General features: G+C 35.6%; 5 protein-coding genes across 6 annotated transcripts; 4 read left to right on the forward strand and 1 right to left on the reverse strand.

The window, feature by feature from the left end:
* Positions 1-345: 345 nt before the first annotated feature.
* On the reverse strand, positions 346-8,743 carry LOC107808864 (uncharacterized). The gene is made up of 5 exons (XM_016633427.2): positions 8,657-8,743; positions 6,885-7,141; positions 3,990-4,201; positions 1,996-2,263; positions 346-953 (listed from the first exon to the last, which is right to left on the reverse strand). Coding segments are annotated over exons 1-5 (1,029 nt in total). The 5' UTR covers positions 8,658-8,743; the 3' UTR covers positions 346-662.
* Positions 8,744-11,129: 2,386 nt separating this feature from the next.
* LOC107808873 (uncharacterized) lies at positions 11,130-14,023 on the forward strand. Its single transcript, XM_016633434.2, has 4 exons — positions 11,130-11,439; positions 12,186-12,397; positions 13,222-13,483; positions 13,563-14,023. The coding sequence occupies exons 1-4, from the start codon at positions 11,272-11,274 to the stop codon at positions 13,887-13,889; spliced, it is 969 nt and encodes a 322-aa protein (XP_016488920.1). The 5' UTR covers positions 11,130-11,271; the 3' UTR covers positions 13,890-14,023.
* A 27,701-nt stretch (positions 14,024-41,724) lies between these two features.
* LOC107808865 (protein ADP-ribosyltransferase PARP3-like) lies at positions 41,725-48,834 on the forward strand. 2 transcript variants are annotated; one of them, XR_001653280.2, is made up of 19 exons: positions 41,725-41,889; positions 43,094-43,377; positions 44,070-44,265; positions 44,351-44,467; positions 44,545-44,602; positions 44,683-44,761; positions 45,295-45,469; positions 45,544-45,677; positions 45,761-45,998; positions 46,106-46,233; positions 46,323-46,399; positions 46,474-46,634; positions 46,724-46,933; positions 47,021-47,123; positions 47,221-47,303; positions 47,388-47,531; positions 47,618-47,800; positions 48,328-48,522; positions 48,681-48,834. XR_001653280.2 is itself a non-coding variant. In XM_016633429.2 (18 exons), the coding sequence occupies exons 1-18, from the start codon at positions 41,884-41,886 to the stop codon at positions 48,397-48,399; spliced, it is 2,448 nt and encodes an 815-aa protein (XP_016488915.1). In that variant the 5' UTR covers positions 41,725-41,883; the 3' UTR covers positions 48,400-48,834. The 2 variants fall into 2 exon arrangements, 1 of the variants encoding a protein (XP_016488915.1); XM_016633429.2 differs by having other exon boundaries at positions 48,328-48,834.
* Positions 48,835-51,695: 2,861 nt separating this feature from the next.
* Positions 51,696-54,236, forward strand: LOC107808872 (large ribosomal subunit protein P2w-like). The gene is made up of 4 exons (XM_016633433.2): positions 51,696-51,809; positions 51,886-51,998; positions 53,672-53,892; positions 54,005-54,236. The coding sequence occupies exons 2-4, from the start codon at positions 51,911-51,913 to the stop codon at positions 54,029-54,031; spliced, it is 336 nt and encodes a 111-aa protein (XP_016488919.2). The 5' UTR covers positions 51,696-51,809; positions 51,886-51,910; the 3' UTR covers positions 54,032-54,236.
* Positions 54,237-60,386: 6,150 nt separating this feature from the next.
* Positions 60,387-69,814, forward strand: LOC107808870 (mitochondrial inner membrane protease ATP23). The gene is made up of 6 exons (XM_016633432.2): positions 60,387-60,597; positions 61,633-61,798; positions 62,133-62,254; positions 62,943-63,080; positions 63,175-63,258; positions 69,336-69,814. The coding sequence occupies exons 2-6, from the start codon at positions 61,723-61,725 to the stop codon at positions 69,468-69,470; spliced, it is 555 nt and encodes a 184-aa protein (XP_016488918.1). The 5' UTR covers positions 60,387-60,597; positions 61,633-61,722; the 3' UTR covers positions 69,471-69,814.
* The last annotated feature ends 2,275 nt before the right edge of the window (positions 69,815-72,089 follow it).

A 72,089-nucleotide genomic window follows, 5' to 3' on the forward strand; every position in this document is an offset into this window, starting at 1 on the left:
TGTGTTACTAAAAAAATTCTCCCATTAGAATATTTTAATAGATCATATGTTTGTCAATTTTTTCCATATTTACTAAACATATATTCACTTATCAAAGCTTTATCTATAATATTAACAAAGTAAGATTGAAATAATATTCATGTAACAAAAAAACCCGAAAACCCGAAAAACTCGACAAAACCGAACCAATCCAAACCGATATAGTTGATTTGGTTTGGTTTTACTAAAAACCGAACCAATCCGGTCTATGTACACCCCTACTCTCTACCATGACTTTGTTAATTTCTAGATGTGATAATTCTAATGCATTTATGTGGAAATTAAAGGAAACATGAACGAAATCAGTTGAATAGGAAAATGTCACAGCTTTTTATTTTTTACTTGGAATTATCACAAAAGCTAATGAATATTACACTTATTTTTAAAGTTGTTCATCTCAACTTGCTTGTAGACAATAATCTACCTATACAAAAATAAGCTGCCAAATTTAGTAGGGGCAGATCCAAAGCATGCTTATACCTTATATATATATATTAAAAAATTCATTAAATATCTATACACATTAGACAGTAAACACAATTATTATTGTATATTAATTTGAGATTACTGTAAGAACTCATAAACTATAAATCTTGGATCCGCCTCTTCATATTATTCCCTCTTCATCCATTCACAAGTTTCCTCAGGATGGTTTCACATATAGTGGCATTGTAAATTAAGAAATGTCCAGCATTAGGAACCTCATGATATTGAATCCAATGAAGCTTTTCTGCTAAATATTGATTGAGTTTTCTTGGAATAATTCTGTCATCATAGCCTTGCCATATATGGACTTTACCCTCATTTTCTTGAAATGGATTAGAAATTTCTGTTGGATCAAATTCCCATTTTCCATAACCTACTATTAGGTCTCGATACAACGATTCAAACTCGCCCTGTTGTCGTACCTTTTCCTGAATGAAAAAACAAAAGAATCAAGTTCACACGTAAAAGAGCGTGTCGAGACTTATCGCCTAACAGGCTCAAGTTTAAACGCGTCGCACCCTGACTAGTTTATTGACTTCACCTAACGAAACTTATAGCCTGTTTGGCCAAGCTTTTCCAAAGCTAAAAATAGTTTTTTTCAAAAAAAAAAAAACTTTTTTTTCAAAGTTTGAGTGTGTGGCCAAGAATCTCCAAAGCTAAAAGCACTTTTTATTTATTTATCAAAGTTAGAATATTTGGCCAAGCTTTTAGGGGAAAAAAAGGTGTTTTGAGGGGAAGCAGAAAAAAAATTTGGAAATCGCTTTTGAGAAAAATACACTTAGAAACAATTTTTTAAAAGCTTGGTCAAACACTAATTGTTGCTCAAAAGTACTTTTCAAATTAATTTGTCAAACACAACTGCTTCTCACCAAGAGCACTTTTATAAAAAGCGTTTGAGAAAAAATACTTCTCAAAATAAGCTGATTTTTGAAGCTTGGCCAAACAGACTATTATTGTCTAACTGGCTCAAGTTTAAACGCATCGCACCATGACTAGTTTATTGACTTCAGCTAACGACTGAACTCAAAATAAACTATCAAATTATTTGGTCAAAATAAGTCTTACTATAGTGACACATTTTTAAAATCGTGCGGGCCTAGGTCCAAGGCGGGCAATATTACTAATGGACTGGACTGTTATATACAGATGTATCAAAAGGAACTTGACCTCAAGTTCAAAGAGCAAACTATATATTTTGCCGTGAGAATCGTCTTGAATTCCTACTTTATGACCTTAAAACGCCAAACAAAAAAAGAATGGTCATAGCAAAACGATGATTAATTCATTAGGTCGTTTTTATGGGCCCGCAAAATTATAGGAAATTCGGGACAAATCGCCCGAATTCATGCTGATAGCATGGACTATAGCACACGAAAATCTGAAAATCCTCTTGAATTCCTGTTTTATGAACCCTAAAACGCCAAAAAATGAGGCATGAATTAACCGGGTAAAAATGAGAAAATAATTTACCTGACTAGGATTCGGGGCTTCTTTTAACTGTTTCACGATTTCCAAATCTGCATTGCAGAAAATCGACATATTTCCTTCCATATAACTTAAAGTATGGAACCATTTTTGATTAATCCACCAATTAATTAGCCATGGGACATAATGTGCAATTTGAAATGTCCTCTTGTCTTGTGGAATTATCATTTTCAAAGCTTCTTTTGATAGTTTAGAAGGATAACAACTCCACCAATAGTTCACAGCCGGACCAACAAGAGCAACTCCAGCCAACCTACACAGATGATTGATGCATCAATCAATCACATAATAATATAGAACTTCGGGTTAATTTTACGTATGATCACTAAGCGCCTGTTTGATCATAAGAATTTTTTCACTTTTTTTTCGAAATTTTTTACTTTTTTCGGAATCGATGTTTGGGCATGAAATTTTGACCATAAGAATTTTTTTCACTTTTTTCGAAAAGATTTTACTTTTTTTTCGGAATCGGTGTTTGGGCATGAAATTTTGAGCATAAGAATTTTTTCACTTTTTTCGAAAAAAATTTACTTTTTTTTCGGAATCGGTGTTTGGGCGTGAAATTTTCAAAATTCACTTGAAGTTGAATTTCGGAATTTTTCGAAAATTTTAGAAACTCTAAAAAGTTATTTTTCAAAATTTTTACTTTAAATCACTCGTAAAAATTCAAGAACAACCCAAAATTATATTCATGTCCAAACACAGCTCTAATTTTCAAATACCATTTTCACAGAAAAAAAAATTCACTTTTTTTTGGAATTTTACAATTCTTATGCCCAAACGCCCACTAAGCGCCTGTTTGACCATAAGAATTTTTTCACATTTTTCGGAAAATTTTCACTTTTTTCGGAATCGGTGTTTGGGTATGAAGTTTTCAAATTTCACTTGAAGTTGAATTTCGGAATTTTTTGAAAATTTGAAAACTCTAAAAAGCTCTTTTTCAAAATTTTCAGTTCAAAACACTCACAAAAATTCAAAAACAACTCCAAATTATATTCACGTCCAAATACAATTCTTATTTTTAAATAAAATTTTTATTTGAAATTTTTTCACTTTTTCCCAAAATTTCAGAATTCTTATGTCCAAACCACTAAATTTTGCCTACTACAACAGGAGAAGTCATAAAATAATATTTTATCATATTAAAGTACCTAAACTATGTGTAAATTACCTAGAAAATATAAATGATCGGAAGGTCAAACATCCGACATCAGTAATGGCATGTGACTTGTCATGTCACCACTTTGTCAGCGGTGGCGTAGCCATATACACTGAAGGGTGGTCGATCGAAAATTCTTCATCAAAAAATTATATTGTGTATATAAAAATTTATATTCTGTATATAGGTCTAAAATTATTTTTAACATAAATTTTTTTAAATTTGGAACACCTTTCAGGAAAGTCCTAACTTCGCCACTATTTGCCTTTATAAATTCCACGTCAAACATTTTAAAAGAGGAAGAAGAAGAAGAAAAAGTAGTAGTAGTTCAACCATGTAAAAAATTTCACTATCCATATTTTTAACAAAAGAAAATTAAAAAATGTATTTAAATGAAATATGGGATAACTAAACAACTTTTATACTATAAAATGCATTAGAAATTCACTTGTATCTAGTCATAGTTAGCTTAATAACATCAATAAATGCTAAAAAACTCACATTCAATGCTTAATTATAATTAGACCTGGTCGGTTATTTGTATTTTTTAAACTATTCAAACATAATAATTTTGTGATTTTACTATTATATAAGAAAAGGAGCCTTTACGTATCTGGTAAAGTTGTTCATGCGACCAGGCGGTCACGGATTCGAGCCCTGAAAACAGACTCTTACAAAAATACAGGGCAAGGCTGCGTACAATATACCCTTGTGATCCGGCCGTTTTCTGGAACCCTCACATAGCGAGAGTTTAGTGCATCTATACACGATAAAATTCAGTTATCATACATCAAATTAGACAATGATTTTCAAGGTATACCTGTGTGGAATGTAATTTAGGCAACCCCAAACAGCGTAGGCTCCCATTGACAAACTAACCACATAGAACTTTGGTCCTAATTGTAACTTATTGGCTAGCTCCTCAATATCCAATGCTTCACTCCTCACTGAACGTTTTGAATGTGGAACACTCTCTCCATAACCAGCACGATCATATGACACAAGATATATTTGGAGCTCCTCAATCAGGTCCTGCAGCGACAGATCCAGGATTTAAAATTTATGGTTTTTTGTAACGATCTCAATTTAATATATAGTAATAATCGGATCAACGGACTTGGTTCCGAGATAAATATTATTATATATTTAGTAAATTTTTAACACAAATATAGAATCAACACAAAAGTTACTGAGTTCACGTGAACCCCTGAGTTCCTGAGAACTTAAAATCAGAACCAGTAGATTTATATAACTTTGGGTTGGAGTTATAGGTTCAGGCACGGGGTTTAATTGAATCCTCTTAATTAGAAAATTATATATAGTATAAATACGGCAAAAATAAGGTTTTTTAGTTATATAAATTATAAACAACCAAGAGTCACTTTGTTAAATCGTAGCCTGATTGTACAGATAGTACATATAATATATTCTCACCGAAAAGGATAGTTACAATTCAGAGGCGGATCAACAATTTCCGAAAGATTGGTTCACTATTACCTTTTTTTTAAAAAAAAATTAACCCAAGAGGTTGGTAGGGGACCAGAACTAATGCACCACTTAGTCTTATTGACCTTGGGTTTCATCAAGTATATATATCTATTTTTTTCAAATTATGTACATCATATTTATACTTTAACCCAAGGATCACGGGTTCACGTAAACCATGTTTTACATGGTAGATCCGCCCCAGGTTATATAGTTAGTTTTTCAAGAACTTTGATGCAGTTGTCCTATGTAAATATGATAGACGTGCAGCTGTTATAATCCAAAATTTAAGAGTACAACAATAGCCGCTTATTCAACTGCAACTAAAAATTACTGGTTAATTGATAATATACGTATAATTAATATATAATATGAAAAAATCATGTGACCTATGTATACTAGTGAGAAGATGTAAATAGTGAATTATATCTGCTATTTGTATATAGGGGCGGCTCAACGGATTTATGGCCTAAAGTCAAACTTAAATGAGGGGCCCTAAAATTTTTGTTGTAGAAGAAAACTCATAATTTTATTTGAAATTTATTTTTCTAGCTTTTTGAGATGGGAAATTTCTAGCTTTTTGAGGCAACTGTTACTGGAATTGTTAACATTATTCTATAAGCAATATAAGCATTTGGAAAAGAATCAAGTCTTTTTATATGATTAAGTATGTCGATTAGAGTATCATATTCTACATGAATTATTTCCCTTAAAAACTTTTAATTCAAAAAATAAATCTAAACCATCAATATCAGAATGACATTTATGTTTCAAAGAACATTCAAGATTAAGACAATTTTTCTTCAAGTTCTCATCATCTAGAGATCTCAATTTTTTGCCACTAAATAGGAAACCAAAAATACTTTCATACGCTTCAAATTGTTCAAATCTAGTTTGAAGTGAAAAATAGCTTGGTCTACTATGTATAAGAAGTAATCAACTCTAAAAGATTTTTCAAGAGACTTTGTAATTTCATTATCAACATTCTCATCAAATTGTTTCTTTCTATATATTACACGTTTATTACGAAATTCAGGTTCTATATTCAACTCATATGCAATTTCCTTAGCAGAAATCATCGCAGTTTCAAATCCTTCTTCTCTATATTTTTTGAAAAACGAAATTAAACCCCTAATTTGATCTATGGCAACATCAATATGCATATCTTTTGATTGTAAATGTTTGCTAACTGAATTGACTGCAAATAGTATATCATACCAAATAGTCATACCCAGTAAAAACTCAAAATGTTCAAGCTCATAAGTTGCTAAACAACTAGTTTCACTTTTAGTTTTTGGATCCTCACTAACTTCTACTGTATAATAGTCCATTGACTAGGATCATATATGTTTCTAGGAGTATAATTATCCAACTTATTTCGAACTTCTTGTTTTTCTTGAGGATATATGTTAGGTTTCTCGTCAACTTCTCCTCCTTCCTCTTCTTCTTGAATTTTATTATTGTCTATCTCAATTGTATTAGTGATTTGTTCATCTATCATAAAATCTTCCGCATTTTCTGATTTAGAATTTTTACTATTCGCTACAAATTTATCAAGTGCTCCTTTTGGGGATCCTATAAGAGTTTCAATCCTTTTCCTTTTTTGACGTTTTGAATACCTGGATTCATATTTTCTAGTTGACATATTAAAACTCTAATTCAAAATTCTTGATGAAACGCCAAAATGATTGAGAACTAAAAAAAACATATGGTACTTGTAAGTTATAACTTGTGTTCTGCTCTTTTTATTTGTGATAATGACTCAATGAGATTGGAATGTAATGCAAAAATAATTTTTCTAGAGTTCCTACCATCTCATTTCATGTGATGGTCTTTGACTGTACACGAAATTTTTACAAAAAAGATATATTTTTGGAACTTGTGTACTCAAATATGTTATGACATTTACGTAGCTATAAAATTGTGTCACTAAGTAAATGAAATAAAAGGCAATCCGGTGCACGAAGCATCCTCTACATTTACACAAGGTCCAGGGAAGGGCTGCATCCCTAGGGGGTATGATATAGACAGCCTACCCCAATGTAAGCGTTAGTGGCGACTTTCACTGTTCGAACACGTGACTTATAGGTTACACGGAGACAACTTTGTCGTTGCTCCATAGTTCCCCTTCATTGAGTATTAAATAAGCAGTTTAGAGTTATATTTACTTTTAAATATATAAATGTGACATTCTTTTTGGAGCTGATTAAAAGGGAAAGTGTTTACATACTTGGGAGATAGGTAAGTTCTCATCTTTGGAGCTATCAAAGCCATGAACAATAATGATTTTGTACTTAGCATTCTCTTTGGCAATACCTCTCTCTTTGTAGGCCAAATATCTCCCATCTCTTAGTTGAATCCTTGGTGAAGTCACAGGAGGACCATTTAATGAGCCACAAATTTTTGGAGGGGGAGGTTTAATTAATGCCAAATATGCCCATCCAAGAATTACAACTAATGTTGCTACTGCTATTTGTAAAATTAACACTGAAAAAAAGGAAAAAAAAAATAATAAGAACAATATTGGTAATGGGAATAGGAAGAAATTAAACTAAGGTAAAGAAGAGTAATGGAACACAATGCTACGCAGTCCCTCTATTTCGCTTTATTTATCTTAGTTTGACTTGACATAAAGTTTAATGAAAAAAGAAAACTGAATCTTATCTGTCGGTATTTTTGAAGGATCCTAGCAACATGGGAAGAAAGACCACTAAAATCAATGACACTAAAACAAGAGCTCAATTTAAACTAATCAATTGACAATTACACCTAAATTTCATATTAGCAGCTAGTCGATATAAATCCTCTGTATCCATTTTGCTCTCTGCAAGTTAAATATTCAACATATTTATTTGAAGTTATACTATTTCTGTTGAAGGGAAGCCTTTGAGCAAATATTAAAATTATTTCCGTGTGACCTATATGTTACGGGTTTGAGTCGTGGAAGCAGTCACTAATACTTGTGTAAGATTAGGTTGTCGACATCACAATGCAATCCTTCCTTGTATCCTGCATAAACACGGAATTCTTTGTGCACCGGGCTGCCCTTAGACTATTTCCAAGTTAACCGTCAACCCTCCCCCCCCCCCCCCCCGCCTCCCCAATTCGCAACCTCTTTTTGGATCAGTTGTACTTTAAGTAAGCATTTGGACAAAAAAATTACTCTACGATTTTTGGAAAAAAAAAAGTAGTATTTGGATTTAAACTGAAAAATAGTATTTAAAATTATATTTGGGCATTCATTTCACTTAAAAAAATATTGCAGCTTTGCGAGTGGGGAAAAAAAATTTTGCCGTAAAACTTGAAATTTTGATTTTTGAAAAACTCATTTTCAAAAAATCTCCAAATACTTACAAATTTTCATAGAAATACATGTTTCTGAAAAAGATTTCCGCAAAAAAAGAAAAAAAAATCTATAGACAAACAAGTCCTAAAATTAACTATCAATTATATTTAGGTAGTGAAGATAAGCATTAGAAACTGAAAAAAGAAACAAGACAAACAAAAATAAACAACAATAACAACAATAGCTATCCAGTAAAATCCCACAAAGTGAGGTCTGGGGAGGGTAATGTGTACGCAGACCTTACCCCTACCCTGATAGGGCAGAAAGGTTGTTTCCCATAGACCCTCGACTCAGAAAAAAAAAAAGAGAAGGAGACAATTCATTAGTAACTCCAGTAGAAATCATAATAGTAACAGAAGCATAACAACCAAAAGATAAATGACATGCAATAACAGTAACCAGTAACTAAGGCCCGGGGCTAGGATAAACAGCAAGGATAGTGTGGATTCAACATAAACTGCAAGCTATCTAAGATCAACCCTAATCCAACCCCGCCTCACCTCCAGTATGAAATACGCAAAGCTCTACTATCCTCTAACCTACAACTCTAATGCTTGACCTCCAAACCTTCCTATCAAGGGGCATGTCCTCCAAAATAAACTGCAAGCTATCTAAGACAAACAAAAATAAAGTGCAAAACAAATGGTATAACTTACTTGGATTTCCTGGTATGAGTTCTAATTGATGCTACTCTTATTTTTAATTACTAATGGATATCTTTGGTAGAAAAAATGTATATTGACGTGTAGTGATCAGTGTCACACTACTGCTATATATGCTGGTCACATATAGCAATTAAGCACGTTTAAATTGCTATGGCGCAATCTTTGGGCCGCCTAATCTATAAGTAAGCCGTTTGCTATTGATGTAAGGGTTACTCGCCTTTATATGATTTGACTTCTTTGTTGCGACAAAATAGCACGGTATAATTAATTTTTGGACTGGTCATTCAAAAATAGTCAACGTTTACGAAGTCAATGAAAAATAGCCACTATTTTGCTGTAATAGAGATCGGTTCAGCATAATATACTGGAGTTCGGTGCACCTGTGTATGAACTTCAGCATATTATGTTGTACCGGTATACTTTGCTGACTCCAATATAATATACTGGAGACTGGAGCACCGGTGCTCCAAACTCCAGTATATTATATTGGACAATTATACTTGCTGGAACTCCAGTATAATTGTTTTGTTTTCCTCTGTTTCCTAATTCCCTTGTTTTTGCTTTCCTCTTTATTACTCCTATTATTTATCGTTTTTATTTTGTAAATACTTACTCACACCAAATCAAAGTAATTTAACTTTTATAGTTAATAATTAGTGTAAGAATGCATATCATTTCACTATAATTAAGTGATAAATATAAATATAAAGATACATATCTTGTACTTATTGATTTGATATAAATACCGAATGCAAGTAAATTTTTACCTAAGATAGGCAGAGCATAGGAGTTAAAGTAGGAAAAATAACATTGTATATCCTCTCCCAAAATAAAAGCCGAAAATATATATTTATATATATACACATTTTTGTATGGTAATATACAAAATATATATATATTTTTCGGTCAGTGTTGTGTTCATGCTACTCTTCCGTTTTCATAATGTCGGTGCTTATTTACTGGTTATTAATTTTTTCCATCTATTCACTGGTTCTTATGATGTTGTTATTATTTCTATGGTTTTTTGTTGATGGTACTGATATATTGTCTCTTTTCGTCTTCTTGAGCCGAGGGTTTATCAAAAATAGTCTCTCTACCCCTCAGGGTAGAGGTAAAGTTTGCGTACACACTACCCTCCTTGACCCCACTTGTGAAATTTTACTGGATCGTCGTCATTATTGTTGTTTTATATACTTTTCGGCTATCATATATAAATAATTCGGTCGCGGGCTAAAAGTGATCTTTGTCCGGTAAAAGTAGGCTCTGAAAAGTCAACTTAACATCTTCCTTGAAGATTGAGACTTAAGTATGTATACTAACTAATATCTTATTAATCGAATAATTAACTTTGATGTTTGGAAAAAACAGAAAAGAAGAATCAGAGCATGTGTTTTTATTCATTGACCAATAAAATAAATTAATGTGCACAATCAATTGGAACGATGGTAAGCAACCTTCACTGAGTTCGAGTCACTCCAAGAGCAAGGTCAGGAGTTTTTGGAGAAAAGGATGTCGAGGGTCTATTTGGAAACAGTCTCTCTACTTCAGGGTAGGGGTAAGGTCTACGTACACACTACCCTCCCCAGACCCTATTAGTAGAATTATACCGAGTTATTGTTGTTGTTACTGTAATCAATTGGAGCTGGAGAGTAATGAAAGCAGATTGCTCTTGAACGTGGCCATAAAATATTTCATAATTACAACCATAAAAGTTTTTTTAATTACTTAGGTTTCCGTTATAATACTTCACTGTCACAACAAAAAAGATAGAAAATAAAGGAGAGAAAGAATTTTACCTTACACTCCTGATGTAATAATTTTAAAGAAATTAAGAGAAAGCATTTTACATGATACTTCTTTTTCTTTTTTAATTTTAAAAAAAGAAACAGTTTTTAAAAAGACATAGAATTTTGGGCAAAGATTACTTTTAGCCAACGGTCGAAACTATTTACATCAAGTAGTCGCAAATAGTGGCGAAGCTAGGAATTTTTTCAATACTATTCAAATTTAAAAGCGGTGAAAAATTTCCCGATTAAGGGTGTTCCGTATGTATACAGTGCATACGGTGCAATTTTACCTATGTACACAATGCAATAATTTACCTATGTATACAGTGCAATTTTTCGACGAAGGTTATGACTATGTGGCCGCAAAAGAATATAAAATTTATATATTTTGTATATAACATACAGAAATGTTTATATATACAAACAATATTAAAAAAATATTTTTCGATTATTATTTCGAAAAAAAACATCTTTCCACAAAACTAAAGGCCCACAAAATCCTTTTACCTTGCTTTAGTCCCAAAAAAAAAAAAAAAACTTCTTTTCAACGAATCCACCCTCACCTCTCCACCACAAAATAATATTTTTAGAAAAAAGACAACTAGAAAAACATTTCCAGCAGATTTTAATGCCGGCCAAAGAAAAACTTTATCTTTTTAAATTTTCACAAAACTACAAAAGGGTGATGACTTTTCTTGTTCTAGGCAAATGGTTGACCAAAAATGAGATCTTTTCTTGTATAAAATGTGATCAGATCTCAAGAAAAACAAATCTCACAAATATTTTTATTTTTTATCTTCATAAAAAATTCATTTCAGAATGGTTTCATCAGAAACTAATCCTAATAGTTCAGCAAAAATCAAATTAATTGATGGAAGAAACTTGGCTTATAAAGAAAGAGGTGTTCCTAAACACAAATCAAATTACAGAATTATTATGGTTCATGGCTTTGACAGCTCCAAAGAAAGAGATTTTCTTGCACCTAAGGTAACTATCTACCCTTGAATCATTTCCCCTTTGATATGTTATGAGCAGTGGTGGTAAACGGGCGGGTCGGGTCGGGTATGTGCTAGTCGAAAATGGGTAATGTAAAAACGGATAAATTATCCGATCCGACCCATATTTAATACGGATAAAAATCGGATTAACCAGCGGATAATATGAATATTCATATCCATATTATCCATGGATTCTTGAATATGATCACATTTGGGAGAATTCTTAGTCTCCCAAACTTGAGAAACCCCTAATTTGAGGCTTTACAAATGTAAAAGTTAAACTCGTTGGTTATCCATTTTCTAAGTGTAAAATATGGTTCTTATTCATATTTGACCCGTTTTCAAAAAGTTCATTAGATATGGGTGGATAGCTGTTTGCTTTTAACTATTTTGCCACCACTAATTATGAGCAAAGGTGGTAAAAAGGCTGGTTGGATCAAATTTAGGCAGGTCATAAAGGGTACGACCCAACCTGCTAAAAGTTTGTTTGGATCAAGATGTGTCAAATAGCGGGTTATAACTCAACCCCACATGACCTAACCCTCATTTTGCTTTTTGGATGGGTCATTTCGGGTTCAACCCATTGGCCGAGTCAACGAACGGGTCATAACCGAATCTGTTAAAACTTGGACGGGTTGGACGGATTATGAAAAAAATGAGTTAATTTTGCCACTATATGTTCTTAAAAGAGCAGTTAGATATATAGCTTGTTAAGTTTTTGAGATTTTGTTACAGGAACTTATGAACAAAATGGGAATATATATAGTTCAATTTGATAGAGCTGGATATGGAGAAAGTGATCCAAATCCTAAAAGATCACTAAGGAGTGAAGCATCTGATATTGAGGAATTAGCTGATCATTTGGAATTAGGATCCAAATTCTACATTATTGGTTTCTCAATGGGTTCTTACCCAACCTGGAGTTGCATCAAACACATCTCTCATAGGTAAAAATCAAATTTCTTGCTTTTATTTCGTCGTACCGCCTTTTTTTCCGATCAATATCAGCAAAGGGCAGCCCGGTGCAGTAAGTTCTCGCTATCGCGGGGTTCGGGGAAAAGGAGGACCACATGAATTTATTGTATGCAGTCTTGCCCTGTATTTCTACAGGAAGTTGTTTCCATGACTCGAACAATAAACTTAATCTAAATTATAGAGCTAAGAGATACAATGAAACGGGAACAAACAAAATGTCAAATTGAATTGTGTTAGTCTTTATTCTAATCAATATCAGCAATGTTGTTCAATCAACGATAAACTTAATATAAATTATATAGTTATGAGATACAAAGAAACCCGAATGAACAAACTTGTCAAAGTGAGTTGTACATGTCTCTATTGTGGTCAATATGTGTATCCACAGTGTACTTCACGTTTCTCTTTTTCGTATATCCTTTCTTCAAATTGGTAGAAGGGGAGTCATAATGTAATTGGTAAAGTTGCTGCCATGTGATCAGGAGGTCACGGGTTCAAGCTGTGAAAATAGTCTCTTACAAAAATACAAGATAAGGCTACGTACAACCCTTGTGGCCCTTCCCGAACCCTGCATATAGCGGGAACTTAGTGCACCGAGCTGCCCTTTCTTCACCTTGGTAGATAGCAGAGTGTGGCATTTGTTCTTCCTATTATATAGCTATGAAATACCATGAAACCCGAATGAACAAAATGTCAAATTGAATAGACCAACTCTCTGTTGTGGTCAATATTTATAGCCAGAATGTGTATTCAGGTCTTCTATTTTGTTTTCCTATCATTTTCTTGAACTTGGTAGGTTAGGAGGGGTGGCATTTGTGGTTCCCATTGTGAATTACCAATGGCCATCTCTCCCGGAATGTCTAACAAAGGACGATGAACGGAAGAGGTGGTACAAAAGGATGACGTTGGTTGCAAGATTTGCTCCTCGATTATTGCATTGGTGGTTGATTCGAAAATCATCGCTCTCATCCTCAGCTGATAATTCAAAACCTACATACTTCACTGCCAAGGACTTAGAGCTATTAAAGAACGCACCTGGATTTCAATTTCTTACCTCGGTAAGGTCAATTCGACTTCACCATTCCAACATTCTCTTTTTCCATGCTAACAAGCTGCTACATCATATTATTTTGACAGGAAAAGCTAAAGAGCAGAAGTGTTTTCAACAACCTTTGTAGCGACTTCCTCGTGGCATTTAGTAAATGGGATTTTGATCCTTTGACGCTTAGCAATCCTTTTCCTGAAAATGATCAAAATTTTGTTCATATATGGCATGGCTGTGAAGACAAATTTATTAATTTGAAACTACAGAGACATGTCTCGGAAAGGTTACCTTGGATTCAATATCATGAAGTTCCTGATGGCGGACATTTGTTGATTTATGATACTATAGTCTGTGAAGCTATCTTAAAGTCTCTTCTGCTTCGAGAGGACACACCACTCTATACACCTAATTTTTCTTAGCGAGCGTCACTCCCCTTTTTCACCAAGCTGTTCTGATTTCTGGTCTTTGAAAAATGAGAAACGGAAAGAGCTTCGCGATAAATGTTAGATGCAAATTCATTGTGTAAAAAAAAAACTTACTGTTTTCCATTTTTCAGAGTCTCAAAGACGTTTGGTGAAAAAGAGGTGTGACACTGAGACATTAAGTTCTAGTTCTAAATGACTTTCTGTTGTGTCAAGTTCTTCTCACCCGAAAAATCTTTCATCCCCTCAGCCATAAGACGTCGCAGCTGGAAATTTTCTCTAGAATTTGCAGCTGTAATACATAACTTTCTATATATAGCCTTGTGGCTAGCAATTCATTTGTGTGATCTGTAGAAAATCTGCAGACACCATTCATGTCAAAATACTGAGCTGCCATCAAAAGAAAACCAAGTTTTATATGAACTTATGTTGTTTATTGTTTACCTGTAACTGCAACTATAAGTAGCAGACCTGCAGTTTGTATGTGGTCTGAGCACGTTTGATATAGTGCGTAAAGTGGAAGAAAAATATGCCAGGTACAATATCGCTTTTTTAGATTGGTTAAGCCATAATACATAAGTGGGGCTGTTGGTGAGTGAGTCGATTATTCTGCATTCTGTATAGAAAGTCGCGGGATCCAGGAAGGGCCACAAGGGTCTATTATACGCAGGCCGCAGCCTTACCTTATATTTCTGCAAGAGGATGTTTCCACGGTTAGAACCCGTGGCTTTCTGGTCACATAGCAGCAACTTTACCAGTTACGCCAAGCCATATTGAGAACAAGATGCGGGAAGCGCGGCTTAGGTGTTTTGGTCATGTGAGGAGGAGGAGCACAGACGCCCTGGTGAAGAGATGTGAGAGGTTGACATTGGAGGGCCTACCGAGAAGTAGAGGTAGGCCAAAGAAAAGGTGGGGAGAGGTGATTAGGCAAGACATGGCGCAGCTTCAGCTGACCGAGGACATGACCTTTGATAGGAAGGTATGGAGGTCGAGGATTACGATAGTAGAGTAGGTAGTCTAGAGTGTTCATAACAGTAGTATTGGCACACGGTCTCGCTTTCTGTGGGCAGTAGGTCTTTATGACTAACCGTTGTTTTCTTTCATCGTGGATAACCTTATTACCTTATTGTTTTTATTCTACTTTTATATGGCTTTTTGGTACTGTCCCTTGTATATATTTTCATTAATGTGGTACTTATGCTTTCCTGAGCCGACGGTTTATTGGAAACAACCTCTCTATCCTCACAAGGTAGGGATAAGGTCTGCGTACACACAACCCTCCCCGGACCCCACGACGTGGGATAAGACTGGGTATGTTGTTATTGTTGTCGTCCCCTTCGTATTATGTATAAACCGGCACTCAAATATAATGCCCACCAAACAGTTATTGATTATTGCATATTAATCATTCCGATTATAATCTTGATCTATAGACTATAACTATTACTAGTTGTCATATGTTGCATAAAAACTCACCATGTTCTAACTTCTACAATTTCACAACATAAAGAAACACAATTTTCTCAAAGATAGCATATTCAACTATAGGAATGAAAAGGAAATATAAAATTTAAAAAAAAAAGACCGGCGTACGAAGCATCCCACTTTCACGCAGGCTTCGGGAAGGGCCACATCATAAGGGGGTGTGATGTAGGCAGCCTATTCTAATGCAAACATCAGTGGCTGATTCCACGGCTCGAACCCGTGATCTATAGGTCATACGAAGACAACTTTACCGTGGCTTCGAGACTCTCCTTCAATGAAAAGGAAATATAATTTAAGGATATGGGAGCATACATAAATGTTCAGATGTATAAAAGATTGTTACTTTTGATTTTGATTTTTTAAATTAAATATAGGAGGTGTTATCAACAGCCTACTCAATTCATTAGCTTATTAAAGCTATAGAAAAGTACATCTGCAAATTAATTGCAAAAGAAGCATATCATAAAACAAATTAAAAGGTGAAAGATTATTAGAATAGAGTAAATTCCACAATACTTGTGGACCAAAACTTAATCACAAGTCAAGAATTTAGTGCCAAAAAGTAGGCATTTAATTGTTAGTCTAAAATGGCCATAAAGGTTGGCCACCTAACGTAGAATATTCAGCCAATTAAATGCAACTACTCACACAATAGGGGTTGTTCTGATGGTAAGCAACCTCCACTTTCAACCAAGAGGTTGTGAGTTTGAGTCTACCCAAGAGTAAGGTGGGAAGTTCTTGGAGGGAAGGATATCGAGGGTCTATTTGGAAACAGCCTCTCTACCCCAGGGTAGGGGTAAGGTCTGCGTACACACTACCCTCCTCAAACCCCACTAAGTAGGATTATACTGGGTTGTTGTTGTTGTTGTAAATGCAACTACTCTATTTCCCTAACTTTAAGGTTAAGACTAGATCAGAAAAATTTGGCACCAGCAATGAAAAAATACTTGGTCTTAAAGTTTCACAACCATTAATTAGGGACGGTAATTTGAGCTCAAATTCATTCAATTCGAACAACCCGCTCAGAGATTAATTAGTTGGGCTACAAATATTTTAGCTCATGGATTTATTTGGGCTGAGCCCAAGTTAACCCATTATTTTTTATAGTTCATTCTGACTCATTAATCAGCTCAAATACAACCCATGAAACTCACACAAAACAAAGGGATCTCAACCCAACTTATCTAGAAAATTACTTAGCTGCCCCGATTTTACTTTTTTTTTTTTTTTTGTATTTTTAATTTTCTGTTTTTTATTTTTCTGCACCACCCACACACCCCTACCCCTACCACCCCTGCGCTAACCCACTCAAAAAAAATTTACCTTTTTTTTGTATTTTCAATTTTTTGTTGTTTTTGTTTTTCTACACCACCCACCCATCTACAACCCCTAGATTTGAGTAAATATGAAGTTTACCGTTTCTGGTGTTTACCGTTAATTGCCAATTTTTTTTTTTCCATTTTTCCAGTAAGAAATTAGAAGAAAATGGAGTGAAAGAGTATACAATGAAAACTAATATTTCTCATTTCCCAATCCCATAAAAAAGGACTTTTTACCACAAATATTATAGCTTGCTTGGCCAAACTTTTTTTTCGGGCCAAAAGCGTTTTTTTTTTGTTAAAAGTGATTTTAGCCAAAAATTGAGGTGTTTGGTCAAACTTTTAGATGAAAAATTACTTTTGAGGAGAAACACAAACAGTTTTTGAGAAGCACAAAAAAGTAGCTTCTCTTCAAAAATACTTTTTTAAGAAAAATACAGTTAGAATTAGTTTTCTAAAGTTTGGCCAAACACTAATTACTCAAATTAATTAGGCAAATACAAACTGCTTCTAACCAAAATTACTTTTTTGAAAAGTACTTATGAGAAAAATATTTTTCAAAATAAGCTTATTTTAAAAGCTTAGCCAAACAGGCTGCCAAAAATTGTTTATTTTGAAAAGTACTTTTTTTCAGAAGTGTTTTTTCCAAAAGTATTTTTGAAAAAAGATAGTTTATGTTTGGCCAGTTCATTTAAGAAGTACTTTTTGCAACATTTGGTAAAGAAATTGTGTTTGGCCAATTTTTCTAAAAAGTGCTTTTGAGCGTCAAATTGCCAAAAAAGGATAGTACCAATGTCTTATAATTATTTTAAAGAGAAAAGTGAACTTAAATATTTATCGTAAGAGGCTTTTATATTATTTTTTATTTTATTTAATTAAAGTATAAAACATAAAATAAACATACATATTAAAGATTTAAATCAATATAACATATATATTTATACCAAAGCATATAATATTATCTAGTATAATTATTTATCATCATTATTCAATATGAATTAGAAGTATATTCCATAAATTACTATATATTGATAATCCACCATAAAATAATAAGCAAAGTCACTCATACATGATAATATTTCTCAATAATTTCATCTCTATTTTTATCACACAATGCCTTCATATTAGTTGAAGACTTGTCTTGCATTTCTAAAGGAATACTAGAAGGCCCATCTCCTTCCTCAATTTCTGCAGTAATGTCTTCGTTAGCATAATAGTTGAATTCCTTATCAGTAGAAGAATATAGTCGGATGAAATTATGTGTAGTCATGGTAGTTATAACAAGATGATTCTGAGTGCCAAACTTGAGCGATCGCATTGAGCATAAAATAAAAATAATTTTAAATATATAAAAAATTATTGTTTTTGTAAAAAAAAATAGTTAAGTATGTTTAAATTCAAATACAAAGTCAAAAAGAGTAACTAATTATTAATAATACGTAATGCATAATTTATTTATTTTAAATTTAAATTAAAAAAATTAATTATTACCTAACCTAACTAACTTTATCCTAAATTGCCAAGTGACCTATTGTGCGACTGTCACTTGGCTTAATGTGGATGCTTTTCTTCTTCTTATAATAACATATAGAATATGCGATGTAATTGTAAATTTATTACCTATTTGTAGGTAGTTTTCGCAAATTAGATTTGGTAAATATTTTAAAGATTCGGGAATTAATAGCTTATAACAGAAGAAATTATAAATAATTTTTATAGGAAGAAAATTGATAATCCAAAGAAGGACGTATATAATTTATTTTAGTGTGAAAAAAAGAAGAATATAATTTGGAAAGTTACAAGACATTAGGCAAAGAACAAATCAAAAATCGGAAAAATCAAACAAGAATTTGGAAAGTTATAATATATCCATATATATGATATCTCTAATTTTAAAGGAATGGTAGAAACTAGAACATAAAAGAAAAGAGAAAGCTTAAATTAGTAAGGGATAATTTGGAAAATATAAATTTATAGTGAGGATAGTTATGTCTTGAATAGATCAATTTTCTGCTTCTGCTTCTTGGAAGAAGCTAGAATTTTTTGTTTCTTCCCAAAAGCAGAAAAACTGCTTCTGCTGCTGGGCAAAAGTACTTCTCCGTGTTGGCCAAACAACTTAATTTTTTTAAAAAAATACTTTTTTGGAGAAAAAAAGTACTTTTGACTATCACACGCTTGGCCAAATAAGCTCTTATTCTCTCTATTTTATTTTATTTATCCTAATTTGACTCAAAGGAAATCTAAGAAAAAAATTATTAAAAAAATTAATACTTGTGGACTTAAGCCCGCCACAATATATGTGTGATTGTAATTTTCTTTTAAAATATGATCTTAAACATTTCATAGTACTAGTTTTAGAATACGTACGTGCGCGTTTACTTCATACTATTAATTAAAAAATTATACAAAAAATTTAAACTATAAAATTGAGTTAAAAAAAAAATACAAACTCTCGAAATAACGAATAGCCAACTTAACTAAGGAAAAACTTATGTCGCATAAAAGTATTCTAATGCATTATAAATATTGCGATATATGCTTTGGATATTTGCTTTAGTAGCTCCAACAGAGTAGAATGCTTATACTGAAATAACATTAATAATATTATATTGTTTATAACCTTAAAATATTTCTATTTGCTTAGGTACCTAATATGGATTTCATCTTGTGCCTACTAAAACTCCATATATGATCAAAATCGGGCTTGCCCTTTTCGTATGATTAATCGAGACCGGGGGCGTGACAGGCCAAGGTTCAACCCCATGTCGTACCGAACTGTGGCATGAAGTTAAATTGCCAAGCTCGTGACTCAGGGACCGATCGAGATCAGCCAAGACCGAGACCGAGCAGGATAGGGTTCGAGTAAGATCAAGGGAAGCATGCCGAGCCAAATAATGGGAAGCCAAAATATCCGCAATCAGGCGAGGATTACGGCGGAAATCTCGGCACGTATCAAGAAGAGGCCGATTAATTAGCTAATCATGGGATTTCTTACTGTATGTAGAATTGTATCAGAGGTAAGACTCCCCTACTATATAAAAGGGGTCTAATCACTTGTAAAAAACATCATATTCACGTTATACAAAGCAATATACACTACTGAAAAATGGCAAAATTTCGACCGTCAAAACGGTCGGAAGTCGGTCAGAAATCACGAATTTTCGACTACTTTCCGACCGAAATTGGTCGGTCGAAAAATAGTTGGTCGGTGATTTCCGACCAAAGTTGTCGGAACGTTCAAAAGGCCAGACGACCAAATATTCTCAAATTTTCGACCAAAGTGGTCGGAATTTACCGACCGAATCAGTCGTAATAATATAGATAACAATAATTATTTATTTAAAATTAAATAATAAAAATATAATTTTCGATCGATTCGAATCGGTCGGAAATTAATAATTAAAAAATAAATTTTATTTAATTTCCAACGGAATCCGTCGAAAACGGTTAAATATTAATTATTTTAAAAAAAAAAATGGGCAACTGTCTGATTGTTTCCATCGGAAATCAATCGAAATTTTCTGTAAAACTAGGCAGAATTCTGCCCAATTTTGAACTACACCACCTGTCAAACTATTACAATACAATAACACCAACAATACCAACCATTAACACATTCTAAACCAATAATACCAACCATTAACACAATCTAAACCAATAATATCAATCATTAACACAATTTAAACCAACAATACCAACTATTAAACCTAACTATTTTGGGCATAAAAACATCCAAATAGTAGCCCACATTTAATTTTAAAAACAAAACATAAAGTTGTATGTCACAATAAAGTTTATCAATCAACCAAAACATCACACCTAAATTACTACACATTAGATTCAGTTTATTCATCATCATCATCAGATTGATCATGCCCATGTTTTCTCATGAATTTTGCATCTTAACAAATGTTCCATATTGGTTGAGTTGAAGGAGGCTGAGTTTGTCGTCATCCGTCCACCCTTTTATGATAATCTTCCTGAAATGAAAAAATAATTATTATGTAAATAAACTAATATTAATAAATCATAAATAATTATAAAGTTAGTATTTTACATATGTGTCTGACGCACGCGTTTCCACCCAGTGTTCTCTTGTACCATCCTTCTTCTTTTTCTTATGTGTCTCCTCGAAGACCTTAGCGTGACTCATATCTCACTCTCTTTCCTTTTCCTTCATAACAAAAAGTATGAGTTACACATTACAAACATAAAATTCTATATGTAAAACCAAGAAAATTTTTATAAGTAATTACCAATCTTAGTTTATGGGCCGCAAAACTAATCGAACCTCGAAAATACTATTTATTTCATTTTGATGTTGAGGATGCCATGTACACTTTGTCTGCAATATAAAAAAGTAACATTAGATGAAAACGACAATTATTTAAATAAATGTAATCAATTTTTATCCTAAATTGATTCCACATTTGGTCTCTGATATTGTATGTTATCTGTCCCCAAGAATTCCACGGTTCATGATAAAATAGCTTCATAGAATCCACGACCAAATGTGTAGACTGAAATGATGACAAAAACCTGCATTAAAATTAACATATATATAATTAATAAACATCAAATAAATTCAAATATTTGGGATCTACAATAACAATTATGCAAAAACAAAAATCGATTAATCTACAACAACAATTTAATAATTTAATGGATGAAACTGATAATAGATTTCAATTAAGCTTAATTCCATGAAAGTCAAAAGATATTAAAAAAGTTAGGAGTAAGACCTATTGTCAAAAGTAGTCAACTAGCACTAAGAGTTTTAAAGCATTCTTCATACTTTCTCCTCTTAAAATTAGTACCTTCCCTAATATAATAAAATGCGATGAATTGCTATATATGTAACAACTTTACAAATTAGTTAGCAAAATTATTTAGTAAAATTATCCCCAACTTTGTAATGTTATCCCCAAGTTAGTATGTAATTTACCAACATATAAATTTAATTTAGCAAAATATGACTCTAAATTACCAACATATAACTTTAACATATAAGTTTAACATATAACCCTAAATTACCAACATATAAATTTAACATATAACTCTAAATTACCAACATATAACTTTAATTTAACTACTAACAATAGTCATAGATTTACTTTAGCTAACACCAATCAATTTTTACAAACCAAACTAGGAGCAATTAAACAAAAATAGTGTATTTTTTTTAAAAAAAAATAACAAAGGAGGGTAGGGGAAACTTACCTGGCAGTGGAGGGTCGTCGACGGACCTACAGCTGGGCGGCGGCGGCAACTCCTACTAGTTGATGGCTGCGGCAGATTTGGGTGGAGGGAAGTTTGAGTGAGAGAGAGAAGAGAGAAGGAATAAAAGAGGGGAAGGAAAAGAATGGGGTCGCTGGAGGGTTTTTTAAAAAAAAACTTTCTAACCGATTCGGTCGGAAATTTGGTCAAAATAGTCAACCCTCGTTTTATTAAAAATTTCCGACCGAATCAGTCGCTACTTATTATTATTTTTTTATTTTTTTTAATTGTTTCCGATCGAATTGGTCGCTAACAGTGACACGGAATTTTCCGTCAAAATTTACGATGGATATAGACGGGATATTAGTCGTAACTATTATTAAAAATTAAAAAATATATTTTTATGCATTTTTCGATCGATTCCGTCGGAAATTTCCGACTACTTTTTTCCGTCGGAATATTTCGGTCGGAAATGGGCCATTTTTTAGTAGTGATACTACCTTTCTCTTAAGATTTCAATACTCTATTGCTATGTTCATACTTTACAACATTCGTTTGGTTCGAGAGTGACCTAGCTTGAGGGCCAAAGCTACACATTTATTTCGGTTTGCTTTTACTCCTATTTGCAGTCAATTTCAATATCAATTTACATATTTTCTCAGTTTGTGCCAAGTAAAATCACGTGTCCTTAAAACTACGTATAAATTCAATTGCTATCCATTTTTAGGGTAAACAATTTGGCGCCCACCGTGGGACTAAGGATAATCGTGATTTTCTTGTACTAACTTTCGTAACACACACTATTTTGTACTTGTTCTTGTGAGTATCTTTGATTCCAGGATCAGCATGTCAAACTCTCAAGCAGCACCCATACACACAGACAATGGCCTTGATCTCCATGGCGAGAACGACAGCATTGCCGCCCCAGGGAATGGACTACCTCTAGCTGACCTCGATGGAGTCCCGGTCGTAGACCCAATCGATGCCAGTTCCTATGTTGCTATTAATGGGAATTTGGTCATCGATCCTGAAAGTAGCGTCCGCAGAGACGTTTGACTAGCCGATCAGAAAGCATAGGGCGATGAAGAAGGCGGGATCAACTTTCGAATGATATTCAAAATGTTACAGACTCAACAAGCTGCAATAGCACAACTCCAAAACCAGAACCATGCACCAAGCAGGATCGAGCCCGAGCCTTCACAGGAGGTTGTTCGTAGGGTCGAATCGGTGCAAAATAGATCAAATGGAGGTGAATCAGGGACCAATCCCGCAATCATGAAGATCTTCAAGGAACTAACAAAGCGAGTTGAATCGGGGGAAAAGAAAATTGAAGCAAATGACAAAAAGGTGAAAACCTATAATTCCAGGGTTGATCAAATTCCGGGGGCACCACCGACTTTGAAGGGTTTGGATTCGAAGAAGTTCGTGCAAAAACTTTTCCCCCTGAGCGCGACCCCTAAACCAATTCCCAAATATAATGGAACAACTGACCCCAACGAGCATGTCACTTTTTACACATGCACGATTAAAGGGAATGATTTGGAGGACGACGAGATCGAGTTTCTATTATTGAAGAAGTTCGGGGAGACCCTGTAGAAGGGAGCGATGATATGGTACCATAACTTGCTACCCAACTCTATTTTAATTTTTTTATGCTTGCAGACTCCTTCGTTAAAGCACACGCGGGGTTATAAAGGTCGAGACTAGGAAATCGGACCTCTTCAAGGTAAGGTAGAAAGACAACGAGATGCTCAGAAAGTTTGTGTCTCGGTTCCAAACGGAACATATGGATCTACCATCGGTCGCTGATGATTGGGTCGTCCACGCCTTCACCCAAGGACTAAACGTACAAAGCTCGGTGGCTTTAAAGCAGCTAAAGCAGAACTTGATCAGATACCCAGCTATTACCCGGGCCGATGTGCATAATCGATACCAGTCAAAAATTAGGGTCGATAACGATCAGCTGGGGACCCTTTCAGGTCCGTTTATCCTATCAGGTCCGTGGACAGAATCAAAAGGGAAATCGACCGAGAACTACGCTCGATTAGGGATCGCTACCAGTCATACAATGGAGATCGGAGAAGCAACGGGCTTGGGCATAACCCTATTCAAGGTGAAAGAAGAAATGATCGAGGTCAGAGCTCTTTGGGGATCATGATCAAGAATGGTTTCGATAGGGACGTTGGGCCCAAAGAAGTACCGTGACTATCAGAATATAACTTCAACATTGATGCATCCATCATCGTATCAGCCATCAGGCATATCAAAGATACTAGATGGCCTTGACCTTTGCAGACTGATCCAACCAAGAGAAATCTCAATCAGATGTACAAGTATCATGGCACCCATGGCCATAGAACGGAAGATTGCAGGCAGCTAAGGGAGGAAGTAGCCCAGTTGCTCAACGAAGGGCACCTTCGAGAGTTCTTAAGCGATCGGGCCAAGAATCACTTCAAAAACACGGATTCAAACAGACAGAACGATCAAGAAGAGCCACTTCACGTGATTCACATGATTGTTAGAGGGGTTGATATTCCCCAAGGACTAGTATTAAAATGCACCGAAGTGTCGATCTCAAGGGAGAAGCGAACTCGAGATTACGTACCAGAAGTAACCTTGTCTTTCAATGACGAGGATGCAAAAGGGATCGTGCAACCCCATAACGACGCACTGGTAATATCTATACTTATGAATAAGACTCAAGTTAAACGTGTTTTAATTGATATAGGTAGCTCGGCCAACATTATTCAATCAAGAGTGTAGAATAGCTCGGCTGCAGGATCAGGTTGTGCCCGCAGCCCAAGTGCTAAATGGCTTCAACATGGCGTGTGAAACCACCAAAGGTGAAATAACTTTGCCGATGAACGTGGCTGGGACTATCCAAGAGACAAATTTCCATGTGATCAAGGGTGATATGAGGTACAATGCCCTATTCGGGAGGCCATAGATAAACAACATGAGAGCAGTGCCCTCAACCCTTCACCAGGTTCTAAAGTTCTCGATGACAGAGGGAGTCAAAACAGTCTACGGAGAGCAACCTGCCGCCAAGGAAATATTTTTCGTCGACGAAGTGATACCGATATCGACACTCTCATCAACGAAGGGGTCAAATTCGAAGGAAAAATAAGAAGTCTAATAGTAACCACAGATTCCGACCTCGACCTAACCAGAGAAGCAAGGGACTGATGAGGATGATGACTATGGGGTTTCTTGATCTTTCATAGTCCTCGATGATTCCGACGCCACCAAGTCTATGGTCGAAGAGCTGGAGCAAATCATACTGGTCAAACACCAGCTCGAACGAAAGTTATATCTTGGCACAGGGCTAGCCCCCGAGCTCAGGGGAAAACTTATTCAATTCCTTAAAACTAACATGGATTGCTTTGCTTGGTCCCATCCCGATATGACAGAGATCCCATAGGAAATCATCACCCATAAACTAAGCCCGGACCCAAAGTTCCATCCAGTGAAGCAAAAAAGAAGACTCCAATCCGAGGTCAAACAAGCTTTCATCAAAGACGAGGTAACCAAACGTTCTCAAAATAGGGTCCATCCGGGAAGTAAAATATCCCGATTGGTTAGCAAACATAGTAGTAGTCCCTAAGAAGGGAAACAAACTTATAATGTGTGTAGATTACAAAAACCTAAATAAAGCATGCCCCAAGGATTCTTTTCCTTTGCCTAATATCGATTGCACGATCGATGCCACAGCCGGCCACGAGATACTTAGTTTTATTGATGCCTATTCCGGGTACAACCAAATACAGATGAACCTAGAACACCAGGAAAAGACCTCGTTCATCACTAAATATGGGAGTTATTGTTATAATGTATGTCGTTCGGATTAAAAAATGTTGGTGCAACTTATCAATGCCTAGTAAACCGAATGTTTGAAGAACAAATAGGGAAATCTATGGAACTTTATATTGATGACATGTTAGTTAAGTCCCTGCGAGCAGACGACCATTTGAAGCATTTGCAAGAAACTTTCGATATACTGAAGAAATACAACATGAAGCTCAACCCAGAAAAATGCACATTCGGGGTCGGCTCTGACAAATTTCTCGGCTTCATGGTATCCAATCGATGAATCGAGATCAACCATAACAAAATCAAAGCTATCGAGGATATCAAGGTACTAGACAACGTAAAAGTAGTGCAGAGGTGAACAGGGCGTATAGCCGCTCTAGGGCGATTCATCTCGAGGTCCTCCGATAAGAGTCATCGATTCTTTTTGTTGCTGAAGAAAAAGAATAACTTAACATGGACCTCAGAATGCCAACATGCCTTGGAGGAACTTAAACAGTACTTATCGAGCCCGCCGCTGCTTCACACGCCGATGGCAGATGAATACCTTTACTTATATCTAGCAGTATCGGAGATAGCAGTAAGTGGAGTCCTGGTCTGAGAAGAATAAGGTACACAATTCCCTATCTATTATGTTAGTCGGACCTTAGGTGAGGCCAAAATTAGATATCCCCATCTAGAAAAATTAGCGCTCGCTTTGATAAGCGCCTCTAGGAAGCTAAAACCATACTTTTAGTGTCATCCCATATGCGTTGTAATGACTTATCCTCTTCGAAATATTTTGCATAAACCCGAACTTTCGGGATAATTGGCCAAATAGGCCGCAGAAATCAGTGGGTACGATATTGAGTATCAACCCTGAATAGCCATCAAGTCTTAGATCTTGGCAGACTTCGTGACTGACTTCATAGTTCATACCTGACCTAGTACCCGAGTTCGAAAGAGAACTATTAGTTAACTTGAGTACATCCTCGAGAATTTGGACCCTCTTTACGGATGGTGCTTCGAACATAAAAGGGTCTGGACTCGGCATCATTTTAAAACCACCCATAGGTAACGTGTTTAGACAATCAATTAGAACTGTAAAATTAACTAACAACGAGGCCGAACATGAGGCCATAATTGCAGGTCTCGAACTAGCCAAAGGCTTGGGAGCGGAGTTGATCGAAGTCAAATGTGACTCCCTCCTCGTTGTAAATTAGGTTAACGAAACCTTTCAAGTTCGAGAAGAACGAATGCAAAGGTACCTCGACAAGCTACAAGTAACTCTACACTGATTCAAGGAATGGACTTTGCAACATATGCCTTGGGATTAGAAACAGCAAAGTCGATGCCCTCACAAACCTAGGGTCATCAGTCGAAGACAACGAACTCAATTCTGAGGCTGTCGTGCAACTTATGAGGTCAGTGGTCGAGGGAGGCCACGCTGAGGTAAACTCCACAAGTTTGACCTGGGATTGGAGAAACAAATACATAGAGTATTTGAATAACGGAAAGCTCCCCTCAGACTCAAAAGAATCAAGAGCCATGCATACTAAGGCAGCGCGATTCACCTTGTCCGAAGATGAGACCTTGTTCAGAAGGATGTTTGATGGTCCATTAGCAATATGTTTGGGACCAGGATATATCAAATATGTTCTAAGAGAAGTTCACAAGGGCACTTGCGGAAATCACTCTAGAGCCGAATCATTAGTCCACAAAGTAATCAGAGCCGGGTACTACTGGGTCGACATGGAGAAAGATGCGAAAGAGTTTGTTCGAAAATGCGACAAGTGCCAAAGACATGCACCAATGATTCATCAACCGGGCAGCTACTCCATTCGGTCTTGTCCCCATGGCCGTTCATGAAGTGGGGAATGGATATCGTTGGCCCTCTTCCATGAGCCCCAGGTAAAGCTCGATTTATTTTATTTATGATTGATTATTTCTCTAAGTGGGTTGAAGCACATGCTTTCGAGAAAGTTAGGGAGAAGGAAGTCATCGACTTCATTTGGGATCACATTATATGTCGATTTGGAATGCCTTCCAAAATTTGATGCGATAATGGAAAGCAATTCATCGGCAGCAAGTGACTAAATTTCTCGAGGATCACAAGATCAAAAGAATCCTATCAACACCTTATCATCCTAGCAGAAACGGACATGCCGAATCAACCAACAAAACCATCATCCAGAACCTTAAGAAGAGGCTAACCAACGCAAAAGGAAAGTGGAAGGAAATCCTGCCCGAGGTTTTGGGCATATCATACAACATCGAAGTCAAGTACCGGGGCTACCCTATTCTCATTAGTTTATGACGCCGAAGCTCTAACACCAGTCGAGGTCGGAGAACCAAGCATTAGGTTCCGATATGCGATAGAAGAGTCAAATAACAAGGCTATGAATACAAGCCTAGAATTATTAGATATAATACATGAATCCGCCCTCATCCAATTGGCCGCCCAAAAACAATGGATTGAGAGATATTGCAATCGAAGAACCAATCTTCGATATTTTAGCGTCAGGGACTTGGTACTAAGGAAAGTCACCCTCAACACCCAAAATCTGAACTAAGGGAAATTGGGCCCAAACTGGGAAGGACCATACCAAATTCTCGAAGTCACCGGAAAAGGGTCCTACAAGCTCCGAACGATGAATGGGGAACAACTACCAAGTAATTGGAACATATCTCACCAAAAACGATATTACCGCTAAGGTATGACCCTTTTCTATTTCCTTTTGTTTTAAACTAACACTTGCAGGTGGTCAACAAGAGACATCGATGGATTTATTGGCATGAAGTCTTTAGGTCTGAAAGCACGCGTTGCACTCTTTTTCCTTAGACCAATTTTGTCCCAAATAGGTTTTTCGGCAAGGTTTTTAATGAGGTAACAATGAATCGTGCTAACTTAGAATCAATGGTCAATTACGAATCGGTATCAAAAACTATGTTTGCAGTATCCGAGATTTCTCTACAATCAACCTCGAATACTGGGGGGATTATCCTCGGGTGTCAAAGTTTTCTAGTAAGGAAATTATTTCGAAATGGAAGGGTCTCGATAGGTAGAGCTTACTATAAGGGCCAAACGGTCAAAACGAACCGTGCCCACATAGATTGCTCGAGCTCTGACATAAAATGTGTACGTATGTATGACTATTTTTTACAAGAATAAAGAGAAGTACTTTCCTTGCAACTATCTTATGTCTTGAAAAAAATCCACTTTACTTTCAATATTTCAAGAAAATGGGATCAAGGTCCGATTATAATCAAAGTTCAGAGGATCACTCCCTCACTCGGGGACTGTTGTTCGAAAACCAAGTTCGAAATAGATAAAGCGATCAAAATATCAGGGATGTAAGTCCTATCAGGCAACCCCCGAATTTTAAAGGTCACGACCATACCCACTCGGGGACTGCTATGTTAAGCAAGCTTACTGGGCTACCCCCAAACTAAAAGGCTATGAACAATTTAACGCAGTTCGGAGACATCCGAAATCCATAACAAAAATAAGCATTTGAAAAAAAAATTCTTTCACAACCGGTTCTAAAGGCTACCCTCGGCAGAATCGTAAACTTAAGATATTTCAGGAGAAAACTTCGGTAACTTTGAACTCCGATAAAGCCTTAACCCTGAAAGGCGATAAAGGTAGGGTTTTTGTTCGAACCCTCAAACACAACCTTATCATTTCATGCTATGGCATTCAAACCTTTGTAAATATGAATGATAAAGCAAAGAAAAAAAATTGAGAGCCGAAAAGAGTAGAAAGCCTTATATATATATATATATATATATATATATATATATATATATATATATATATATATATACATACATACATACATACATACATACATACATACATACATACATACATACATACATACATACATACATACATATGCCTAAAGGCTACTTATACTTCGAGCTCGAGAGATCATTCTCACTCGACTAGAAAATCCTAAGGGCTACCATATTTCGAGTTCGAGCAAGTCCTCACTCAATCATAAAGCCTAAGTGCTACTTTAAATCCAGTTCGAGCAAATCCTCACTCGAGGACTATCTATCAAGCCCGAGCAAATCGATTCAAGATCGAATTACTACCCCGAATCCAAGATTACGTGTTAAGCCTAAAGGCTACCTTAATTCGAGTTCAAACATCCGCTCAGGGATTACCTATCGAAAATGGTCAATTTCAGTACTTACTATCGGTCCTTACAATCTGAACCTTTGACCCTCGAATACAACATCTTAATTTTATGCTAAAGCATTCTGACCTTTGTATAAATCAACGAAAAGACAACAGAATCATAAGACAATGAAGGGAAAAGGTTTTATATATTCATCAAAAGCTTTTTACAAGGGCAACACGGCCCGATGGAAATTCTTTACAAAGGTTAAAGTGGCCTCAACAGAAACATAAAAACTATTTAAAAGCCTAGGTAGCATAATCTTCGTCGGAGGCATCATCTCCATTCTCGAGGTCTTCCCCATCTTCGGATCCGTTTAGGCTCTCGGAGTCTTCCTCGGGAAAGGACAACTTCCAGGCTCTGGTCTTTTCTGCTTTGGCAGTATCGAGTTCGGCCCCAATATCGAAACCATGAGCCTGAACTTCCTTGAGGGCTTCCCTTCGAGCTTTCTACTTCGCATGATCCACCATACTCCTGGCCTTCGTCTGAATGGCCTCGACGTCGACCTTAAATTGGGCCACCTTAGCATCAACTTTAGTATTGGCCTTTTCCACCTCAGATTTGGCCCTCTCAAGTTTGTTGGCCAAATTCTCCTTATCGAAGATGGACAAATCCAATCGGGATTGTATCTCCTCGATTTTCTTGACCTGCACCAAGGTTTTCTCCCTTGCAGCCCGAAGCTGAGACTCGACCGACTCCAGCTCTGCTTAGACGGCCTCCTTTTGTGAAGCTAAGATGTCCATATACCCTTTGAACCTCTTAGCTTCGACTCCTATTGCATTTATTTGTCTCTGAAGGTCCTTGTTCTGTTTGAGCCTTTGTCGGACCTGCAAAATCAGATCATTAGTTGTTATCTACAACTCATCTTCACTATCGCGAAGCACTCGGAATACCTGCTCGGCCATCTCAGCATGCTTATCTCAAGCCGTCAGCAAATCTGCCTGAAGCTTCTCATTGAGAAGATTGTAGGTATCTCTTTTCTTAGTGAGGTCTCGAACCTCAGCCTTGTGCTCCTCGCTAATTCGAAGGAAGGCCTCGTGATGCAACACTAAAGCCTACGAATAAAAAAGAAAATGTTAGATTTATCCACAAATTAAAGTTTAAAGAAAAATATGATGGAATGGCTCTCGAATTTACCCAATTCAGAGCATGATGAACCTCGTTGAATAGGCAGGCGGCTCCCACCGCGTCTATCGCGGCTTGGTCCTCTTCGATCACCAAGCATCTCAAGTAGTTAGCTATCCTCACAGGGGGGAAAAGACCCGGGAATCCTTCGGGACAGGAAAACTATCAACCGCCTGCGGTCAGGGTTAACACTTAGGGCCGGGAACCGATCCACCAGCTTCGGGCTCGATGAAGACCCACTGACACCCGATGATGGACATTTTCTTTGGCACCAATAAGTCACCAAGCCCGGTGATATCTTCCAAAGCTTCGAATTCCACCCCATCCAAGGTAGTTGTGGATGTCAACTACCGCCTGAGGACCCTCGCTATAGCGACCTACGAAGTTAGCAGCCTCGCGGATTGTGGCATTTGAAAATTTAGGGGACTCGGGGATATCAATCACCCTGAGGTCGTCCCTTGGGACATCGTCAGCTATTTGAGAAATTGTGCCTCCGGTTCCTCCCTCGATATCCTCAGTCTGAAATGGCGCGACCTCGACTTTTTCTGGCTCTAGAACTATGGCCGAAGGTCCCTCATCGGCTTTCTCCAGTTTGGAGAGCTTCTATGCTGAAGCACCAGCCCGAGCACGGGCTACCAGCTGGGAATCATCTTCTTCCTCCTCTTCTTCGGGCTCATCCCTTAATCGGCGGATTGAGTCCAAAGGCATAGTGACAGCAGCCTTCCGGACCTGCGAGACCTCCTCGCCGGTCTTTTCTTCTCCGAGCCTGGGGAACTCGGAGCATCTTTCCTCTTCTTCTCCTGGGACTACTTTGGAGCAGGTGGTTGGGGAAGCACTTCTTCACACCAGATAGCGGCCTCATTGTAATGTCCTTCCCGAGACATATAAAAGAAAAAGGATGAGTAAATTTCAAAGATGAGCGTAGGAAATATTCGTTCCAGGGAAGAAACTTACCATGATTACGAGCCTCCCAATAGCCCTTCGACAACTCCATCCAGGCACGTTCAGAGTAGGGTCTCTGTGTCACTAGGCTCTCGACCCATTGCTTAAGTTCCGGAATTAGTTCTGGCATTTGGGCCACAGCTGCAATACCAGAATATGGATGAGCAAAGGAAGAAAGAAGTAAAACAACATATTAAATGAATATGGATGAGCAAAGGAAGAAAGAAGTAAAACAACAGATTAAATATTCAAGGTAAAGTGTGCTTACATTTCATGTTCCACTTCTCAGGGAACAACATATCTTCGGCAGGGTTCAGGTCCGAAGTCTATATTCGGACAAATCGACCATCCAGATTTGATCTCGAGATTCATCTATATTGGAGGACAGGGTCTCTATTGGCCTACTGGACAAGCTTAAATAGTCCCCCTCGATAGAGCCGGGGACTGTAGAGGTACATGAGGTGATCGAGGGTGATTGGACATCCCTCGATTTTGCTTGTGAAAAAGTGGAGAAGAATGACTATCCTCCTAAATGAAGGATGGATTTGGCCAAGGGTGACATTGTACCTCTTGCAAAAGGTGGCGATGATGGGGTCTAAGGGACCTATCATGAAGGGATAAGTGTAAACACTTAGATACCCTTCCTTGTGAGTGGTGATTGATTCCTCGAGGGTAGGAACTACTACGTCCTTGTCCACCCAGTTACACTCCTCTTTCACCTTTTTGAGGATATCTTAAGTGATGGTGCATATATATCTCGGGACCGGTTCATATCGGCCAGGTACCGTGGGAGTCTTTTCGAGCTTGAAGTCAGCATTGGTTGGGCACCCTAGCGGAATGAATTCCTCAGGGTGGAGTTCCGCCGGAGCCTCACTGCCGGCGGGTCGTGACGAAGAAGCGGTTTCCTTTTGCGGAACGATTTTGGAGGTTTTAGCCATTGATAAACAAGAGAAGAAAGAATTGAGTGTGATGCGTTGTTCGATTAGGGTTCGAAGAATTTGGGTGTGAAGATTGTGTAGCAGAGAGATTTGTTGAAGGAAAGCAAATATAAACGAGACTTTGAGTGTAAAAGTTTGTATGAGGAAAGGCTAGGGTTTCTATAGTAAGATGGTGACGGTTCAGAATCGGTAGTGGCGGACAACAACTAAAAGACATTTAATGCCTCGGTATTCGAACCGACAAGATGTTTTGGTTACTTCTGTTGCTTACGTCATGATGTAACGAGGTGAAGATCGAGAGCTCAAATCGTTTCTTGTCATTACTTTCCAAAAAATGAGGGGACTATCTATATACGGTCAAAATCGGGCTTGCCCGTTTCGTATGATTAATCAAGACTGGGGGCGTGGCAGGCCAAGTTTCAACCCCATGTCATACCGGACTGTGGCACGAAGTTAAATTGCCAAGGTCGTGACACAGGGACCGATCGGGATCAAGATCAGCCAAGATCGCGACTGAGCGGGATAGGGTTCGAGTAACATCGAGGGAAGCCTGCCGAGCCAAATAACGGAAAGCCAAAATATCCGCAATCGGGCGAGGATTACAGCAGAAATCTCGGCACGTATCAAGAAGAGGCCGATTAATTAGCTAATCATGAGATTTCTTACTGTATTTAGAATTGTATCAGAGATGGGACTCTCCTACTATATAAAGGGGGTCTGATCACTTGTAAAAGACATCATATTCATGTTATATAAAGCAATATACTACCTTTCTCTTAAGCTTTCAATACTGTGTGCTTTGTTCATACTTTACAATATTCGGTTGGTTCGAGGGTGACCTAGCTCGAGGGCCAAAGCTACATGTTTATTTCGGTTTGCTTTTACTTTTATTTGCAGTCAATTTCAATATCAATTTACATATTTTCTCAGTTTGTGTCAAATAAAATCACGTGTCTTTAAAACCACGTATAAATTCAATTGTTATCCATTTTTAGGATAAACAAACTCAAATAGAAAAGTACGAAAAAATAAAAATAGACTCCATATTATAATTAGATTTAGTCATCATGCAAAGATTTAATTGGATGGGTAGTATTTAAAGTCAACTAAATATATTTTTAGAGATAAGTAAAATGATTGTCATAAAGACTATGGTAGAAAATTAATGCTTATTGTTATTTTCTCTAACACTAAGTGTATTTTAGTGTAATATGATTCTCAAAAAGTATAAAACTCTAAAACAATGATTAATGTTGACGTAATATTTTACGATTGATAACTTAATATATAAAAACACGAAATTGTCATTTGTGGGCCATACAGGCTAGTTTTCTCTTTGCTCTCCAAGTAATCTTGTCATTAAGGTAGTTCATTTGGATCGAATATCCGAAAATTCGAATCACTCTATTCGGAATTTTGGATTTCAGATTTAAGATTTTGGATTGAATATGGATTAGGGCTTTTAAAAGTTTGGATATTCGGATCAGATTCGGATTGGTATATCTTATTGATCCAATCCGACCCAAAATTCGAATTATATGGACATAAATATTAGACGTGCATTTTAGGTTAAGTCTTCTCATTTCATGCGCCTCTTTTTAGACTTATTTTTTCTTAGTTTATGTCGAAGTTTCTCTCTAGCTCTCTTCAGTTTGCCTTTGTTCGCTTTTCTTAAGTCTTATCATTGTGTCTCTCATTCTCGGTATCTCTTTCCTATCAACGGACAACGATGCATCTCCCTTATTAGCCATTTGTTTGAAATTTCAGTTTATTTTATTTTGCTATGAAACTTTGTTTTGTCTATTTCTATGAAAGATAATTGTTGCCCTTCAATTTAATAGAATGGTGAATAGCAGTATCCTTAAAAAGTGTAGTGGCCGATTAGATTGTTAGTAGCCTTAATAAAGCATACAATCCGATTCGAAAATCCGAAATATTTATCTGATCAAAACTTTAAAATTCGATCTGATCAAATTTAATTTGGATTAGATTCGTATTATATTGCATTTTATAAAATCAAAAATCCGAATTTACAATCTAAAATGTGCTAAATCAGATCCGATCCAACCGATGCACCATCCAACTTGTCACTAGCTCAGATCCGAATTTAATATTGCATTTTGTTTTTATTTCGAGTAGTACTTCAAGAGGCAGAGTCAACTAAGAGAATCATGTACATTCTAACATATTTGAAAGATTTTAGCATTTATTTCAGTAGTTTAAGTAATTGTCTTATTTTTATCATTAGTTAAGATCGTATCAAACATTTACCATTATTTTTTGTTTGATTTGATTTCTTATCTTATTTTTTATTTTATCCTGTTCTTACTTAGAGATCATGAAGTTATTTTGTTGTAATTCCAATTTGTGCAATGTTTCCTTCTTAAGGATAGAACTTTTCCTTCGCTTTTGGGCCAAAAGCGTTTGACCATAATTTTAGAAGGAAAAAGAGAAGTATTTTGCACAAGGAGTAGTTTTGAGAAAAAGATTTTATTTAAAAGTAATTTTGAGAAAAATAGATTTAGAAACACTTTTTAAAAATTTGGTCAAACATTACTTAATGTGTATTAAAAGTGCTTTTTAAATTAATTAATCAAAAACAAATAAATTGTTACTAAAAATACTATTTTTTTGAAATGTATTTTTAATAACTATATACTTTTCAAAATAAGTTGATTTTAGAAGCACGATCAAACATGATATTAATGTTGTAGCGAAAAGATAAAAGTAACTAAAATAAGATACTCCATTCGTCTCATATTATGTGTCGTGTTTCTCTTTTACACGTCCCTTAAGAAATATTAATTAGAAAATGAATTAGACTATTATACCCTTATTTATGTCTTAAGATATAATCTCTCTTCATTGAATATTTATTCTATTTATGTGGTATCTCTATCTTCAAGAATAATTATTACTAAGGGTAAAAAGGGGGAAAAACAATCAATTTTGTTTTAAACTTCTAAAATGATACCTCCCCCCCTTCCCGTTCACTTTTACTTGGCACGTTTTGACTTTTTACGCTACTTACGAAATAATAAATGAAATGCATAATTTACTATGATACACATATTAATTTATGAATATTTTGTTGAATTTGAGAAAATGATTTGAAATGAGTAATAAATATTGTGGATATAATAAGAAAAAAAATTTGTCTTTCTCTTGATATGTATAAGCGTAAAGTGATAAATAAAAATAAAAATTTATTTTTAGTATATATGTTAAGTAAAAGTAAACGGAGTGAATAAATAATTTGAGATAATTATTTTTAATAACGATAACTATTAATATGAGATGGAGGGAGCGAAGCCTTGTATGCTAAGACGTGCCAAATGCGTAATTCGAGATTGTCCTATGGGAAATATGCAAACCAACAATTGATTGATATCTTGGAAACAGAAACAATAGATACTTCGTCCGGTTCAAAATAAGATTTATTAGCTGTTTTTATACAGATTAAGAAATTTATTTTTTAATATTAATTAGTAATAAGATTAATTATATTAATATTTACTATCTTTTCACATAAATACTCCTAATATATACTGCAACACTATATACTCCAAGGACAATATAAAAAAAATAATTAATTCATTCTTAAAATTTGAAAAAATTATTTATTTTGTCATTATCAAGACTTTGGTAATAACAAAAAAATAATTAGTACATCTCTTTTGAAACTTCCAAAGCATCGAGTATTGCATAACACGTAAACAAATGTCATTATGTTGTAGCAGTAAGTGTGTGAATGTGAACAATATATAATTCTTGGAAAGTATGCTGAAACTCTTCTTGGATTGGGCATCTAGTCAATTTTGAACATTCCAGATTTTAAGTGGCCTAATTTTAAAATTCTAAAAAAAAGTAAAAAAAAATAATAAAAAAAATTAGAGTTACGTTTGGACATAAATATAATTTTGAGTTATTTTTGAAGTTTTGCGAGTGATTTGAGTGAAAATTTTGGAAAACAGCAAATTGAAAAATTCCAAAATGCATCTTCAAGGTGAAAATTGAAAATCATATGAACAAACGCAGATTTTCAATAAAAAATCATCTTTTTTGGAAAGAAGGAAAATTCTATGTCCAAACGGGCTCTAAGTCGCCAAATTTGAACGGCATTGTTTCGATTAAAATAACAATATTTTAGAATTATAATTTAAAATTATAAGTTTGGTTTTACAAATCAGAATTGTAATTCGGATAAATAATGTCACTTTTTATTTGAGATAAATTATATCTAAGATTTTTAGGATAAAAATAATATTTTAATTTTAGCCAACCAACTGCGAGATATATTAATTCCAAAATTTATACCGGGATAATTCACCTAACTCCTTGAATGAGTTATTCTGATATAAAATTCAGAATTAATAAGTTTATTCTATGTTTGATTGAGGGCTTTATCTAAATGGGTTATAAATAATCTTGATTATAATCAGAATTATAATACTGATTATTATTCCAGAATTATAATCCTGATTATTTCCCTAGAATAACTTGATGTTGAACCAAACTACCCCTTATTATACTCCCTTTGATCCTCATCTATACCCTATTTTATATGGCATGCTTTAATATATCTCAAAAATAATGTAATTTTTTTATATTTAGAAATATTTAAACTTGTAAAATTTTAAATTTATTCTTAGAGAAATTATTTACCCCTTGTACCAATTTGAAAATTTTATTTTGTGTCTCATATAACTGACATTAATTGTATAAGACTCATTTTTGTCTCACAATTTTGTGGACCCAAATTTTTGTGGACCCAAAAATATAAAATTGGGGTCCACAAATTTGTGAGACAAAAATGAGCCTCATACAATTAGTGTCAGTTGTACGAGACACAAAATAAAACTCAACGTCCCCATGACTAGCACCGTCACGATTCAGGAGCATTATTAAGCTATAACTAGCCTTACTAGCTAGCTTGTGAAAAACTGTCAATCAACTTACTACAGACACTAGTCTATCAAGAAAATTTAACGTAAACTCAATTTTTACACCACATTATTTATCATTATTGATTATAAAATTAAAGTTAAAATATGTATCAAAAAATCAATTAAGTAGTAACAACTTGTATGAAGCACATATTACAATTTATATGTGTCACAATCCGGAATTTTCACCGTCGGGATTGTGATAGCGCCTAACATTTCACTTGCTAGGCAAGCCAACATTAGCGATTATTAAGTCAAGTTCTTAAATCTTTCAGTGATTAACAACAATTAAGCCATAACAAGTTTAAAAAAAAAATGCGAAAATCCATAACAATCTTAATGTTTATACACAACTACCTAGAATCTGGAGTCACAATCCACGAACTTCTAAGATTTAACTACAAGTAATTTGTGTGAAGGAAATATAACTGTTTTTGATAAAAATGAAATAGTAAAGAGAATGTATAGAAGGGGACGCCACAGGACTACCTTGGGCCTCCTATAAGATGAAGCCAACAGCTAAACTCAGGATCAACTCAGTCTAGCACCAAAATCTGCACAGAAAGTGCAGAGTGCAGAGTGCAATATCAGTAGAACCGATCCCATGTACTGGTAAGTGTCGAGTCTAACCTCGGCAAAGTAGTGACGAGGCTAGGACAAGACACCACAAAATAAACATGTGCAATATAACAATATATACACCAATAACAACAATAGCATAAACGAGACAAGTAATATTGGGAGGGGAGACATGCCGAGGGGATCACAAGATAAAGAATCAAAGCAGTGATGGACTTGATCAACCAATATGCCTTGAATAGATAGAAACAAGTAAACACGTAAAGGAAACTGCATAGCATCAGCTTTTGTGCTTTTACTCTCAATCTCATCATATGAAACAATAGAAACGACACGACATCACCCTTCGTGCATTAACTCTCTAATAACATGGCACGACATCACCCTTCGTGCATCAACACTTACAATTTGACACAGCATCACCCTTCGTCCATTATCACTCACAAAACATGGCACGACATCACCATTCGTGTATTAACACTCTCCCTCACCAAAACAATGAACAGTAATAACAGGGAGATAGAAATGACAATAGCAAGTCTTACTTCAACATTTGATTCCATAATACCACCTCAATTTTGAGTCAATACTCAATCAATATACCAAGGTCCGTAAACATGATAAAAATGCTCAACATAATGAGTAGCTAGTCTAAACATGGATAATATGATCAAGAAAAGCAATAATTACAAGAATAACACTCACTCGCATGCTATAACTTGGCAGCATCGCATATGTACTCGTCACCTCACCTATACGTTGTATCTAACATTCAAAAACATAGCAAATAAGCAAATAATACTTAATCCCTCAAGCAAAGGTTAACCACGACACTTACTTCGCTCCAACAGCCAAACTCAAAGCTCAACCGCAAATTTTCCCTTCAAACAAGCCTCCTGACCAATAAAATCTAGCAAATTACCAACCAAACGATTCAATTTAAGCATAAGGAACTACATACGATTGCAAAAGATTCAATTTATGCCTTTTTGAAAAATTCAACACCCGTGCCCGTTTGGTCCAAACTCGAAATTCAGACCAAAACCAATTAACCATTTACCCTCGAGCCCAGATATATAATTGATTTTGAATTCCGACCTCAATTTTGTTTAAATCCCCAAATTTTGAAATCCCTAGTTTCTACCCAAAATCCCCAATTCCACTATGAAAACCTTAGGTTTTAGGTTGAAATCTTGTAAAATGAAGTGAAAGATTGAAAAAAATTAGTTTAAAATCGCTCACCAAGGTTTTGGGGAAGAAATGGTCTTCGAAAAACCGCCTCTTGTGTTTTAGGTTTTAAAAATTTGAGGAACGGGAGAAAAATCCCGTCTAAGTCACTTTTGCACAAATGCAAATGTCGCATTTGCGATATGGGCTTCACAAATTCGAAGCCCACAAATGCGAAGTGCCATCGCAAATGCGAAGCCCTTCATACTTCTGTTGCCTTCGCAAATGCGAAGGTTTGTTCGCAAATGCGAACATCCCACTTCATAATTGCGACAGAAATGATCGCATTTGCGATCATGCCCTCCCTTGACTCACTTCGCAAATGCGAAGTTTTTCTCACAATTGCGAGGACTGCCTGGCCCAGCTACTCTTCGCATTTGCGATGAGTAGCTCGCAAATGCGAACTCCGATCTCGCAAATGCGAGATCATAGCCCAACACCAGAACTGGAACACCAGCAACATCTCTAAGTCCAAATTTCACTCCGTAGTCTATCCAAGACTCACCTAAGCCCTCGGGGCTCCAAACCAAACATGCACACGAGTCTTAAAACATCATACGAACTTGCTCGCGCGATCAAATCGCCAAAATAACACCTAGAGCTATAAATTTAGTACCAAATCAAATGAAATTCTCAAGAAGACTTTAAATTTTTTATTTTCTCAACCGGACGTCCGAATCACGTCAAACCAACTCATTTACTCACCAAATTTCACAGACAAGTCACAAATAGGGTATTGGAGCGATACCGAATTCCGAAACTAAAATACGGACCCGATATATAAAAAATCAAACCTTGGTCAAACATCTCTATTTCATTAAGTCTTTAACTTTCAAATTTCGACAAAGTCCGATATCTCATGTTAGAGACTTCCGATTTTGATTCCGGGCATACGCCCAAGTCTCAAATTATGATATGGACCCATTAGAATCGTCAAAAAAGAATTCGGGTTCGTTTACCAAAAATATTGCCCGAAGTCAACTCAAAGGAAGTTTTTAGGCAAAATTTCTTATTTTTATCAACTTTTAACATAAAAGCTTTTCGGAAACACGCCAGGACTGTACACGTAAATCGAGGAGGATAAAAATGAGATTTTTAAATCTTAAAAGCATAGAGTTGAGTTCTTAAACATAAGATGACCTTTCGGGTCAAGAAAATTAAAGTTAAAATATGTATCATTTTTACATATCAAGAAACTTTAACGTAAACTCAATTTTTACACCACATTATTTATCATTATTGGTTATAAAATTAAAGTTAAAATATGTATCAAAAAATTAATTCAGTAGTAACAACTTGTATGAAGCACATATTACAATTTATATGTTTATTAATAAGTTGGTGTAAATATATCAGTAAGTTTTCCCCCTAACTCATTTGGTACTCCACTACTCCTAATAACTTACTCTCTCCGCCCCCCATAAATGAAAATCACAACAATAAACAGTACACTCAGGACATGGCGCGACTTAGGATTACTGAGGACATGGTCCTTGACAGGAAATTATGGAGGTCGAGCATTAAAGTTGTAGGTTAGGGAAAAGTTATGAATATTTTTACAGCACAATAGAGTGAGACTAGCCAGTTAGGAGTTAGACTAAGAATGTCATTGGTCGTCTATTGATGCAGGACTTTACCTGCTAGTTTTTACTATACCAACCATCTATTTCGTATTTCGTATTTTGTATTTCATATCTCTTATATTGCTGTTATTTTATTATGCATTTTTATGATACTAATATATCGACTCCTGTTGTTTTTTGAGCCGAAGGTCTCCTGAAAACAGTCTCTCTACCCTTCGGGATAGGAGTAAGATCTGCGTACATATTACCCTCTCCAAACCCCACCTGTGAGATTATACTGAGTGGTCGTTTTTTTTTGTTGTAACCAGTACACTCGTGCAATGGTGACAAAAATTATACAATAAGTATTTTCTTGCATGAAACAGTTAAACATATGGTGCAAAAACTCATTTACTCGAGTCGTGTCATGCAGTGACTATTTTCTAGTACACGTGTCACCTTCTAATCACTACACACAAAACCACGACCCAAAATCCAACACTAGCACCTCTGTCTCTCACTCTCTTCATTACCCTTTTGTTGGTAATTGTACAAAGAAGAATTTCAAGAGATCTTGTTCAACTTTGGTTCTGATAAGTCTCTGTAATATATATTTCTCTGCCCAATTTAGAGGCTAAGTATTTTTGTTGTTTTGACAACAAAAAAAAAAACACTAAAATGAAGGTTTGTTCTACTACTTATATTGCTTTTTCGAAGTATTTTCTTGGAGATATACATTATGGTCACTGTATTTTTTAGCTCAATCTTGAAAATGGAAGTTTGTTCTACCTTTGGTTTTAATTAGTTACCAAGTTAATATTTCGTTGGATTTTACAAATTCTAATTAATAGTACAACTAAGAAGAATTCTTGAAATAAAAATAATATGTTTGCACCAAGAACTGTTCTTGAAATTCCTAGTTCTTTTCTTAAATCTTGATAAGTATTTAAAGGGTCCTTGGTTTTCGCTAAATATTGAGGATTCTTAAAATTGTGGAAGCAAAATGTCATGCATGTGTTTAATTTAGTAAGTTTGTAGATGTAGTAATCATGATAATTAGTGGACTTTTAGTGGATAGTAATGTAGTTAAATTTTTGGTTAAAGTAAATTTTGATGCTCATAAATCATGCTAGTGTTGGTGTTGTGTGTTGAGTTAGTTAATTTTGAAGCTTCTAAATATATGAACATTTTGTAGTATTTGGTTAATGTGTGAAAAAATTGAAACAAATGTGTTTTTTTTTTAATTTTCTCTATTGGTATATATAAATTTGTATAAGAACTATGCAACATTATCTTGAAGTCTTAACTCATACCCTATGTAAAAAGTTGTTACTCTAGCCATGTAGTTTAACCTGTTACAGTAGATTGTTATTGGGGAAAATGATATTGTATAGTCTAATTTAACCTGTTACGGTAGATTGTTATTGGGGAAAATGATATTGTATAGTCGCTCTCAAAAATAATAGCCGAAAAATTTATATTTCTTTTTTGTCTATGTATACATTTCTATATGTAATATACAAATTTTATACACTTATGCGGCGTCCGGGTGGACTTTTACTGCGTCCGGGTGGACGTAGTAGATTGTTATTGGGGAAAATGACATTGTACCACTAGCAAAATAATAGCCGAAAAATGTATATTTTTTTGTATATATATACACACACATTTCTTTATGTTTCTATACAAAAAATATACCAAGTTTTATACATTTTTGCGGCCGCGGGCTAAAAGTGATCTTTGCCTTTTGTTATTGTAGATTGTAGTTAGTAATTCCACTTATAATGGCTAGGTACAAGTAGGTATTCATTTACACAGTCAGTGTATAGAAGTTGAACTTGAAAATGTGTTAACAAAAGTAGTACTATTGTATGTTATGCATGTGAAGGTTCATGAGACTCGATCTCAAGCGCACGCAGCGGGTGACGAGAGGAAGATGACAAGGAAGCAGAAGGCGGAAACTAAGAGCCAAGATTCTGCCTCACCAAAGAAGGCAAAAACAGAGGAAGATAATGGCCAAGAAGGAGAAGAATCGATGGTCGATATCAGAGCTGAGTTTGAGAAGTTTTGTAAGGCTCTATCTGAGCATCTTTCCATCAAGCAAATGCGCGAAATTCTCGAAGCGAATGGCCAATATTATTCGGGGGATGATGATGCTGTTGTTCCTAGATGGTAAGTAAATCCAGTTTGTATCATAATGACAGCATAGGTTACACCAGTTTAGTTGGAAGCTGACTAATTTTTAGCATGTTAGTACATTCACTTTAGGTCTAGTATGTTAGGCTTATTATAAATTTATATATATTAGAAAATGTTACTGCTTTTTTGACTTTTTCACTATTGCGTTTCTTTACCTTTTCTGTTGTGCTTGGTTATGCATGCTTGGTTTGACCAACTCCGAGCAATCTTAGTATTGGTGGGGGTTCGACCGAGTGTCTATGGGAAACAATCTCTCTACCTCCCAAGGTAGTGAGGGGTAAGGGTGCGTACACACTACCCTCTCAGGCCCTACTTGTGGGATTATACTGGGTATGTTGTTGTTGTTGTTCTAGAAAATCTTGAGAACTTAGAGTGCTAGAGAAACTAATTTCATATGATATTGGACGAAAATGGGCTTAAATGGAACAATGTCACTAGTGAAGAGTCATATAGCCGGCCCCGACTTGCTTGGATTAAGGTGTAGTGGTAGTAGTAGTAGTAGCTGTTGTTGTATCTAATTATAGTATAAGTGAAGGAAGATTCTGTACTAAAAGCAGACTGATGGATGTAATTTCCATTATATACTGAAATTTTTCTTTAGTAGATGAATGTGTGGTTTATTGTGATACTTGTATATGCTCATCCCCTCCCCTTCTCTTGGACAGTCAAGACATAATGTTCTACGGGCCACTAGACAACTGTCCGATTTGTGGTGGCATGTTGGAATGCTCCGGCGACCGTTATCACTGCGTTGGAGATTACAGCGAGTGGTCGAGTTGTATTTACAGCACGAGCGAACCACCTCGAAGAGAAGACACTCTTAGATTCCCTAAATCTGTTGAAAGTACTCCAGTCTCTGATGTAATGTGCTAAACTTATCTTTTCTTTTCTTGATGTAAGACTGGAAAATCGGGCAAAAAATTGACCATCTCTTATATTGTAATAGCTGATCAAGAAACGTGGAGACCCGAAGAAGAACCGCCCACCAAGGAAATATTCTGCCCCGAAAAAACCATTTGATGGAATGATGATATCTCTAGCTGGTCGTCTTACTCGAACCCATGTATGTACTTCTGTTCTAATGATTTTGGCCTCATATTGTGTGGTTCTTGTGTTGCTAAGAGTTTGTATTCTGCACAGCAATACTGGAAATCAATAATCGAGAAACATGGGGGAAAAGTGAACAACTCTGTCATTGGTAATTCTCCAGTGTAATTAATTTTGTTATGAAATTTACTTATGTGGTTGCTTTCAAACTAAAATTGTTCCTTCTGACAGGGGTCGCAAGAGTGACTTGCTTGGTAGTTTCTCCAGCTGAGCGGGATCGCGGGGGCTCATCTAAAGTAGCTGAAGCTGTGTATGTATATTGAACTGACTCTGCATGAATTAGTCTTGGACTAATTATAGTGCCTTTCTATTTCGTAATGTTAGGCAGATGTGGATCCAGGATTTTAAACTTAAACATAGTGGCTTCACCGTGGAATCCATCACATTATTGCAATTATAGGTTCAAAACTATATAATCTTTTCGTTTCGAGAAGAATGAACCTATTTCCTTTCTCATTTTTTTTTTGAAAAGAATGACCCTTGTCTAAATTTGTAAATAATGTAATTTCAAGCTTCACATTTTACCCTTAATGTAGTCACACAAATATATGTGGATTGTTTTAGACCACAAGTTTCAAAAGTATTTCATTGTTTCTTAAAACCCCGTGCCCAATCAAATAGGCGGTTCGTTCTTTCTGAAATTGAGGGAGTAGTACTTATTTGTTAAGTTTTCAGTGTTTACATATAGTTATCTATGCTATGTGTAAAACATTATTGGGTTCGGTTGAGCTCGTCGAGTTTATGTTGCATCCGCCTCTGATCTGAGGTATTATTGTCCCTCAGGGAGAGGAGTATACCAGTAGTGAGGGAGGCTTGGTTGAGTGATAGTATTGAAAAGGAACAAGCTCAGCCTTTAGCTGCATACGACATCGCCAGTGACATTGCTGTAGAAGGTAGAGGTATTCCACTTGATAAGATGGATCCAAGTGCGGAGGCGCTTGAGACTATAACAGCTGATGTATGCTTCCTCCTTTTCACATTTGCTACTTACAGTTGAGCTTTGTTTCAACTATTGTCTTCTGTTTATTGTAGCTAAAAGTTTTTGGAAAGAGAGGGGTGCACAAAGACACTAAAATGCAGGATGAAGGCGCGAGAATATTGGAGAAAGATGGATTATTGTATAATTGCGCACTGTCTGTTTGCAACCAAAAGAACCGAATCAACGAGTAATGCTCAAAAGTTCTCCTTTTTTTAAGTCCCTAATAGATGCCGCAGCTACTGATGAAGTGATTCTTTTAAATTGATGCAGTTTCTGTATTATGCAACTTATCATGTCGCCGGAGAATCGTTTGCACATGTACTGTAAAAAGGGCAGAATTGGTGATAGCATAAGAGCAGACAACAAGTTAGAGGAATGGGAAAATGTCGACGATGCGATTAAGGAGTTTGCTAGGCTCTTCGAAGAGCTAACTGGAAATGAGTTCGAATCATGGGAAAGGGAAAAAAAGATTCAGAAGAAACATCACAAGTTTTTCCCTATCGATGTCGTACGTCACTCTTCAAAATTCTTTGTTCGTCAGGAAACAGTAACATTGTGTTTGCCAAACATTAAGGCGTATATATGGTTAATAACTGCCGCTTTGGAATTCTATAGGATGACGGAGTAGAGGTTAGGCATGGAGCGCTCGGGCTAAGGCAACTCGGTTCTGCTGCTGCACATAGTAAGCTTGATCCGATGGTAGCAAATTTCATGAAAGTCCTTTGCAGTCAGGAGATCTACAGGTATTACGCTGTTCAAACTGGTGACGATTTCTCTCTTTTCCTTGAGCATCTGAAACAAACCTTAAGTGTTGTATATATGCCGGATGAAGGTATGCTTTAATGGAGCTGGGACATGATTCACCCGAAGTTCCCATCGGAATGCTTACTGATCTTCATTTGAAAAGATGTAAGTCTTTCTACGCATAGTGCATTGTTTACAGGTAACAAATGTATCGAGGTTTATTTACTTTTGCGCTACAGGTGAAGAAACTCTATTGTATTTTGTGGAGAAAGTAAAATCGATGAAGGAAACAGGACAGGCAGCAGAGGGTGTTTGGTATGAGTTCAGCCAAAGATGGTTCACTCTCATGCCATCTATTAGGCCTTTTACTTTCAGGGACTACACCGATCTCGCCGAGCATGTAAAAATCATCTCTCTGTTTTTTTTTTCCCTTCAAATCTTTAGCTTTATACATTAAGGTGTTTATCTTACTCTTTGCAAAATTTCAAGGCTGCATCTGCCTATGAAACTATTCGGGACGTCAATTTTGCATCACGCATTATTGAAGACATGTCTGGATCTACACTTGATGATCCTCTCTTCGAGCGTTACAAGAAACTCGGCTGCTTTGTTTCTCCTTTAGAGAAAGACTCAGATGACTACAAAATGATAGTGAACTACCTAGAGAAAACTTACGAACCGATCAGAGTCGGAGATATGGTAAGATTTATTCTCCCTCCAATCATCTCTTTCAAAGTTTGAATGTCCACTATGATCTGAACTGAAAAGAATTGCGCGTTTCACCAGAGCTATGGGGTCTCAGTTGAGAATATATTTTCTGTTGAAGTTGGTGCTTGCCCTTCTCTTGATGACATCAAGAAATTACCAAACAAAGTTCTTCTTTGGTGTGGTAAGTAATTTCTAACAGTTCAAAAGCTTATAGTTCTCTGCCATATAATTCTCGGTTGATGGTTGTGTTCACGACGACGAATGTTATTGTCGATCAGGTACAAGGAGTTCAAATCTTTTGAGGCACTTGCACAAAGGTTTCTTACCTTCAGTTTGTTCACTTCCCGTATCAGGATATATGGTAAGTACATACATTTCATAGAAGAATATGGTTTTTTGAACTATTTCTAGTTCACGTTTGCACTCACCGCTTGTATGTGTGCAGTTTGGAAGGGCTGTCGTTTGTTCGGATGCTGCAGCAGAAGCGGCACGATATGGTTTCACAGCTATAGACAGGCCAGAAGGTTTCTTGGTATTAGCTATTGCTTCATTAGGAGAAGAAATTAAGGAGTTCTCTAGTCCTCCTGAGGTATTAAAAGGATGCTATTGAAGACAAAGACTCTGAAAAGGTTTATTTTGTATTTGATCTGATTGTGTGATTTGTATTGTAAGCAGGATACTAAAGCATTGGAAGAGAAGAAAATTGGAGTAAAAGGACTTGGAAGGAAGAAAACTGATGAGAAAGAGCATTTTATTTGGAAGGATGATATTACAGTACCTTGTGGTAGGCTGATTCCATCAGAACACAAGGATAGTGTCCTCGAGTACAACGAATACGCCGTCTATGATCCACAACAGGTACTTTATATACATTTTTGGGAGTTCAACTTCTATACACAATCGGGGTACAATTTTGTTTTACACTAACTATCTACCTACACGATCTAAAGATGTCCGTAATAAGGGGTGTAGTAGCTTGAGTACTGTGGCATGTTATCTACTACAATAGGTTTAATATGTGGGGGCGGAAGGGGATCACCGAACACAGAGGTGGACCTATGTTATCAAGTGAGGGGTCACCGGCACCCAAAAAGTTCGATTTTCCTGAATACATATATATGTTTCTAGGAAATACTGATATATTAGTAGTGACACCCTGTATACAAACTAGATTTTGGTCGAAAGCAAAGATGCACTCCCGACCTTCAAATCTTGGGTCCGCCTCTAACCAAACATGTGTCAGAATTTTTGTTGTGTAAATAAAGTCAAATTTTGGTTTGTTATATATTATCTTAGATGTTGAATACACTTCCTGGCATGCAGACTTTTTTCATTTTTCGAATCCCCGTGTGATATTTGACATGTTGCATCGTTCCTCTGTCTAGGTGAGCATAAGGTACTTGGTGGCGGTGAAATTCGACGAGCAAGGTGTAGTATATGATACAGCTGAAGCATAGCAATGAAGGAAAATGGAGCGGAGAATTGTTGTACATCCACATTTTGCCTATTCTCCTGTATTCGCTTCAGACTTCGGGAGTCGTTTGTTTGCTGTAGTTAAGAAGGCAATCACTGTATTTTGTGTATGTTGTTCATACTTTGCTTTTGTGGTAGATTTTGATCTTCTGTTCCTTTTTGTTACTTCAACCAAGTATGATCTTTGTAGTAATGTACCAAGTTTGATCAACATTTTTCTTCTCTTTCTCTGAAGTTCTGTTTATGTTTTTCGTGTCGCGGCTAGGTGTTATAATCTTGGCTGCTGCTATGTGGATATGGCTATTTCTCGGTTTAGCTTCTGCATATTTACAATGAAGATTCTTTTGAACACAATCTATAATAATGTAAGCTTAATTTTGTAGAGGATAAGATCGTTTATATGTTAGTTTTTGTTGTTATTCTAGCTGAAGCATCTTTCTTCGGGATTTTATGTTTCTATTTTTATTATGATTTTTGTGGTGATACTAATATTTTTTCCTTCTGTCTTTTTGTTTTTTTGAGCCGAGGGTCTTTCGGAAATAGTCTTTCTATTCCTTCGGGGCAGGGGTAAGGTCTACACATATACTACCCGTTTCAGATTCTACTAATGAAATTTTACTGGGTTATTATTATTCTAGTTGAAATAAACATATACCATAGGTTTATTTTCTGTTTATTGCATGGGCCATGGAGGAGTAAATAGTCATATACCATAATTTTAAGTTGTAGGTCCAAAGTTCATCTTTTTAAACTAAAAAATAAAATGACAAACCATGCGACAAGAGATTTAGGGGTCGTTTGGTAGGGTGCACAAGAATAATGCTGAATAGAGTGTATTAGTAATGCTGATATTAGTTATGTTTGCATTAATTATGCTGGTATTAGTTTGCTGACATATTTCTTACCCATTATTTGGTTTGATGTATTAAAGCGTTGTACAATTTCTAAAAGAATTGCTTCTTTACAAAAATGCCCTCAAAACCAGTCCATCACTCTAACTTTTAAAAGAAATATATGTTGCGAAATATTTTTATGTGAAAAAGTTTTTAAAAAATTATTTGATTTGTCTACCTATATTGTAATATAGAACTAAATATTTATTTATAAAAAAGGAAATATGCTAAGTATTTATTTATTTACTAGAGATATAATTTTTATTTCTCACTATTTGGATTATTTTAAATTTTCATTAATATAATAACTAGTATATTTTAATCAAGCATAAATTTTGAAGGATAATTTTATCTTTAACTAAGCTAATGCATGTATTAAAACCCATTGCATTGCTAATACCATGGTTTTCTATGCATTAGTTATGCATAGGATAATACCAAATAGAATGTATAACTAATGCATAGGTTAAAAATATCTACCAAATAAAGTATTATTAATATATAAAGCTAATACATATATTATTTTATCCAATGCATCCTACCAAACGACCCCTTATAGTTTTTACCATCTTCTTTTCATGGGCTATACTTTTGAATTACACGATGAGAGATAGCAGAGAAAATGACAAAAAAAAAAAAAGGAAGAAGATAAAATACTCCTCAGTCCTCTCCTTTTATAAAATAAATAACTCTATTTCCTTATTAGTCAAGTCGAAATAGAATAACATATTTTTAAATTTAATTTAATTTTTTATTTTATGAGGTAAGTTTTTATAGTCACACAAGTATTTTTTTTTCCCGTAAACTAGAAAATCTGCGGCCGCTACTTTTCAAATGCGCTCTGGGTAGACCTCGCTCCCGCAAATTATACAAGAGAGGTATACCGCACGAGGGAACCTACAGCCGCTACTTTTCAAGTGCGCTCTAGGTAGATCTCGCTCCAGTATTATAACTCGCAAATTACACACAGGGGCGGCTCAATGGTAAAGTCACTCAAGCAATTGCTTGAGGCCCCACATTTAGGGGGGCTCGAAATTTTTTGATACTGTATTAAATAATTGTATTTGTAATTGATGAATTTTAAAAAAAATATTTAGTATATAAAAAAAGTATATCTTTCATAAATAAGGAAACTATGAGACCGATAGAGATAATTTGGGAATAAAAATAATAATTTACATGTGAATACATTTCTTGTCTCCTTTATATATTATCATTATTATCACAAAGCTCACATTACTTTATTACTTTCTCTTTAAACTAGTTTTTAATTAATCTTTTATATTCCTTTTAGCCTTTCCAGACATATATGTCCACTGTTTCATAAAATATTCTGTCAAATATGATAGCAGAAAGCAACTGCGAACTCTTTTTTTGTCAAGCCTTCCCTGCATTGCACCAAAAATATTGAAACAACAAAAGTAATATCAAGTTACCTATGATTATTTGTTAAACCATGTTCAATTGTTCTATACTTTTCTTATTACTCTGCATCTAAATATTATTATATTTTGTTTGAAAGTATATGTATTGTCTTTTCTAATTTATTAGGAATTCTAATATGTCAACAAGATAATATGAATTCGCATATTAAAAATGCTAAAAAAAGCGAGAAGAATTGAAACTTTAATACAATTCTCAGAAATAAGAATAATTTATGGTAAATAAATAAATTACTAATATAATTGAGCTAGAAGAGAATGGAATCCAAGAAGAAGAAGAAGTTAGCGAGAGTTTAACAAAGATATTTTAGAAAATCAGAAAATTCTAAAAAAATTGAATAATAATCCTAGAAAGTAGAAATATATATATAATCCTAGTTAAGAAATAGATTATAAATAATTTATTAAAATTTTACATCTCAAAAAGCTAAAAAAATAGACTTCAAAATAAAATTTTATTAAATGAGTTTTTAAATATGGATAAACTTAGGGCTCCTCGTTAAAGTTTGGTTTTAGGTCCTAGATACCGTTGAGCCGCCCCTGATTACACATGAGAGGTATACCATGCTAGTCAGCCCTCGTGCTACGAGATCAAGCAAGAAAGCATGCAGGAGGTTTCGAACTTGCAACCTTCCATTTGGGGATTTCTTGCTCAACCAACTATTTTGACATCTTTAAAATTATAAATTTTAAATCTTATAACTATACAAATATTTTTGGTACATTTAAGTCCACAAATATAAAAAAAAACATACATATATATATATATATATATTTAAATTCGTGCCTAGTTAAATACGCCAATATCCATTGAAACACGGGAAGTATATAAACTCCTGATTATAATTTTATAAACTTTAAATATCACACATTTACCTAGGTCAATCTAGAAAATCTGAAGAATAAGCAAGGGTATTAACGTAAACTCAACAGTACCAACGGACCTCCTAAAAAACCCTAATCATATATATATAAATGCGCATCATTTCGGCAGTATGAAACCCTAGAAGCAGTCCCTAAAACGACCACTGAAGAAGAAGGTTTTCATAGCTTTTCCAGGTAATTTCTCTCTTTCTATTTCCTTATTCTCTGTTTGAATTTTTGTATCTAAATATTTTCTGTTTGGGTTGTGTAGATTGTTTGGATACAGAGAGGAAAAAATGAAGGTAATTGCTGCTTACTTGTTGGCCGTTTTGGGTGGAAATGCATCTCCTTCAGCTAAAGACTTGAAAAGTATCCTTGGCTGTGGTAAAAATAAATTACTTTTACCCCTTTACAAATCTTTGCATTTACTCACTCTGTTTCATTTTATAGATACTGATATTATTTGGAGTGAATATTTGGAGTGAAATGTTCTTTATTCTTGAATTTAGATAGTTTAATTATGAAAATGTTTTTGTGCCGGGGTCTATTAGAAACAGTCTCTATATTTACGGTAGGGGTTAGGTCTGCGTACACATTACACTTCCCAGACCCCACTTGTGTGATTATATTGGGTTTGTTGTTGTTGTGATTATGTAAATATTGGATGCTCAGGGTTTTGGTTTAGGATAAAGGTCGTAAGACTATTGATGTGTGGTAGTTGTATTCCACGACTTCGGATCTCATCTGGTGATATGTGGGTTGGGCGAACGTCACGGATTTTAAGATAGAAGTATGGTATTTAAGTGGGGAACGGTAGAGGGGAGGCCTGTTAATCTTATCGTTGAGTGTAAGATTAACCACCAAGTGAAAGTTTAAGAAACAACTATTTTGGAAACTTGTGGTCTAAAATAAATCTTAGATATTTGTGTGGCTATAACCTGTAAATCATCTCATAAAGAGTAAAATGAAAAATATAAAGTTAAATTATCTCTAAATAAGTATGACATTCCTTTTTGGAGAGATTTTAAAGGAAAGTGTCACATAATTGGGACAAGCTAAAAAGAAAGTATACTGCATAAATTGGGATAGAGTGAGTATGGTAAATTTGGAAAAAGAAAGGATGCTTCTGATATGCGCAGAATATCATAAGGCCTGGGATAGACTTGGACTTTATGGGAAGAGTATGCCATCCATCCCCGGAAGAAAGAACGAGGGGTTTTAATAGTACGAGGATTAACTTGGACTTTATGGGAAGAGTATGCCATCCATCCCCGGAAGGAAGAACGAGGGGTTTTAATAGTACGAGGATTAACACATTTAATTTTTATTGACATTGATTTCTTGATCTTTTTGAAGTAAATTTGCCTCATTTAGAATTATGAAAAAACTAGAATGCTTCGCTATCTGGTTGGCAAAATCCATTAGTTTTTGACCGACTCGTTCCCTTGAAGCAAAAGTGAGTGTGATGCCCTTTATATCTCTCGTTCCATATACCCTTTTCTCTGTGGTTGGAGAACACTGGGGCATCTACATGTTATTGTAGTAATTACCATCTAAATAAAATTACGAAGAAACTAAAAATTAAAATATTTTTGTAGTTGAAAATATTTTAAAAAACAATTAAAATTAGTAGTAGAAAATGATTCAAAATTTGCAAATATTTTTGAAGTTGATATTTACTCCATGCTTGCCTGGCTGTTAACCATACGAGATAGACTAGGTTTATTGACTAGAAACTGTGTTGCTAGTTCCTTGTATCATTTCATAGGTTTCTCTTTTTTTTTTATTTGGTGAAAAGTGAGCATAGTGTTATTGAATGCTACTAATCTGCAATAGTGAGATTTTAGTGTTATGGTGTACCTCTCATAGGTATATGGGGTAGGAATACTGTGTAATCTTGGGTTCTTGTACAGAGGAAAGCATAATAATTGATTTACGCTGCAGACTTCTTTGAGATGTCTTAAACAGATGAACGTGTTACCTTATTATCAATAACTATTATATACATGCTTCTTGTTTTTGTTACACTCATGTTTGAGGTTCCACGTTCTCTGCAGTTGGTGCTGAGGCTGATGATGACAGAATCGAATTGCTCTTGTCTCAAGTTGAGGGAAAAGACATCACTGAGCTGATTGCTGCCGGCAGAGAAAAGTTGGCTTCAGTACCTGCTGGTGGTGGTGCTGTTGCAGTTGCTGCACCTACTGGTGGAGCTGCTGCTGCAGCCCCTGCTGAGGAGAAGAAGGAAGAAAAGAAGGAGGAGAAAGAGGAGTCCGACGATGTATGTCTCCCATTTTAGATAACACGTCCCTCTTATTGTTCATTGTGTTGGCTACATCTTCTTTAAATGTCCTTTGCGTCTGTTAACATTGTTTTCTGGTATACTTTTGCAGGACATGGGCTTCAGTCTTTTCGATTAGAAGAAAATATTGGTCTCTCTGCATAATGTATTCTCTTCACCGGTTTCCCTTGAGCTTATTTTAGGAAGTTTGTTGTCTACTTACGGATTTTGTGTTTAGCATAGTTGAAGAACCTAGATTTTGCTTTTAAAATCTTGCTTGAGGCAGACATTGGAAATTATAATGATGTTGATCTCAAAATTACAGTTTGTTGTTTGATGCATCATTTCATTGTCTTTAATAGCTACTGTTATATTCAGATGTTTTTCCCAAAAGGAGGTGTTAGTAGCATGTTTGGAGAATTTGATTGCTGAATCATGAACTAGAGTACGAGTTCGAATTCTATTGGAGTCAAATCTATCGAGTCAAGTGCACGGATAGTCATTTTGAGGGATGCTATTTAGAGATTAACTAGTACTCTTTCGGGTCCATAATAAGTGATCAATGATCATTTTATTTTTGGCACACCCATTAATGAAATACTAAATTCTAGAAAACTTCTGAGAAAAAAAGATGTAGTCACTAAATTAATTTTGATTAATTATTACTTTGATACATTGTAATACGTAAATAAGAGCAAATGGTGGGGTTTGAATTGTGAACTGCGAAAGCTAACTTTATAGACCTCAAAAACGTCTATTTGTGCATTTTAAACTTTCCGGTAGAGCATAACTTCATACTCGAACATATAAAGTTTCAGTGGGCGTTTGGACATAAGAATTGTAAAATTTCAAAAAAGGGTGAATTTTCTTTTTTTAAGTGAAAATGGTATTTGAAATTTGAATTGTATTTGGACATGAATATAATTTTGGGAGAATTTTACTTAAGAACAACTGGGTTCTCCATTTTTCAATTTTATAACCCATATTTCAATTTACAACCAACTAGCCCAAAAATAATAGGATAAGATTCAATATCCAACTCCAATAGGTTCTCAAAATTACCATTTAATTTTTAAAAAAGATTGCTCAAGCTTTTAAGTTAATTTTCGAATCAATAATTGTGACTCAAATATTAGTTCAACAAACCAAATCCATCTGGGTGGTGAAAATTAGATTTTTAACAAGTTTAAATATGTGGGTTTAAATTTTGAATTTGATTTTGTGAGAAATTTGGAGTGAGTGTTATTTAGACTTGTTAGAAATAGTATAAAGAGGTTGTATATAAAATTTGAAGTCATTTAATGGAGATTTGGACTGGTTTTGAACAAGAATTGCAACTGAAAATCGTCGAAGAAGTTTGTCTACAGATGTTTGTATAAAGGTATAAGATATGTTTATACACTCATATACACTATTATACAAGATTATACATAATTATACAAAGAACTGACTTCGTCTTCTTCCTTGCGTTTTTTCTGAAATTTAACTCAAATCTTGCTCAAATCTATTCCAAATCACTTCAAATTTAAACTTTGAACTCTTTTTGATATTTTCAATCAATTGGAATAACACCCAATCCAAACAACTAAAAATTACAAGAAAATCTATTTTCTAAAGCAAAACTTTGAATGACCTTTAATGATGGATTTCTACTCTTCAATTTTTTTTTTACATTGCAACCAGGTGATTGTCACGCTCCAAAAATTGTGGAACGCGACCGGCACTCAACCGAGTAAACCCGACTGAGCAAGCCTATTAGTTTCATTCTACCCAAACTAATTCATGAATAAATAGGAGATGGACTCCATAAATCATACTTAGTAAGTATTTCATTAACAACTTCCACTTTATCTCCATTAGAAGCTTAAAACATGATTATCAAAATATTGCAAGTTTATAAATCTTTGCCAAACGTCAATATTTCTACTTTAATTCCCAATACCAAACACCACCCACAACCTGTCTACAGAGCCTCTAAATATAACTGAAGAATGATATGGAAATGCCGGCAACAAGGCTCCGGCTATACCTCGAAATACAACATACATGATAAACGAATGACACATGACCCCGAAATGAAATGGGGCTCACCAAATCCGCTGAAAGGATGATGCGGCACTAGATGTGACCAACACTGCCTGCTATGAAAACACCTACATTCATTTAAAAAAAATGTAGCGTCCCCGGCAAAAAGGACGTTAGTGCCATCGAACAGCACTAGTATGTATAACTAAACACCATCAAGTTAGAAAGAACTTTCATACAATAATAAGAACATCACAAGTGCAATTCAGACACTTTAAATGATCACAACATTATCAAATAAAAGAATCATGCAATTTCCACAAAACAGTAAGTCAAGATCAACATTATACTAGCAACCAATTTTGAACCTGTAAATCCTTTAGTTTACGAAAAATAATATAAATACATAGTTTTTAGTTGGGGGATCATTAGCACCGATATGAGTTATACCACCGTCTTTGTTAGCACGGAGTTCGATCATGACCTGGTCGGCTAGGTCGTCCCTTTAGAGACATGTACCACAATTGCGATTCTCAGTTTTTTTTTGAATTTCCAGATTTTGATTCTCAACACAATACCACCATGTGTGCGACATGGCGTCCGATCACGGCCCGATCGACTAGGCTGCCTTCCCACTTATGTTGTGTGGGTTGGCGATACCAATTTAGAAATGTTACCGAGTTCATCCCAATTAAGGGGAACAACCATGATCCATCCCTACACCGGCACGTGTAGTTTCAGGAGTGAGCTTTATGACCCACCCTTCCTCGGTTTTTCTAATGATACTCCCCAAAAACAGTTCTAATTCAATTTATTGTTGCACACAATTATAGTATAATCTCAAGTATACGAATATAGCATGAATGCAACCATGCTTACCTCAATATCCTTCGCATTTTATAGATTCCAATTAGTGTTTCCAGTCACTGACAACAATAGTATTTTCTTGGCCCATTTGGCCATTCACAAGATTCTTTATTCCTGGCACGGTGGCCGTATTTCATATTTCACATGTTTCACGTCGATACCAATTTCATTAACAAGCCATTCGATCCAAAATGTCAAGTGCACATGAGAGAATCATGAATCATGGACATATACAATGTTTCAGAAATCATACACCTCAAGTTTATTAACAATAGAACGTTAAACACAACGGATTCTTCCAAATCAATAGAGGGGATACACCAACCCGTAATAAAACACATCAAAGGCATCACCAAGTACATTTATAATTCAAGTTCTCGCCACATTGGCCATACTCTATTTTCCAAATTCGTTTGACTTATTTCAACATCCCTATACACATAGGATTTCACATAGTTTGACATAGTATATGCAGCTCCAATTTCAATTTAAGGTTTTAGCATTTCAATGCATAATTCATATCTTTTGCCCCTTTCAAGTTATCAAGACAACACGTTAAGCATGTTGAGACACATCTTTCATGCATACGAGGTAACAACACCAATTCATGGAAAATAATAATCGACATCGATGAAGCTCGATTTCTAAAAGACGGGAATTTAGCCATACATACCTTTCTTGAGCTTTCCTTTAATTACTACGATATTCCGGAAATTCTAGCAACTTCAATCTATTTTGAGACATAACAAAATTGAACAGAAATTAGGAAGATATTCATAATACTCTTACACCCAAGAATCATACTCCTAATCACCCATCTTTACCCCAAACTCAAATTTAAAGACTAGGGTATGGAATCCTTACCCCTTAGATGAAGATCTTGTGATTGGGTTCCTTGATTCTTAAAGATTAATGCAAGACTGGATGATTGGAGTGTTAGGCCTCATCCTTCTCTCTCTAAAAGACTAGGGTATGGAATCCTTACCCCTTAGATGAAGATCTTGTGATTGAGTTCCTTAATTCTTAAAGACTAGGGTATGGAATCCTTACCCCTTAGATGAAGATCTTGTGATTGGGTTCCTTGATTCTTAAAGATTAATGCAAGATTGGATGATTGGAGTGTTAGGCCTCATCCTTCTCTCTCTAAAATGCTCTCACCTCTCTCTAGAGTGTTCAGAAAATCGCCCCCAATAAATCCCAATCGAGTTAAATGAAATGGGGTTCGGGTATTAAAAACCCATTTTTTTGTACTACCGCGCCGCGTGGGGCGCTGCGGGGCATGGGGAATCAGTGCAAAATGTGTCTGGAAATGAAATTTTGGACCACACTGGAATTTCTACTGGCGCGGCGCGCCGGGCACCGCATGGGGCGCCGCGATAGTGCAATTTTCTGCGCTGCTTTGGTAATTTGGTCATAACTTTGTGTAGGAATATCCGAATGCCGAACGGTTTGAAGCGTTGGAAACTAGACTCAAAGAACTTTCATAAAATAGGTTATTCATCACATAAAACCTTATACATATTTAGATAGGCTCGTTCAAAGTGGGGACTTGTGCGAACTTATTCGAAATCTTAGCCTATTATGAACTTTTTCAATTTTCCTTAGACTTAGGCCTTTCCTTGGACCCCAAATTACTTACCATAAGACTTGTACACATATTTACCAAATCCAATTGATGTCCACCATGTTAATAGCACATAAAATATTATAATTAGCCTACATAGCACCACGAAAGCATAGTTTACTTAGCGAAATTTTCCGGGGCCTTACAGTGATATAGGGGGAGAAGCAGTAATGGCGGACGACCCCTTGAAGCATATGTAAAAAATGTGAGAAGAAGAGAGAGTGAAAGCAATAGTTGTGAGAACACATATTTAACTCCATAACTTTTAGAAGCAATGGTTGTAAGAACATGGATTTTGAATTTGCAAGAGCTAGTATTTTCAAAATATGTACAATATGAGCTAAGTCGGGTAAAACTTAAAAACATGGGCCATTTTTTGTTATGGTGTGAAGTCATGTGTATTTTCTTGTAATTCTTTCTATAATTTTAGGTTGTTTTGAAGTTTTGTGAGTGATTTGAGTCAAAATTTTGAAAAATAAGTTTTGGGTGTTAATAAAGCTATTGAAGTCTCTTAAAAGCAGGTCAGATCCTCAAATCGAGAAATTCTACGTTTATCACACTTATTCCGAAGCGGGAAGTTAGCGATTCCTTCGATCTTTATCGGCCTCGCTATGCAATTATGTGTACAAGAAAAATGAAGAAATTCTTGCGAATAGGCTATGCAACCGAAAGTCATAAGTTTTATTGATCCAGATGACGTTCGTTAAAAGAAGAGGGATAGTTTACTTCAAAATGAATCTTCAAGTGATTGGAAATTTTTATGAACAAAAGTTGATTTCGACAAAAAGTAAAAAAAAAATTGAAAAAAAAGACTTCAAACCTTTAGGTATAAAGTTTGGCGTGGTAATTTAAAATTTCAAACCCAAAGGCCCGAAGAAAACAAGAAAATAAAAGAAGCAACCGAACATAAAATTTGTCAAAATTGACTAAACTTCAAATATTTTTTGAAATTGGACTGATCTAATTGGGCATGTGATACAAATACTGAATTACAGAGAAGAAGAAGCTAACTAGGGTTAAGCTAAAACTAAGAAGAAAAGGAACTAAGGAAAATAAAATATAAATTTTTCATTCATGCCTTCAAAATAAGCTACTACTTAGTACTAGGGGTGTATAAACTGAACTGGAAAACCGCACCAAATCGAAAAGTTAAATCAAATCGAGTAAAAAAACCCGACTTATGTGGTTTGATTTGGTTTGGTATTGAGTAAAAAACCCGAACCAAACCAACATATAAATATATAATTTTTATATATACTTTTAAGATTTTATGTAGAATTTTCATTAAAAAATGTTTAGAAATATTTGAGATTATCTTGCGGGATATAATATTTAATAGTATATGAAGTGCTCCATATTTATTAACCTTAAATAATATGTTGTATGATCACTTTCTCATCAAGTGTTACTGAAATGGGTTAATCTCTTTGTTCTTCCATATTCATACCATATGTTAAGATCTACTAAATTATTATACTTTTTTCGAATGTGAAGTGATTATTATTATTTAGGTATCATATTTTTTTTTTATGTTTAATTACTAAATTCAGTTAACCTTGAAAGTGTACATCAATGAAACATTATTGTCAGACGGCTAAAAAAATAACTATTATGTGTAACTAAGAAAATTCTCTCATAAGAATATTTTAATAGATAATATGTTTGTCAATTTTTTATATTTTTACTAAACATATATTTACTTATAAAAAATTTAACAAAGTAAGATTGAAATAATATTTAAGTAACGAAAAATCCGAAAAATCCGACAAAACCGAACCAATCCAAACAGATATAATTGGTTTGGTTTGGTTTTGATAAAAACTGAACACATCTGCTCCATGTACACCCCTACTAGTACGACAGACCAAAGGACTAGAAGGTAATAACAAAAACTTACAAGGGGTGATTAAATAATAAAGCGATCTAGTTAACTGGACTCAAATGTAAGAAACAAAACTTGTTAAACGACTCCTCACTAACTTCACAGTACAACTTTGCCAGCCCAATGTACAAGCTCCACTAGCAGCTCCAATCATTCCATTTTAAATTGTATATCAGCAATGCCCAACTTGACCCGTTCCATTTTCGTCGCCCAAATCAGCCCGTTTCCGTCGCAGAACCCATGAAATCAGACCTTCAGTCTTTGCCCGCTGAATCCTCCTAGCTTCGCGCAGTTCTACCGTCCGCAGGTGAGGTCAAATAGGTCTCTGTGTGTGTGTGTGTGTTTGTGTGTGTTCGCGTTCCTTTTCACTGTTTTGTTTAGTAAAGCTTCAAACTTGGTGGGTCTTGCAATTTATTTCGATATTTTCCTTCTCCTTGTTGATTTTTTTTTTTTTTCGATTTAGCATTCTGAAGGTTATGCTGCTAGTTTTTCTGCTAAGTTACATGGTTGTTACATATTACATATACAACAAAAACAACAACAACAACCCAGTATAATCCCACTTAGTGGGTTCTGGGAGGGTAGTGTGTACGCAAACCTTAACTAGTAGGGTAGAGAGACTGTTTCCAAATAGACCCCGGCATCCTTACCTCCAATAACTTCCCACCTTGCTCTTGGGGAGACTCGAACTCACAACCTCTCGGTTGGAAGTGGGGGTTGCTTACATATTACATAGAATCTGAAAATGTTTGACTGAAAGCTGGTGAAATCATTGTGGATTTTGGTTATTCTGTGTGTTTTGTATTGTCGTGCTGTACTGGAAGTATCTTTTGTGTGTTGTGTATTGTCGTGCTGTACTGGAAGTATCTTTTGTGTGTTGTGTATTGTCGTGCTGTACTGGAAGTATCTTTTGTGTGTTGTGTATTGTCGTGCTGTACTGGAAGTATATAAGAACACACATGGTTCTGATTAACTCTGAAAATCTTCTCCTTTTTATCTTTTTTTTGATCTTTTCAAGGGTTCTCTTTAATGGATAAAAAATGATGGGTCACTGTGAGCAGGTTGGACTATGACCATTTTTTAGCCCATCTTGACACACCCATCATAGCCCAAATAAACTTCGGTCGGGTCAATAACCTACCAATTTTTTGATGGAAAGCCTATAAAATGTATAGTTTTTTGTATATTAATGTATAATATACATATATTTTGGCTAGCGGATGTAATTATATTTTGCCGACCAGCCAAATGTGTAACTTGCCCTTTATTGATTCAACTCATTTTAATGGGTTTTTTTCCTGATAAAAAAACTCATTTTAATCCGTCCATTTGCCACCCCTAGGCCCATCTAATAGAGGTCCAAAGAAAGCACGCCCGTCAGGTGGATTACCGTCTCTTTTGCAGTGATTAGCCGGCTAAAACTACCAAACAAATGGCGGAGACATCCTCTGTCAAAGGTGGAAGTACAGTGGAGGAATGCCAAGACATGATCCGAAGAAGTCTTAGAAGTACGTTCTTCATATCTTCACATCTCTTCTTAAATTCTTAACTTTTGTAGTTACATTTATTGTACGTCGCCCTTGGGTGGTTTTGCTATTTGAGAACCTCTAGTTTTAAATTTACCTTAAACAGATAAATTGTGAGAATTGGCAGGAGGATATCAGAAAGCTGACGCGGACATCACCATTATAGACACTGCCGTAAAAAATAAATTTTTTTAGCATTGTAAGAAGTGGACTTGAATATAGCATATTTATTTAGATAATTTATACAGGTGATTCAAACTAGTTTAAGGTTGATGTGTGATTGAATAATGTTGATTGATATGCATTTTTGTTGCAGCTCCAATGGTCAAATTTTTGAAGGAGCATTTGGAGAAATCTGGTTGTCGTATTGGCGATAACTTCATAAAAGCTATCCATTGTGACAAGAAGGTCAGCGGCGGCTATGTTCGCGGACAAGGGGTATTCAACTATAATTCTTTATTGCTTGGTTCATAACCTATTAAAGTTGAGGGTGTCGATTTTTGTTTGTCTTCAATTGTAAATTTGAAGAACATTTCTTTTTGGTGTTACAAACATAGCTTTGCTAAATTTGTGTACTTGGAGTTGGCAAATTCAATTGAAACCCTGTGGGATAGTGGGAGGAACAAACCTTTTTTATTTGAAAATAGATAAAGAGTGAACGACAAATTTGGGATTTTAACTCAGTGGGTGTCGATTACCGCTGCACTATCTACTCCTTGACTATGGGTGCAAAGTTAGTGTAAGTATTTATTAAAGAAATTTTTAACTATGTATATACTTTGGTGCAATGGAAAGGATGCGCCCCCGTGAGTTACATCCATCTATGTATAGTGTGAATGTCATGAATGCCTAGTAATACGCTGCTAGAATTGATGTGCTATATTCTTAAATATTTTCATTTTCCCTATTACTGTTGATATTTGGTAATCGTCCTCCATGTCAAGTCTAATGATCGTAATATTTTTGCGCTATGGATCTTATTAATGTTATTATTAGCACTAACAATTTTTCCTCTTATTTTTATTGTCTTCCTTTATGTGCGTCTGGTTATATTTGTGTTCTTAATTGTTTTGGTTGTCTTACATCCTCGAGCATTTACTGATCTTGTTTCTTTTTGGCTATTAAGATAATTGTGTGCAGTAACTACATGAACATTCAAGATGAGGTGAATCAAGTTGTCATCCATGAGCTAATTCATGCATATGATGACTGCCGTGCTGCAAACTTGGAATGGTCTGATTGTGCTCATCATGCTTGTAGTGAAGTTTGTGCTCTAAAAACCTCTCTTTCATGCTAAATCATCTACTTTTGGGTTTGTTTTTGACTATAGACAATAATTTCTTTGTAACTGATTGCAGATTAGAGCTGGCCATCTTAGTGGTGACTGTCATTACAAACGGGAACTACTAAGAGGTTATCTTAAGATACGGGGCCATGAACAAGTGAGTTTTGTTTATTATTAATGTATGCTTTACAACTATCTGTTTAGGGTTCTATTTTGCTTCACCTTGTTATGGTGTCTTCTTTCCTGTACCTAGCGGTAATTATGTACATCACAAACAACACATTAACTCTCCAGTAGTTAAGAGAAGAAAATAACCTGAAAGACACCATTTCAGATGATCTGTATAGATGTTGGAATCGTTAAATTAGATATTTGTTGTTAAAAAAAACAAGGCGGAAGAAAATCTTAGCATGGGGGAAGAAAACATTTAGACCAGAGAGTTCGAACCCTGAGCTGCATCTGCAAGTCCACTGGAACACCCCGGTCACTGGTTGAATTGTTTGGTGTGTTGAAGCGAAGAATGTAGCAGTTTTGTACTTGTATCTTAACTTGTGGCATAAGCTTGATAAAAAAAGCAGCATCGTCTTTCTTGTTGACACATTGAGTCAAGGACTTATTAGGAATGTGTCTGACGTAAATTGTCCAAATTAAAACTCCGTGTACATGGTAGAATATTTAATTATTTAATCAGAGCTCAATGTACATGACAAGTTAGATAATTATTTAATCAGAGCTCAATCTCTTGTTTAAGACTGGTGAAATGAAGAAATCAAACGAAAAGTTGTTGCTGTGACTCAAAATGGCCTGCTTGTTGGCAGCACAAGTTCCTTCAGTTACCTTTATGTTGTGATAACATGATAAATAAATAATAAGTGGAACATTGACTCACCTAGAACCATAATTTATTTCAAGCTTTTACCGGCTACCTGGTATTTGGACCCTTTCTTTGATCAGGTAAAAAAACTACTTCCTTTAAATCAATCATCCAGTGGATTCAATTGATTACAAAAAATGTGCAAAAAATATAGCATGGCTCCTGTAGAGCAAATCATCTCCTAGTTGCTCAACGAGCAAACAAAGTTCAAAATATCTAAGGAGTTATTTACATAAAAAAAGTTACTTCAAGCAAAAAGATTAAGCAAGCATCTAGATTTTAGTGTGTATGGGAGTTGCAATTCCTTCAAAGCATCTCTAATTTCTTTCCTTCCATATGCTCCAAATAATACATTGGGGTATCATCTTCCAGATGCATCTGATGGATTTCCCAACTCTGAAGCCATTCCAAATGACAAAAACTTCCTTCAGACCCTTATCCAAAAAAAAAAAAAAAAAATTCAGACTCCTTGGCGTTGCACACACCAAAAATACAACTGAACAGATTCCATATATTCCTGGCTACTGTACAGTGTAAAATAAAATGGTCTATATTCTCACTGTCTTTTTTAGTTTTTACACATGTAGCACCTGCTGCACAAAACTATTCTTCTCTTATTTAAATCTTCTTCTGTTAAGCAGGCTCCTTAAATGGCCAGCCAGCTGAAGCATGCTACTTTGGTTGGTGATTTGGTTCTCCATATCAGCTTCCAAGGCCAATCTTCAATGATATTGCTTCGGCTAGCCGTTTCCTCATAGCACTCTTTGACTGTGAACTTACCTTGGCCTTTAACCCCCCATATCAGTCTGTCTTTTTCTTGCTGTTGCACCTGATTGTCTCGATTTTAGCCATAACCTCCAGCATCTCTTCAATTTCCCAGTCGTGGCGCTCTCTCCTGAAACTAACATTTCAGGAATTAATCTCCCTGAGTTGCTTTACTGTGGCTTTGGGATCATTAACAAAACCAAACAGAGCCTTAAATTCTTCTTTCAAAGCCCTGTTACCGTTCCATCTGTCTAGTCAAAACAAAATATTTTCTCCATCATCTACATGTATTTTCACTTTGCCACTAAACTCATTCCCTAGCTTGCTTATATGTTTCTGAGGACCCACACCATGTGGAGCTGCTGTTATTATAGTGTGCCAATAGCCCTCTGCTCCATGATTTATCTTCACTACTCTCCTCCACAAAACATCCTCCTCATTACTATATCTCCACAGCCACTTCATCAATAAACTTTTATTGTGCAATGTTAAATCCCTGATCCCCATTCCTCCCCTTTCCTTGGGCAAAATAATCAGTTCCTTTTTCACCAAAGATAAGTACTGTGATCACCGAGTTGCCAGTTTCTTCTCAAACTTCTCAACTAATCCCTGCCACACTGATGTGTTTTTGTATCTGGTTCCCAATGGCAGTCCAAGATATGTCGTAGGAAAATTACCAATGTTGCATTCCAATATTTCTGCCAGTTTCTGCACATTTTCCACTGCATTTACTGGATAAAGACTGATTGTTGAAGATTAATATGTAATCGATATTATTTCAAATATAAAGTGGATCAGCGTCAGGTATCTTTTCTGATCTTGTTCAGCACCACAGAATATCAATGTGTCACAGGGTTGTGAAAAGCGGTCAGCTTCCTCGCTTAAAGCGAGAAGCGAAACGAGGCTACCCCATTACCACTTCTGCTATATGAAGCGACTCAAGTAGACAATAGCGTGTGCTTCCCACTAAAAAGCGAGAAGCGACGAAGCGAAGCGAGCGCTTCTCTGTTTTAAACACCTGCCAACCTATTTAATTAAAAAAGAAAGGTGTTCAGTGTTCTAACACGACCAGCAGCAACAGAGATTCTAAAGAGGCGACTAGGGTTCCCTTTTCAACTTCAACATACGACCAGCAACAACAGTTATGTGATGATTTCTTCCTTCTTTTTCTTTCACTGTTTCAGCGTCCAAATAGCAGCGAAATGCTGGCTAATTTTTTTTTCCCTTCGGTTCTTCTTTCTCAGCCTTCTCTTTGTTGAAATGCTGCCCAGGTTCTTCTTTCACTGTTTTTATGCTGGCCAGTTTTTAACAGAATGGTATACGGCCCTTCCTCTTATTTTAGTTTTTTTAAAAATTCCGCTTCACTTCAAAAAAGCGAGCGCGTTGCTTCTCGATTTAAGCGAAATGGGGATTGTCTCTTTTCCTCGCTTCACGCTCTTCACAACACTAGTGTCATCAGCAAAAAAGAGGTGTGAAACAGTGTTTGTCTCCCCTGTTCTGACCCCTACCTTAAAACCCTTAATCCAATGATTTTGGACTGCTTTCTCTATTATTTTACTGATGGGCTTGCATTATGAGGATGAAGAGAAATGGTGATATAGGATCCTTGTCTCAATCCCCTTTATGGAGGAAAAATCTCTGGTTCTTCATTAACTAGAATGGAATATCTGACTGTTGTGACATAGAATTTTATCCAGCTCAGCCAGCTTTGTCCAAACCTCATCTGCTGCAATGTGTTAATAAGAATTGTCAATTGACATGGTCGTATGCCTTCTCCACATCTAATTTACATAGGACACCTGGTTCCCCTTTCTTCATCCTCCAGTTCAGTACCTCATTAGCTACGAGTGATGCATCTATAATTTGCCTCCCTTTTAAAAATGCACTTTGCTGGCCAGAAACCAATTTCCCATCACTTTTTCAACTTTTCAGCTAGCAGTTTGGCCATAGTTTTGTACACACTTCCGCTGAGGCTTATTGATCTAAAGTCTTTTAGTTCTTCAGCACCTTTTTTTTTGGGATTAAGGCTATGAAAGAAGCATTGCAAGCTTTTGCAAACTTGTAAGATTGCTGAAAGTGGTTCATAGCTTTGATTAAATCCTCTCTGATTATGCTCCAGCCTCCAAGCTTTTTGGTAAAATGCCATAGTGAAGCCATCAGTCCTTGAGCTTTTATCTGGGGCACACACACCGGTTTATTGGACCTAATGGCTTTCAATTAGCAAATCGATGATATTGGCTAGTTTGCTAGCCTGTTGCATTACGATACTGACTTTGGCTGCTGTGCAATATATTGTCAAAGTCAAACTGGGACTTCCTCAGTATCCTGGTTTTAACTTGTACATAATTCTTTTCAGAAGGTTATGTGGGATGCAATTTAGCGGGAATTGAGCAGTTCTATTTAGCTGATTGGCATTATTCAGAGTACATATCCTTGTATGGATGGACAGCTATAAAAGAGTTAATTGTCCTAATTGTCACCTAAGTTGCTCGGACACGGGTGCGGATCTAGAGGTCCTTCGAGATGTAAATTCTAAGATTCGGGGATACGGATCCTAGTACGGATATGAGTTCGGGGATCCGGCTAAAAATAATTCAAAAATATAAAAGTATCTCTAAATTGTGAGAAATTTTGTGGAATAATTACGTATAGCTAGTAAAGTGTGGATTTCTTTTTTATTCTCATGTTGTAAATAAGCAAAGGATTGATTTCCTAGATAAGGTATGCTATTTTCTTCAAATTTACCCTAGTTTTAATTCTGATTTAGGGAATCAAATTGTATCTCGTCTTGAATTTTTTCTGTCCGTCGTGGTCAAAGTACCCAAAATTGTTTGACTGGATCCGGTACGGATCCCATACCCACACCCATACTAGTGTCGTGTCGACACGGGTGCGGCACCTAATCTTCCATGTCAGAGCAACCTAGATTGTCACACCATTGATTTCCACCAATAGAAATTAAAGCTATAAGTCTTTGAGTTGTAAATTTGACCAGTGGCATTGATTGATATGTGTTCCTTTTTTGCTTTCTTTTGAATTATTTTATAGTTTATCTTGCTTTTTAAGCTGCCTGTATAGTACCTAGGGCATTGCTCTTTTGAACCTTTATGTCTACATCAGACATGTTAACAATAATCTCTTGTAATTGTTAATGGATCCGGGCTGTTTTTTAACATCATTGTCATGGAACAACTTCTTTTACTGCAAGTCTCAAGTTCTTTTCTTAGTGATCATACTTGTCACTTGTCATTCTTTTCATGCATATGCCTCAAAATTACTGTCTTTAATTGGCTGAAGATATCACATGAGTGAGTGCATTTTTGTTGTGTTCTCCCTCTATCTTGACTGTTTGACCTACATTGCATCTCGGTCCTCAATATCTTAGTTAATTTTTAGGGTCCATAGTTTTGGCTAACAAAAATGCACTGTGGTGTTGATTTTGGAAACCACTCAATAGGATAATTTCTAGCCAAACCAATTCTTTGGAAACCCTGGCCCCCTCTTTTTGCTTTTTCCCAATTGTTAGAGGTACCCCATTGTTTGAAGGTACCCTAATGAGATAGCTTTTAGGATTGAGTTAGGTCTAGTGCCCTTTTCTCTTGGCTTGCTTTCAAGCCAGACCCACCCCTGACGCTTGATTGCTCGATATTGGTACCTATGTTATGTTATTCACGCTCCAGATATCCTACATTGGGCGTGCTGGGAGTCTTAGAGTCCTACATTGGTTTAAGGTATGCGCCGTAGGCTCTTTATATGGTCATGGTCTCGAACAAACCTCACCTATATGAGCTAGTTTTTGAGTTTGAGTTAGGTCCATTGTTTAATTTTTAGATACCAACTTAGGTCCCCAAATATCTAACTGATTTTCTTTTCTTTTTGCTTATGGACGGTTTGTGCTTTACAGTCAGACAGCCCTTCCTCCCTCCCCCTTTTTCTAACCAATTTAGATTTGTTCTATCGGACTAAAATTGGTACTTTTTTTTTCTCAGCTGTTCAGAGATAAATTTAGTAGCAGTAAAAGAATGTAGAGTCGATTTTTCTCTCAAATTTTAACAATATAAAAGCATCTAGACAGTCCTAAGGCTTTAGTGATATTTTGCGAAAGTTGGATTCTATAAACTCCGAATATAAGAACTTTTCTTTTTTTCTAAAACAGATTCTCTTAGAAAGATTAAACACAATAGTTTTCCTAAAACCAAACCTAAAACTGATTTGGCCAAGAACTTTTTAAGAAAGTAATCCGAATACTCGTACTTTGTACTGGATTCACTTTTAACAAAAGATTCATGACATATGAGAAAGTACCTATCTTTCTCAACCTTCGATACCATGTACCATAAGAATACGGTATATGATGAAAAGGGAAAAGAACTTGACAATCTTGTGAAGTCTCAAGCTATTCTTCTGCTTCTTGGAAGATAAAATCGAATTGGAAAGCGGGATTGTTAGGATGGCCTCTATATATCACCTTATGTTGATCTTTCAGTGGATGAATTGTCTCCATATATCACTTTATACTTCTTTGTGTGTGAGAACAAGTTGCTTAATAGTTGATTAGTTTCTAACTTCTCCCTTCTGCACTTGGCCCTATGAAGGAATGTGTGAGGCGAAGAGTGATGAAATCGATGGCAGGTAACCCATATTGTTCGGAGTCAGCCAGTAGGGATGCCATGGAAGCTGTCTGGGATGTTTGTTACAATGACACTAAGCCATTTGACAGAGCCCCTTGAAACACGATGATAACCGGTAGCTTCTCAGAGATAATCTAGTCGGTCTTCTGGCAACATGGATATGGTGATAACGCCATAACTGTGTTATCACCACCTGAAGAAGATCGAAGACATTTTGCCGCGTTCTTTCAATTTTGGTTGATAGTTTACCATAAACAGAAGGTGCATATTTATCAGACATCTTAGCATTTTTGGGGCTTATTGACTGCCCCGTGATGTAACAAGCATAAAAGCACATGGTATAAAGTAAATTATTCTTGTGCTGTATCAGGTTTAGTAAAATTTGTAGGGATTTTCTCCTACTCTGGGAATTTCTCATAATAAGTAGTAATTGTTTCTTCTTATTTTTTAAATATAAATTATTCTTGTGTTAAATATGTATTTTGTTGTCCAATGCTAGGGATCAGTAACCAAATTATATTGCAGAATATGTTGCTTTTCATATTATTCCAGTCCTGGCTCATGGTTCCTATTGTTATGTCTAAATCGACTTTCTTAGAAACTAATTAAGGAGAAGTATTAAGGAAAATGGAGACGTGTTATATGGAGAGTAATTAGGATTTGCAAGTCGCGTTTTCCCTGTAACCCCCTCCCCCCCCCCCATAATTATGGTGTATAGGCCAGCTTATGTGTATCTAAAGACTAAACTATTCACTGGATACCTGCTACCTCCACCAGCATAAGCAAATCAAAGCGTAAAGTGCTATCATCCCATTGTTGTTATGCTGGTTAGGAAAAAGATGATATGCCAGTCTACAATTTTTTTTTCCAATCGGGAAATCACCTTGAGACAAGAGGGGTTGTTATGATGGTAAGCAACCTCCACTTCCAACTAAGAGGTTGTGAGTTTGAGTCTCCCCAAGAACAAGGTGGGAAGTTCTTGGAGGGAAGGATGCCGAGGGTCCATTTGGAAACAGCCTCTCTACCCCAGGGTAGGGATAAGATCTGCGTACATACTATACACACTACCCTTCTCAAACCCCGCTAAGTGGGATTATACTGGGTTGTTGTTGTTGAAATCACCTTGAGTTGGTGACGCATAGGTTAAAAGGTGGGAAATTATTGGAGGGAAGGATGCCGAGGGTCTATTTGGAAACAGTATCTCTACCCCAGGATAGGGGTAAAGTCTGCGTACATACTATACACACTACCCTTCTCAAACCCCGCTAAGTGGGATTATACTGGATTATTGTTGTTGTTGAAATCACCTTGAGTTGGTGGCGCATGCGTTAAAACTCTATGGATATTAGGTCCACTCCTCTACCTTCCTTCACTTAAATATCAATTTTTTTTTTTTTTTTTTTGCAGTAAAGTTTGAACCCATAACTTACGCCTAACCCATACATCACGAGATGTGCACCATTCAATATTTTGTAAGTTTCACAATGCCAGGACATAAAAGTAACAAAAAAACTAGCCAAAAAAGCTAGATTAATTTGATACCTAAGATGTGCATCCAATATCATTTCTGAAACGTGAAAGCCACATTTGTTAATAGTAAATGATTAGTGGTTAGATTAGACAGATGATTAATCAAATTTGCGACACAGAATTCGGGATTATTTTATCATGCGTTTGTTGGAATAAACTCTAGGTATTTTTGTCTATGAACACCACATTGTTTTTTTTTTTTTTTTGGGTACGTGTAATAGCTAATTTTCATGTGTTCCAGTAGGTATATGTGCATATTTTATTTTTCGTACTGAACATATGTCGATTTTTATAAAGATTTTATTTGATCTCATGGCTCATTATATTAATATCCTGGTACAATGCTTCTTAGTTTGCTTCTGCCTTAAATAGGGGTGTACATGGATCGGGTTGATTCGGTTTTTATAAAAATCAAACCAAACCAACTATATCGGTTTGGATTGGTTCGGTTTTGTCGGGTTTTTCGGGTCTTTTTGTTACATGAATATTATTTCAATCTTACTTTGTTAAAATTATAGATAAAGCTTTGATAAGTGAATATATATTTAGTAGATATGGAAAAAATTGACAAACATATGATCTATTAAAATATTCTAATGAGAGAATTTTTTTAGTAACACATGATAGTTGTTTTTCTAGTCGTCTAACAATAGTTTTTCGTTAATTTATGCTTTCAAGGTTAATACATGAGAGGATCCCAAATATTTCTATATTTTCTAAAGAAAATTCACTATAAAGTCTTAAAAATATAAATAAAATTTATATATTTATATATCGGTTTGGTTCGGGTTTTTTTTACTCAATACCAAACCAAGTCAAACCAAACCTAGTCTCAAGTTACGCATGTTATGACTGAAAAATAAAATATCGACTTGCATGTAGTGATGTAGATGATGATGTGCTACTAATTAAAAAATATATTCTTTTCTCTGTTTTTATTTTTTTAATTACAAAAATCACATGTTTTAGCAAGAACAAAGGAGAAAGCCAAGTTAGAACTAACTTTAGGCTTAATCAAATAATTAAAATTGAAGCCTTGCCTTTGACCTTATATACCGACCAACATTCGTACACCATATAATAATATAAAGTGCTTATTCAAATATAAATAGAGATACCAAGGTGGAGGAAAATAATCTTGGGGGACAATTGTGTTTTGATTAGTTTTGTATAGATTCTTTTGGGAAA

The sequence above is a fragment of the Nicotiana tabacum genome, chromosome 22 (assembly GCF_000715075.1).
Source record: "Nicotiana tabacum cultivar K326 chromosome 22, ASM71507v2, whole genome shotgun sequence".
NCBI lineage: Eukaryota > Viridiplantae > Streptophyta > Magnoliopsida > Solanales > Solanaceae > Nicotiana > Nicotiana tabacum.

Coding starts and splice junctions, on each gene's coding strand:
- LOC107808870 (XM_016633432.2), top strand. CDS start 61,723: ATGGCGGAGACATCCTCTGTCAAAGGTGGAAGTACAGTGGAGGAATGC. Junction 61,799..62,132: donor GATCCGAAGAAGTCTTAGAA/GTACGTTCTTCA, acceptor TTTTTGTTGCAG/CTCCAATGGTCAAATTTTTG. Junction 63,259..69,335: donor AGATACGGGGCCATGAACAA/GTGAGTTTTGTT, acceptor GGCCCTATGAAG/GAATGTGTGAGGCGAAGAGT.
- LOC107808865 (XM_016633429.2), top strand. Junction 44,266..44,350: donor AAAGTACTCCAGTCTCTGAT/GTAATGTGCTAA, acceptor ATATTGTAATAG/CTGATCAAGAAACGTGGAGA. Junction 44,603..44,682: donor AGTGAACAACTCTGTCATTG/GTAATTCTCCAG, acceptor TCCTTCTGACAG/GGGTCGCAAGAGTGACTTGC.
- LOC107808864 (XM_016633427.2), bottom strand. Junction 4,202..6,884: donor AGAACTTACCTATCTCCCAA/GTATGTAAACAC, acceptor CTGTCGCTGCAG/GACCTGATTGAGGAGCTCCA. Junction 2,264..3,989: donor CTAAATTACATTCCACACAG/GTATACCTTGAA, acceptor TCATCTGTGTAG/GTTGGCTGGAGTTGCTCTTG.
- LOC107808872 (XM_016633433.2), top strand. CDS start 51,911: ATGAAGGTAATTGCTGCTTACTTGTTGGCCGTTTTGGGTGGAAATGCA. Junction 51,999..53,671: donor GAAAAGTATCCTTGGCTGTG/GTAAAAATAAAT, acceptor CGTTCTCTGCAG/TTGGTGCTGAGGCTGATGAT. Junction 53,893..54,004: donor AGAAAGAGGAGTCCGACGAT/GTATGTCTCCCA, acceptor ATACTTTTGCAG/GACATGGGCTTCAGTCTTTT.
- LOC107808873 (XM_016633434.2), top strand. CDS start 11,272: ATGGTTTCATCAGAAACTAATCCTAATAGTTCAGCAAAAATCAAATTA. Junction 12,398..13,221: donor ATCAAACACATCTCTCATAG/GTAAAAATCAAA, acceptor TGAACTTGGTAG/GTTAGGAGGGGTGGCATTTG. Junction 13,484..13,562: donor GATTTCAATTTCTTACCTCG/GTAAGGTCAATT, acceptor TTATTTTGACAG/GAAAAGCTAAAGAGCAGAAG.